Source organism: Pleurodeles waltl, chromosome 9 (assembly GCF_031143425.1).
Source record: "Pleurodeles waltl isolate 20211129_DDA chromosome 9, aPleWal1.hap1.20221129, whole genome shotgun sequence".
Lineage (NCBI taxonomy): Eukaryota > Metazoa > Chordata > Amphibia > Caudata > Salamandridae > Pleurodeles > Pleurodeles waltl.
Window position 1 is genome coordinate 677,645,689 of NC_090448.1, and position 72,089 is coordinate 677,717,777.

The 72,089-nt window shown below is 47.7% G+C and overlaps 1 long non-coding RNA gene across 1 annotated transcript; it reads left to right on the plus strand.

Moving 5' to 3' along the window:
* The first annotated feature begins 267 nt into the window (after nucleotides 1-267).
* LOC138259850 (uncharacterized) lies at nucleotides 268-24,891 on the plus strand. The gene is made up of 4 exons (XR_011198767.1): nucleotides 268-446; nucleotides 15,265-15,331; nucleotides 20,402-20,468; nucleotides 24,782-24,891. It is a non-coding gene; the product is annotated as an uncharacterized lncRNA (long non-coding RNA).
* The last annotated feature ends 47,198 nt before the right edge of the window (nucleotides 24,892-72,089 follow it).

Below are 72,089 nucleotides of genomic sequence, written 5' to 3' on the forward strand. Positions count from 1 at the left end.
CTGCAACAGATTGGAAGGGTTGTGGTGGAGGTAAGTTTAGAGAACCATTGGAATCCATGCTCTGATTTATTTCACAGAATATTATAACTATGCCAACTCCTCTTTTTTGTTTTTAAATATGTCTTTGCAGCAATTGGTACTAGTGTATAAGTTCCTTTACTCTGTCATTCAGAAAGTTAAAATGGATTAAAATTAGCCAGATGTCTTTAAAGAAGGCTTCTTCTTTTTTTAAAATATGTTTATACCTTGAATCTTCAATTCAGAAACTTAAATTAGTTGCAGAGTGTGAAAGCGGATCGTGAAATCAATATCGACAAAAAGAAAACTTGAATCTGCATTTCTGAACGTGATAATGGTTGCACGCTGACGTTCCCGACGTGCAAAACGGATGACAAAAGTAATTTGAAGGAATACTTAGTAAGCCCGGTGAGAGGAGAAACAGTACGGTAAGTAGAAATGTTATTATATTTCCTTAATTTTGATCAGAACTATATAAACTCACAAAATAGACGAAATATTCGTTATGATGCCTTCGCCAGTACAACGTGGTCATGTAGAAGATCTTCCGTCGGAATACGAAGCATTGATATAGCTGGATTCCAGTGTCAGGGCTGCTGCTTGTACAACTCGTCGCCAAGTTTGTTGTGAATAAAGTTCCAATTCTCCTTTTAAGTTGAATTATTATTTATTATACAACAAAACTGCCCCAACAGTATTCAGCTCAGTCTCTTCCGTCTCCTCCCAGCCAACGGCCCTCAACCCCAGCATTCTCAATCTAATGCATGCATGCACTCCAATTCCCCGCGTGCACCATACTACATAAACATAACAGGGTCCTTCCATTGTGGGAGCTGGTGACTCGAGCAGAGCAGCAGATGACAGCCAACAGCACTCGAGTTGAGAAAAGAGCTGAGTGGGCCACCGGCCCAGGATGAGAATGTAGTACGCACAAGTGACAGCCAGAGGGAAGAGTGACATGAAAAAAAGATACAAGGAAAAGTGAAAGTGCGCAATCCATGAGTGACCGCCAGTAGGTGCTGGAACCCAAAGCAATGGTCACTAGTTTTCCGCAAGGAGTAGTGACAGAGTGTGAGTGCACAAGTGGCTGCCAGGGAAGTGGCATAAAGAAAAGATGAGAGAATAACTAACAAAAAGAGAGACAAGAAGGAGCATACTCTTCTAATGAAATGGAGATGTAAGGAAGAGAGAGGAGTAACCAGGCCGAGCGCTATAATGAGAGACAAGCAGAGGTGTGCATGCAGTGCCAGGCCTTAACTTCCTGGGAAACACGGGAGGTGTGAAAGGATGCTGACTATCACAATATGGCTTCCGTCCCTAACATAGAGCCATTTGTTTTTACCTACCCCCACCGACCCCCCACTTTCTACCTTACCCGCTCTCCCCCTCAGTTCAGTCCTCGGAATGGAAGCTATGGGTGGCAACGCTAGATATATATTTTGCAGCAACTGCCATAGATGAGGGACGGAAATTACCTTGAGGGCTGGATCTGGGGGGGAAGGAAGTTATAGTCACACAAGAAGCGGTGCCCCCACACACTTATTAGATCATAGTTTAAGAGCTGAACAAACATTTTGAACACCTAGGTAATCCAAGGCATGCAAGGTTTCTCCTGAGACAGGTGTATCAGGCCCTAGAAGAGTCTTTGGATGCCTTATGTGCAAGGTTGAGAGACTTGGCTAGCACTTGCACCCTGGGGGACGAAATGGAGCAGATTCAGGTGCAAGAACCAGGAAAGCCAATTGCAGGACATCTTGACCCTAGGGAGGAGGCCCTTCATAAACTCATCAGGGCAAAAACCTGCCAACACCATTGCAGCATCATTCAAACATACATGTGCAACAATACTACATTTTGGACTTTGAAACTGGCAAACAGGTTCAAGTCCTGGCCTCTGCTCAACATCCTGTGATTCTGGGCAAATCACTTTTTTCACTTATTCACAACCGTGATGTCCTGTCCAGATAGCCCGACCGCCGTATTACAATTCCATTATATCCTATGGACATTAAAATACGGCAGACAGGATATCCGTCACTATTGAGACAGAGTAACCCGTCTGTCAAGCTCTAAATCAGGCCCTTAATCTCCATAATTAATCTGACCTTGTGTAATCCATTGCTCATGTAAAGCATGTTAATACTCTTGGACCAAGTGTGCACTATATAAAACTGCAAGAAAATATAGTACAGTTTGACATTAAAAACAAGGTATGTGGTGCATTCTGTTGTTATGTAACTTATTTGTTTCCAAAGCAGAAGTAAAGTTAGGGCCAGTACTGCCCTTCTTCTTCCGGAGATTACCTTTTTAATACATTTAAATGCATATTATTGTGCTGTACTGAAAACTACCCTTGTGATCTAAATTGTTGCTATAGAGATCTAATGTAACCTGCAGATCACAGGAAATCCATACTTCAAGCATGGCTTCTTTTTGGATCTTTGAAAATTACATCTAGAGGAACTGGAAATACAAGAGCCCTGATGGCGAAAAGCCCTATTTGTATCTACATACAGAATGCCAGTTACCATATACTAGTCATTCTAATTAGGCAGGAATTTGCATGGAGTATTTGTTGACTTTAAAAAAAGGTGCGAGCTCCTTTTTGGTGCTTGAGGAGCCACAGGGTTTTTTTAATTTTATTTTATTGAACGTTTTAGTCATTCAACTTGATATTTACAGGATCATTTAAGAATCACAGTTGCAGGTACAGTGGCACAATCCATTACCAACTTTGCTACATAAGCATGTTCACATAGGTACGCATTTCCGAATTAATTATTTTGTCATTAACATTAGCACTTTCCTGACATATGTTCCATTCAACAATACAGACAATTAGTGTGTTAAACACCCCCCTCAATTTAGCAAAACTTGGACATCATTCTGAATCCTCAAAATTACAGTGTAACGTGAGAACTGCAACATACTCATAAAATATAAGTTCTCATCTTATCACAGGGGCCCGACATCAGCATGGACTCTATAAGGGGTCTAAAAGGGAGTAGGCGAGCGTCAAATAACAGCTTGTCATTTACTGTGTTCATTTCTTATTATTATAGACCTTTAACATTCTATCCGGGCAACTTTGTCATTCAGGTAAAGGAGATGTACTCTGACAGGGTGAGCCTTGTAAGTTTCTGACAGGTCATGTTATCCATTAGTCTCAGTGTCCCTAGGGTGGTCTACAGACATCCGTCTCAGAGTCTTTGTACACCCAAATCAATTCAGTCTATTTATCCGAGACACTTCTGAACTTATGTCAGAAATTCCATATAAGGACTGATACTTGACCACTTGTCAGGAGAAGTCCTTCACCCAGATTAACACACAAGAAACTGCAGCAGATGATCTTGACTCGAGCTAGCATACCCAGAAGATGCTGCATTGCACTTGATACAGGTAACAAGTGAGCTGAGTCCAGGAGAAAGGACAATGCAGCAGCGCATATTTTCCTTTCACGTGGAACACTACCTTTATGCCTCATTGATAACTACAGCATTTTGCTGTCAACAAGGTATGTAATGCGTTGCTTATTCTAAGGAAGTCTAGAATGCAAGTTCTACTTTCTATGCTCTCCTAGCATAGCGCATAGGCATAGGTTTTAGGGTGTTAGGTTTTAAATAACATTTTAACTATGTTAGAAATGGTCATTTTATTCTTGTTGTTCACAGTGTGCCTATTTGCTTTTTTTATGATTTTCTGTGTCGTTGTTTTAAATGTGCTGAGAAACAGTTTACCCAGCTGCAATAAGTGCTTATAAATGTCTATTCTTCTTCGTACCATTTGTGTGTGTGATATTGTAAAGAGTGAAATAGGTTTGTTTCTGATGCCATGGTCCACCAGATCCCAGTTTAGGGATTGTTAGTAACCCAAAAGCAATGATTCCACTTCAACAATTTATTAGGTGGGGTCCAGTGGGGCTACAAAGACCTGTCATTCACATTCAGCATTGGTGCATTGAACCAAGATAATTTGTATCACCCTTTGGTGGAAAAGCAAATCTTGTAGAACTACGCCAGAGTAAAGCTTACACAACAGTTGCTGCCCAATGTGGGGCTTGTATCTTACTATTACGCCTTCAGTAGTTTTTTCTATATTCACGCACATGTGAACCATTATTCAGTCATTATGGAAACGTCCGTAGTAATTATGGTTACCTCCTACGGGGGATAAAGTGGTGCCTATGTCTGTAGGTTTGTCATGCTTGACTCATAAAGGATATTACCCATTCTGTGGGTTATCTAATTCTTTGATTACATTTTTAGTTGAATCCCTTCTCCATTGCAGCACTTTGCGATAGGAGCCAATTGAAGGTAAGTGGTTACTCATTTCAAGTCACAAGGTGTCCCTGATGTGTGTTGGAGGAGCAGTTACGTTTGTTATAGCTGCACATTCGGCATATGCCTTTGAGACATTTTATTCATGGATGGAGTTCAAGCCTCCTGATGCTGCCTCAGGCAATTTCAAGCCAACAAAACAGCACAACTATCTGCAAATTATATGGCCTACAAAGGTTTTGAAATCCATTTGACTTAACAGGAACAACAGAACCGGTTTGCTGGTCAGTTGCCACCTATACACAGAAATGTCTGGTTGGTGCCCCTGAGTAATGAGGGGACTACACTACCAGTTTTGGCTAGTTACACACGTGTTCCTCACCTTGACAACCTAGCAGCCACTGAGGTGATATGAATTTTAAATTGAACAGCCTCCTATAGAGGAGAATTGTACAGTTTGTACAATGCACACTGAGCTCCAGACCTGCTTTCGTAGTGGGACCATCTGCTCTGACACAAGTACGAACAGTTAATCAACCAGCTACGTAATGTTATCATCGGAGGAGCTCCCATGAAGAGTGATGAAATAGCTTTCTGAGTTGTTCATAAGACCAACCAGTTAGATGCAATATATCTATACACTACATCCCAAGAAAAACATAGAATACTAAATGTACTCTTGGGATTGTGCCACCTGCAGAGGAGTGTAATACCTGGGAAAGCACATTTGTATGCATTGAGACCAGCATGCATGGCATACCTTCATTGGCAGTTCTCTCTGACGTATTTAAACAGGTACAGAACGACCAGGGAGTTACACCAGTTCTGGACTTAGGAATGAAGTTTATAGGGAACTTTCCTACACTTTCCTCTATCATCCTAAGCAACGTTAAGAAAGAAGCTTCAGTTCTGGCTATATGTCAAAGACGAAAGTGGTTTTAGTTCAAGATCATGAACGGGAACTACCTAAATAATCATGGAAGTTTATACCTCTGTGGGTCATGATACCTGGGGTACTCAACCATTAAGCCACATTTAAAAATCTAAAAATGACAATGAACGTTCCATTAAAAAGATATCTGTAGGGGCGTAGCCAAGATGGCATTGGACAGGAGTGAAACCCCCGAGCTCTGCAGTTGGATGAAGGCTTTCAGCAGAGATCCAGCCTGCTCTGTTTTCCTGCTTGGTAGAAGGGGACTTGGAACATCACTGACAAAAGAGGGAGCGCAGGGGGCCATAGAAGAGGTACACCAGACCCCCATTACAAAGCTCCTGAGGAGGTGCTCCGCATCGCGCCTGACTTTAAAATGGCAGTAAGCGTGATCGGAGACTTGCTGCATCCAGCACTCTCCCCTTACACTGAACGCGGTCCATGAGCACTTTCCGCGGGCCTGCTTCTGAAAGCTACAGACCCTTTGCAAGAGGCAGGTCTGCCCCCTCAGGATCAGGCTTGCCTGAAGCAGGCCCCGGGTAGCAGTGGGTGCCACGCAGTGACACCAGGGCCTGTGCTGAAGAACGCATAGGGGGCACAGTTCGATCGAACGGAACCCCCAAAGAGGGGTGAGGCCGGTGGCAGCCACCCTAAAGAAATACCGGGAGCAGTTCTGAATATAGAACAAGGCAGTACTTACAAAGATTGAAGCACCAGCCAGACCCAATGGGGGACACACACATCCCCAGCCAGAGGAGCGGTCCCTGCAGCTCACCTACGTAGAGGAGGGCTGGGTCCAGGGAGTGCAGCAGATAGCGCCGGTCGGAGGGACTTGCGCACCTGTGCATTCAAAACCAACGTAACAGTGCCCAATGGTCTGGGTGCGCCAGTCCACTTGGGGCAACCGACCAGAGAGCCACATACATGCTTAGGAGGTAGCGAGGGCAGCGGGAAGGCACAGGGATACTGGTGGTGGATTGTCGCTCAGTAATTCAACGAAGTGGCCCCACTGCAGGAGGGAACATGGCGGGTCCACGCTCACATAAGAAAGATGCTGCGATTGAAGACTTAGGCCCTCATTACGACGCTGGCGGTGGGTGATAAAGTGGCGGTAATACCGCCAATAGGCTGGCGGTAAGTACCGCCAAATTATGACCATGACGGTGATATCTCCGATAGACAGACAATGTACCACACCAGCTGCCAGGGTGAAAACAACAGTTACCACTGCGGTACCCGCCTACAGCCAGGCAGAAGACAAAGTACCGCCCACCATATTTTGACCCTGCAATCCGCCACCTTTTACAGGGCGGTACCAACGCCATCAAAAGCCTGGCGGAAACAGAGCACAAAAGTCAAAGGACTCACCATTGGAGAAACGGAAGAACCACGCCAACATGGAACCCGAACTGCAAGTCTTCTTCCACCTGGAACACCAACGCCGGCGAAGACGATGACGGTGAGTACAACCGCCTAGCACACAAGGGAGGGTGGGAGGAAAACGAAAGTGACACACACATGCACAACACACACCTGACATACACACGCCATACACACAACCAGAAGCATTACTAAAACAATTTGACCCCAAAAATCAGCAGAATAATGCAAGGACAACAGGAATTGATGAAAGTGATTGTAATCAGTCTAGCAATAAAATCAACAATCCGATTTGACCATGAAAAAGATATGTACACTTGTATAAAAAAGGGACACTGCCCAGTCCATAGTTGAAGGGGCCCACATGGCCACAGGGCACAGTCCAAGGCCCCACTCGAATCCTGCACCTATCTGGATAGAACACTGCAGGGGCATCAGTTGTCAAATAGGCAGGCACCTCAGGGGGAGAGGGTGCACCTCAGCCGGATGCGGGAACAAGTCCACTGGTTCTGGAGGGGGGAATCAGGAATCATTGAGGAATCATAGAAAATGGCGGTCACGTCCACGGCGGTGCATACCGTCACCGCCGGCGTAGATCCCCATTGGCCACTGCACCCCATAGGGCCCAATATTAACCAATGAGGAATTGCACAGCAGTTCACAACCTCCTACCGCCACAGCGCACAACATCGGCGGCATTACCTCACTTCCACCTGTCCCTCCACACAGGACAGGTAGTCGCCATTTCGGGGGGGTGATTAGGCCTATCGATAATTGCTGTGTCACAGGATTAATAGGCACATACTTCACATACTTCACAAATTACACTGTCCCATAACATGTTTGCACATTGTGGACTGCTGTTGTGGCTCCACTGTTCAATTTGTGACAGCCTACTCACTTTTGTGTCCCTTAGATACCTACTGCTGCGGATGAATAGGAGATGGAGACATACCCCTGTGTACAGACCTCTGGTGGGCTTGGCTACACTGGAGGACAGGCACATAATACTCACTTATAGAGTGGACAGGGCCACAATCACAGAGCTGTGTGCCCAATTGGAACCTGACCTGATATCAGTTATCCGTAATCCCACTGGGATCCCCCCTCTTGTGCAAGTGCTATCATTGCTCCATTTCCTGGTAACTGGTTCTTTCCAAGTGACAGTGGGCTTGGCAGCAGGAATGCCACAACAAATGTTCTTAATCGTGCTAACGAGAGTCTTGTCTGCCCTGATAAAACACATGTGCAGCTACATTGCTTTCCCCCAGGTTGAGGATTTAGCCGCTGTGAAGGCCGGGTTTAATGCATTGGGACATATCCCCAATATAATTGGGGCGATTAACGGAACACATATTGTATTTGTAACCCCACACCAGAATGAATAGGTGTTTAGGAATCGTAAGAGTTTCCACTCCATGAATGTGCAGATGGTGTGCTTGGCAGACCAGTACATCTCCCATGTCAGTGTTGAGTATCCGGGGTCAGTGCATGATGGCTTTGTCCTGAGGAATACCAGCATCCCAAATGTGATGTCCCAACTGCAGAGGCACAGGTTGTGGCTAATAGATGAGCCCTGGTTCCCACCCAGTATATGTTGGTGTATACCTATGGTGTTGGCCATATAGGATAGTGTGTGGCTAAATGTTGTCCCTCAATATTTGCAGGTGACTCTAATTACCCAAATCTAACATGGCTGCTGACCCCTGTGAGGAATGCCAGGACAAGGGCAGAAGAACATTATAATGATGCACATGGGCAAACCAGAAGGATCATTGAAAGGACCTTTGGCCTCCTGAAGGCCACGTTCAGGTGCCTCTATCTGACAGGTGGATCCCTGTGCAACTCACCTAAGAAAGTCTGCCTGATAGTAGTGACATGCTGCATGTTGCACAACCTGGCCCTCAGATGCCATGTACCTTTTATTCAAGAGGAGGAGACTGGAGATGCCCCTGTGGCAGCAGTGGACCCTGAGGACAGTGAGGATGAGGAGGCAGAGGATGAGGATGTGGACAACAGAACATCAGTGATACGTCAGTACTTCCAATGACACACAGGTGAGACAGTGCAACTTCACATTTATATGAGTATTGGTGTATTCTGTGTGTCAATGGCATGCCTGCATTACCCACTTCTTTGCCCTACTTACTGTTTCCAATGGATATTCATTTTGCAGATGTTAGTGATATGAACACATTCTCCTGGTGTGATCACAACAGCTATCTACAGGTCATTAATTCTATGCTCATTCTTTGTACAGTTCATTTGCAATGGTTGTAGCTGTTTCAATCAATACAAATTTGCAATACATGAAGTACTAATAGTCGAGTTTTATCCAAGGGTCTTTATTGATGTGCTAAAATATAGAGGGGAAAGCGCAATGGAATGGGGTGATGGTGCAGGAAAGTCCAGGGTATTGTTCCAGTCTGTTTGTAACACAGTTGCATTGTGCATGGGGACATAGGAAGGGTAGCAATGGCAGTTTAAGGTGGACAAGGTGACTGAGTGGGACACAAGGGGGACAATCAGGAGAGTCTCATTTCCTGGCAGTGGTCTTGGCAAGTGTCTCTGGCTTCTGTCTGGTTCACAGGGAACGTTTGCAGGGTGGTTCACCTTCTGCAGGGGGAGGGGTGCTGGTGGCCTGTTGGTCCTGTGGTAGGGCCTCTTGGCCTCTAGTGGCAGCGGAAGTGGAGAGCTGTTCAGATGACTGGCTAGTGGCTAGTCGTAGGGGCCTGCTGGTGTGCTGTTGCCTCCCTCATGATGTTGGCCATGTCTGCCAGCGCCCCTGCTATGGAGATTAGGGTATTGTTAATGGACTGCAATTCGTCCCTGATCCCCTGATACTGTCCCTCCTGCAGCCGTCTGTTCTCCTGCACGTTGTCTAGGATCTGGCCCATCATGTCCTGGGAATGTTGGTATGGTCCCAGGATCTCGGAGAGTGCCTCCTGGAGAGTCAGTTCCCTTCTCCTGTCTTCCCCCTGGGGCACAGCAGTCCTCCCAGTGTCCCTGTTGGCCTGTGCCTCTGTCCCCTGAACGGTGTGCCCACTGCCCCAGGTCCCTGATTGTTTTGTGTGCGAGGTGTGAGCTGGGGTCCCTGTACAAGTGGGCACACTGCTGATTGATGTGTCCTGGGGGCAGAGGTGTGGGTACGCTGGGTGGGTGCTGTGGTGTTGGATCCTGATGGGGGATGCTCTGTGGTGGTCTGTGAGTGGGCTTGGGTGACCGGCTGTCCAGTGGTCCCTGATGGACCAAGTAGATTGTCCAGATCCTGAAGTCCAGAGCTACTGTCATCACTGTGGGCCTCTTCCGTTGGGGGACTGGACAGTGGTGACACCTACTCTCCAGTGACATTGGGTAGGGTACCTGTGGGGAATAAATGATATATTATGCTTCAGGTGTCTGACATTTGTACTTCTGTAGCTTCCCCTCTATGGTTGTTGTTCCCCTGCCAGCCTTTGCTTGTGTATGTTGGTGTATTGTGGTTATGTTAGTTTCCCTATGCTGTGTATGCTTTGGTGATGAGTGTCCATGCAGGGTTGGGAGGGGTGTCCATGCATTGGTACAGCATGCAGGGCTTGGCATTGGGATTAGTGAGATGTGATGGTGGAGTGTGTGGGATGTGGTGGGGTGATGGGAGTGAGGGTGAGGGTGTGTGTTGGCATGCAGGTATGGGGGGGGTGATAATTGTTAAAAGTAGGCTTACCAGTGTCCAGTCCTCCTCCATCTCCGGCGAGTCCCTCAGGATGCAGTGATACCAATACTTGCTCCTCCCATGCTGCAAGTTGTGCCTTTGTGGTGCCATGTGGTTGTGTGATGTGTGTTGGTGAGGGTGTGTTTGGTTATTTGGTGGGGTGTGTGATGTGGAATGCGTATGAGTGGTGTGTGTGTCTAGTTGTGTCTAGTTGTCTCTGTGCTCTTCTTCTCAGTTTTGTGGTGGCAATATTTGTGGGTAATGTGGGTGTGTGTTTTATAGTTGTGTGGGTGTGTGGGTGTGGTGTGCGTATGGGTGTCAGGTGTGTGTTGTTTGAATTGTCCAATGGCAATGGTTTACCGTTGAATGTCCACCGTGGGGATTCGTGGGTCATAATGTGATGGGCGCTGTTCTGTTGGCGTAACGGTGTGGATTTTGGGACTGACGCTTTTGCACTGACCTTTGGTCTGGCAGATTTGTGTATGTGGCTGTATTCTGTGAGATTGGGGTGTGTGTGTCATAATATGGTGAACGGATATTCACCAGCGCGGTGGTAATTTGGTGGCCGTCAGCAGGGCAGTAAGCACCATTTACTGCCAATGTCATAATGAGGGCCTTAATCACGAAGACAGTGGGAAAAAAGCTGACCGACCGGAGGAAGTCACTCAGCCGGAGCAATCCAACGGAACGAGTGACACCGCCAGAACACACAACGAGGCTGAACCAGTTACACACACTTTCCTGGAGAGCGCTACGTGCAGATATCGTTACACTTAAACAAGACTTTACAAAAGACATCAAGGGCCTCACAAAGTACTTGAATGAACTGGGTGACTGAGTGGATAACCTTGAACAAACCGGTAAAACACAGGGAGAAGAATTGGATAGCCACAGACTTGAAATACTGTAGCTACATGACAAAAATGCAGAACTCCGATATCAGGTGGAAGACCTTGAAAACCGGTCTAAGAGACCTAACATTATAATAAAGGAGTCCCGTTCCAAGCAGTCGGAGGGAATCTGGAAGATTATACTTTCAGATTGTTTCACCATATTGCACCGGAACTCGCACAACAAGAGATCATTATAGACAGAGTTCATAGGGCTGGGTGACCGGCTACATCTCCTGGGCAGCCGCAAGACATTTTAACATGCCTGCACTACTACAGGCAAAAGGAAATCATCATGGACCCGGCACATGACCGCAACCACATTGACTTTCAGGGTAACATGATCTGGCTCTATCAGGACCTCTCACCCATAACACTACAGTGACGTCACCTGTTAAGACCAGCCATGAAGTTCCCTACAAAAGCAAGAAGTGCGCTACCTCTGGGGCCACCCTTTTTGCCTCATGTTTGTATGGGAAGCTGAGACACACAGCTTGCGCACACTGCAAGAGGCAAAAGCAGTGTTGCCCCTAACCAAGAATTAAAATGAGGAGGAACTAGACTCACAGCAATTAAGCTCATCAGGCTCATCGGCGTCCTTTAGATGCCCAACAAGGAGGAAGAAGGGGAAGACGGTTGGGCCAACTGCAATGGAGAGTCATAGTGAAAGGGCAGCCCTACTTAGACAGCTGAATCCTCAGGAGCAAGCATCCAATATGGATAATGATTAAGGGATAACTGATTGGCACAGAACTAGTGATAGGCCCCTATGTGGACACACACTCTTGCCCTTCAGACACTATCCGAAGATGGACTGGGGAGGTCCGTCTCCAGTTTACAAGGCAACATGAGCCGACAGCGGGCCTTTGACCCCATGAAGGGGAACTCCACTTTAACTGAGATGCCTTGCCATGGACCCCATCTCACTGCTTCGAAGCAGTACAGGGGAAGACCGCATTGATTCTTATTCCTGTTTATATGTTTGACTCTCTATTTTATCTCTCTCTGCTTTTCTGCAATACGATTGCTCATGGGTATGACATTGCTACATATGGGAAAATAGTTGGCTATTCTCCAGCAACCAGGGACACACCTCACAGCTATGCTTCTGCATGCTGAGCCCATAATGATATGTATTATTAGTTACAATATCCAGGGGCATAACGCGTTCGCAAAGCGCCTAGCATTTCTATCTTCAATCTGAGACTCTGGGTGTGATATACGTCTGGTACAGGAAACACACCTGGTTCAAGCTGACTGGAAACGTCTAAGATCCAAGTGGTTTGACAGACAATACTTCTTGTCTAGTACAGGGGAAAAAAACGGTGTGGCTATTCTGATGGCCACCCACTTTCCGGGTAAGGTGACCCAGATTCAAGCTGACATTCCTGGCAGATTACTGTCACTCAGCATTACATTACATTCACACACTTACTCTGGCTACACTGTATGCATCTAATGACCATGAGGAGGCTTTTATATTAGAGGCCTTAGACAAGGTGATGGTCACTGCAGGTAAGGCTTTGCTAATTGGAGGGGATTTTAACTTTGTGCCAGACACCAGTCTAGATCGGTCAGTATAGTGGGTGGGACAGACAGGGGAATTCTCAATGCAGAATCTGGAGACGTTAGCAGATTACGGGCTAACGGATGTCTGGCGGCATCACCACCCCACAGAGAGGGATTACACTTTTTACTCCCCAGCCCGGCAGACATATTCACAAATTGATCTCTATCTAGCCACACTGCATTTTCTGCAGTCTGTCACAGGGGTAGACACAGGTGGTCTCGGACCACACCCCACTTCATATAATTATAAATATATCCTGTCGTAGTCCAGCCTCCCAACAGCGCTCTTGGCATCTCAACCTCCAACTTTTTACTAGTGAAGCACACATATCCGAATTGGCTGGCGCATCACCAAATATTTGGAACACAATGACAGCAGTGCTCTGGGCCGCGTTACAATCAGTTCTTCGTGGCCAATTATTTGCACTGGCGACCTGTCTTAACAGAGACCGGAGAGATAAAAGGGCAGCACTCAAACGACAGGTAAAAGGACTAGAAGTGGAGCACAAATGATTGGGATCCCACAAAATACGCAGACAATTGAACTCAGCACGTAAACAACTATGGGCACTGGACATGGATAGAGCAACTAATGCTCTGATCCACAATAAACAAAAGTGCTATTTAAAGAGCAATAAAGCAGGCCGCCTTCTGGCACATCGCCTACAGGCCCAGACAACACAACAGAGGGTGGAGGCACTGACCGGACAGCGAGGAGAGTGCATTGACCACGATGACCAAATAGTTCAAGCCTTTGAACGATTCTTTGCCCAGCTCCACACTGCTGACCCCTTGTTAGAAGAGGATTATACATCCTACCTAGAACACGTACCATTAGAGAGACTGTCTACTATAACTGCTTGGCAGTTGGATCAGGTCATAAGGTTAGATGAGGTACTCTTAGCGATCTTACGCCTCCAGCCTGGCAAGGACCCTGGGAGGGATGAATGCCCCTCAGAATTTTATAAATTATTTGATAACCAGTTGGCCCCAATCCTCACATGTTTATATAATTCCTTTAGTGACATGGGTTCCCGCACAGACTCCCTGAAACACGCAACGATCAGGGTCCTACCCAAACTGGGTAAGGATCCACTGTACTGCTCATCACATAGACTAAGGGGGTCATTCCGACCCCGCCGGGCGGAAACCGCCCAAAGACCGCACCGTGGTCAAATGACCGCGGGGGTCATTTCAACTTTCCCGCTGGGCCGGCGGGCGATCTCCAAAAGATCGCCCGCCGGCCCAGCGGGAAAGCCCCTGCAAAGAGGAAGCCGGCTCCAAATGGAGCCGGCGGATTTGCAGGGGTGCGACGGGTGCAGTGGCACCCGTTGCGATTTTCACTGTCTGCTAAGCAGACAGTGAAAATCTTTGTGGGGCCCTGTTAGGGGGCCCCTGCACTGCCCATGCCAGTGGCATGGGCAGTGCAGGGACCCCCAGGGGCCCCCCGACACCCGTTCCCGCCAGCCTCTTACAGGCTGGCTGGAAGGGGGTCGGAATCCCCATGGCGGCGCTGCAAGCAGCGCCGCCATGGAGGATTCCCTGGGCCAGAGGAAAACCGGCGGGAAACCGCCGGTTCCCCTTTTCTGACCGCGGCTTTACCGCCGCTGTCAGAATGGCCCGGGAAGCACCGCCAGCCTGTTGGCGATGCTTCCTCTGCCCTCCACCCTGGCGGTTTGAAACCGCCAGGGTCGGAATGAGGGCCTAATTTTGTTAAGCGACGTAGACGCCAAGATTTTCACCTCTTTCCTGGCAGATCGACTAGCCCCTTAGATGCAAGGCATCGTAGACCCAGACCAAGCCGGATTCATTCCTGAATGCGATTGCAGCGACAACACAAGAAGTATATGCCACTTGCTAGATAAAACCCAGCGTTCCCGAATACTGGCACAAATGTTATCTATAAATGCTGAAAAGGCGTTTGACCAGGTACACTGGCCCTACCTGTTTGCAATGTTGCAGAAGGTGGTCCTGGGTGGGCGATTCATTGATTGGATACAGTGCAGTTACAATGGGCCTAAGGCAATGGCTGGGGTTATTGGGCTAATGTCATCCCCCTTTCCAGTGACTAGAGGCATTCGGCAGGGCTGCCCACTGTCCCCATTACTCTTTGCACTATACATGGAGCCCATGGCAGAGCGAATTAGACAAAAACCCCTGATAACGGATATCCCAATGGGGGGACAAGAACATAAACTAGCGTTATATGCAGATGATGTCCTGGTGACTGACGCATCCTCTCCGGTCCTTGCCTTCACTGATGGAAGAACTAGAGATCTTTGGGAGGGCTTCTAGGTTTAAGGTAAACCTACAAAAACCTTAGATCCTAAGTGTGGTAGGCTGCTGGTGGTGCAGAGGGGTCTGAGACTTAGATAGGGTGAATGTTAATTTTATTTATAGTTTTAATTTAGTGCAATTTAAGTGCTGTACAGGTATTGTGCTGTTCGTCAGTCTTGTTGGTTCTTCTGTTATCTTTCAACCGTCTTGTCTTTACTCTTCCTTTAGGCTCGTCGGACGTCTGCTCCTCTTGTCTCCCGCGGACACCGGAAAACAAACATAGGAGATACCAACTGTTAGTTTGTTGTGGGGTGTTGTGTGGGTTTCTTTTGGGGCTGGCATGCAGGAAGGGAGGTTTTCTTAGGAATTTGGCGGTGGAGGGTGCTCAGCTGTGAGGATGTGGGGCTTAGGTACTTTTGGCACACTCTGGTTCTTTTATCGTTCAGAGCTATGTGCCAAAGTGCTCTCCAGTGCTTCACCGGTGCTCCCTTTCCCCTGGCCCACCTCCCCGGTTCCCTTCCCCTGTGCCCCTATAACTTTTCTGTGGGCTTTATGTCCTAGGAAGGACCGTACCTTGTATAGCCACGACCCTCCAGGGTCGTGGCGGGGATTGTAGACCGTTGTCTCGCTAGTTCCCGTGGAAGCGGCCTCGCGGGTTTCTGGCGTCTGAGCAGGACCGGGAAACTCCCTCTCGGCGTCTGGAGGTCTTTTCTCCTCCGTCTTCCTCGGCTCCGTACAACGCTCCCCTTCTGTGAAGTCCGTCGTTGGTTTTCTTTCCTGAATCCGGAAATCAGTCTCTGAAGCGTCCGACGGCGTTCCCATGGCAACATGGGGACGCGGAAGTGGGTTGAGCGAGGCGCGCGAGCGGCGCCAGCTCCGGAAGTCATAAGACGCAGTCGAGGAGACCCGTCTACACTCCCCATCCCATGATCGGGACTGGTAGAGGACCGAAGAGGTGGGGAACCGGGACAGATAATCGGCAGGGCCTTGCTGAGAACCCTGTACGTGGCGGACCTGGAAAGTAAAAGGCTGGAGCTCAAGAAACCATCGCAACAATCTAGAATTGGAGTCCTTATGGAAGGCCAACCAAGTGAGGGGGGCATGGTCGGAATAAAGAACGAAAGGTCTGCCCAAGAGGTAATATTGCAAGTTTTCCACAGCCCATTTAATGGCCAGACACTCCTTTTCAATAGCGGGGTAATGGCATTCTCTGGGAAGGAGTTTTCTACTGATAAAGACAATGGGATGTTCAAGACCCTCCCTGTCAGGTTGGGTGAGAACCGCACCTAGACCGATGTTAGAAGCGTCAGTATACAAGTGAAATGGCCTGGAAAAATCTGGACACTTAAGGACGGGGTCGGTTGTAAGGGATCGTTTTAATTGTTCAAAACTAGCAATTTGAGAATCAGATAACGGGCCTAAAATGGAGGGGCGCTGTTTTGCTAGGAGGTCAGTGAGTGGGGCGGCAATCGTGGAGTACTGGGGTATGAACCTGCGGTAATAGCCCACTAAACCCAAAAAGGAACGTAGGTCTTTCTTGGTCTTTGGCATTGGCACTTGTATTATGGCCTCAATTTTATTTTTCTGGGGTTGGAGAGTCCCGTTACCTATCAGATAACCTAGATAGGATATTTCAGTGTTCCCCAGGGTACATTTTTTTGGATTGGCTGTCAGCCCGGCTTCCGCCAAGGCAGTGAACACTTCATTGAGATGGTGCAAATGATCGAGCCAGCTGTCGCTAAAAATTACAATGTCGTCCAAGTATGCTGCTGCAAAATCATGGAATGGTTTTAAGAGCTGGTCCATCAAACGTTAAAAGGTAGCTGGGGCCCTGTGGAGACCAAAGGGCAAGACCGTAAAGTGATAAAGGCCTGATTGGGTCACAAAAGCTGTTTTCTCTTTGTCCTCTGGTGCGAGGGGAATTTGCCAGTACCCCTTTGTTAGATCGAGCGTGGACAGGTATTTGGCTCTTCCTAACTTCTCTAAGACATCATCGACCCGAGGAATAGGATACGTGTCAAAGAGTGATATTTCATTTAGTTTACGGAAGTCGATGCAAAATCGAACAGACCCATCGGGTTTTGGAACGAGAACCACTGGATAAGACCATGGGCTCACAGAGGGTTCAATCACCCTCAGGGCTAGCATTTTATCTATTTCTTCTTCAATTATATGTTTCCGGGCTTCGGGTATGCGGTAGGGGCGGAGACGAATAGTCTGACCCTCAGGTGTTTTGATTTTGTGGTGGATTAATGAGGTTCTCCCTGGTGTCTCAGAAAAGAAATGTGAGTAGTGTTGTAAGAGGGCGGACAGTTGTGACTTTTCGGTTTCATTAAGAGAATTGTTTATGCATGGAGTTTCCTCCGTTTTCTTGCTCCTAATGGGGTAGAGCTCTAACCCTAGACCTGTGGATGGTGTGATAAAAAACCCGTCAGCTGCTCTGCCAGTGACATCCTCTGGTTGTTCCCATTTTTTTAGTAAGTTTATATGGTATATTTGGGTTCTTTTTGGATGTGAACTCAGTTCGATGAGGTAGGTGACGGGTGACACTGCTCTTATTACTCTATAGGGGCCTTGCCATTTAGCTAATAGTTTATGTTCAGACGTTGGTCGCATTATGAGAACCTGGTCATTAGGGTGAAAAGATCGTAATTTAGTTCCCTGGTCGTAATATGTCTTTTGATTTGTTTGTGCTTTCTCGAGATGTCCTTGCACATCCTCCCATATAGTTTGTAAATGTGCTTTCAGGTTATGGACATATTCCAGTAAGGGCTTCCCTTCCTCTCCTTCCTCTTCCCAGGTTTCCGCGGCCATATCTAGGAGACTACGTGGTTGTCTTCCAAAGACTAATTCAAAAGGACTATGTCCTGTGGAGGATTGTTCATGAGTCCGGATGGCATAAAGGACTAGGGGTAACTTCTGATCCCAGTCCTTTCCGGAGTCATCTACTATTTTCCTCAATAGGGTTTTTATGGTACGGTTGTAGCGTTCCACTAAACCGTCCGTTTGGGGGTGGTATACAGATGTTTTTATCTGAGTGATCCCTAATAGTTTGCAAATTTGTTTCATAAGTTTTGACATAAAAGGAGTGCCTTGATCAGTGAGGATCTCTTGGGGAAATCCTATCCTTGAGAAAAAGGTTATCATGGCTTGAGCCACTGTTTTCATAGTCATGCTGGATAAGGGAATCGCCTCTGGATATCTCGTAGCATAATCTACCAATACCAGAATGTAGGTATGACCCCTGGATGATGGAAGGAGGGGTCCGACTAAATCCATACCTACTCGACTAAAAGGAACCTCAATAATGGGTAGGGGTTGTAACGGGGCTTACTTGGGAATTCTTGGTTCTGTCAATTGGCACCTAGGGCATTGTAAACAGTATCTCCTGATGTGAGCATAGACCCCTGGCCAATAGACCCTCCGTAAGAGATACTCCTCAGTTTTTTCTCTACCGTAGTGGCCACCCCCTGGCTGGTTATGAGCAAAGAACAGGACCTGATTTCGATAAGATTCAGGTACGACCAATTGTTTTTTTTTTTCTCCCTTTGCAGATGTGGTAATTCTATACAGAAGATTCTTCTGTATTACAAAATAAGGACCCACCTCGTTTGTGGATTCTGTTTTAGCCATGTTCCAGGCGTGACAGAGAGTAGGGTCTTGCCTCTGACTAGTTCTAAAGGAGACTGTTGCGTCACTGATTCCGGCTACCAGTTTGTCGGGATTTGACTCCCCTCTGGACTCCTGATATTTTAGTTTCCCTTGTCTTTTCTCCCTCCGGGTTAGTTTTATACGACTCGGAGGACTCTCAATAAAGCTGTTAGAAAAGGGTGCTTCTGTCCACCAGTCCGGGTATTGTTGGGGCACTCAGGTTTGATCTAGGAGGTCATAGAACCGGATATAGTCTGTCCCGATAATACAGTCTTCAATCAGCCTGTCCATAATCCCCACTGGGAGGAAATCGTGATACTCGCCCCATTCTATCCTGACCAACCCCAGTGGATATTGTTTCTTGTCCCCATTAATACAGCAGATAGTGACCCACTGGTTTGGCGTTGGATCTGTAGGTTCCAATAAGTCTCTTCGTATTACGGATTGACTACAGCCCGAGTCAATTAAGGCGTCTATACGGTTTCCATTTATTTTGATGACCTGTTTGAACTAAGAATTTCCCTTGCCCGTACATAATACCCTACGTCGGGTGACCCCGATTTCCATGGGTTCGACCCCCTCGTTTTTCCTGAGACATACCCTCGCAATATGTCCCCACTCCCCACAACTAAAACACTGGGGTTGTTGCATAGGGCTACTCTCTCCATGTTTATGTGGTCCAGTTTCTTCCAATGGATGTCGTGGGGGATATTTAGGGGGGGTCAGAGTTAGTCTTAGGGTGGTTCTGGGGTTTATAGGTTTAACATCCGCAGATCGGTGATAGGCACAGGCCAGGTCTATGGCGAGCTCCGTATCGACCTTAGGATGTTGTCTTATCCAATTCCGGGTGCTATTTGGAAGAGAGTCTAGATACTGTTCCAGAATAATGGTTTTTATTACATCTTCTCTGGTTGTTCCTAGAGGTCCCAACCATTTTAACCCCAAATCCTTAACCCTAAAGTAAAAAGTGCGAGGGTCTTCACTCTGTCCCCATTTCACTTTTCTGAACTTCATCCTGTAGTATTCTGTGTCATGGCCAACTCTTTCTAGGATACTCCTCTTGATATCCTTGTATGGTGTGGTGCCTCCTGGATTAGCACCCTGGTAGGCTGTCTGTAGAATTCCCGTGAGGAGTGGTGCGATATACTGTCCCCACCGTGCTTCAGGCCATTGGGCTGAAGAGGCGACACGTTCGAAGTTTGTGAAGAAGGAGTCTGGATCTTCTCCTTCCTGGAACTTTTGTAAGACAGAGCTCGGAACATTAGGGTGTACCTTGCTGGCTGCTATGGTGTCAGTTAATTTCTGCAGCGCAGTCTCGTTTACGAGCTGGTTGTTAGCCATGATCGTAGCTTGGCTTTTTAGGGCTGTTTGTAAGGCTTCTCTGTCTTCTTTTGCCTCACGCTGGTGTGCCTCCCAGAACAGTTGTAGGTGGCGTTGACCCTCTGCCAGTTGTTTAATCATGTCTTCTAGTGTAGGTTTTTCACCCATTGTGGGTACCACCCAGTAGCCTCTCAGGTTATAATCCCACTTCTGACACCACTGTGGTAGGCTGGTGGTGGTACAGAGGGGTCTGAGACTTAGATAGGGTGAATGTTAATTTTATTTATAGTTTTAATTTAGTGCAATTTAAGTGCTGTACAGGTATTGTGCTGTTCGTCAGTCTTGTTGGTTCTTCTGTTATCTTTCAACCGTCTTGTCTTTACTCTTCCTTTAGGCTCGTCGGACGTCTGCTCCTCTTGTCTCCCGCGGATACCAGAAAACAAACATAGGAGATACCAACGGTAACTTTGTTGTGGTGTGTTGAGTGGGTTTCTTTTGGGGCTGGCATGCAGGAAGGGAGGTTTTCTTAGGGTTTTGGCGGTGGAGGGTGCTCAGCTGTGAGGATGTGGGGCTTAGGTACTTTTGTCACACTCTGGTTCTTTTATTGTTCAGAGCTATGCACCAAAGTGCTCTCCAGTGCTTCACCGGTGCTCCCTTTCCCCTGGCCCACCTCCCCGGTTCCCTTCCCCTGTGCCCCTATAACTTTTCTGTGGGTTTTATGTCCTAGGAAGGACCGTACCTTGTATAGCCACGACCCTCCAGGGTCGTGGCGGGGATTGTAGACCGTTGTCTCTCTAGTTCCCGTGGAAGCGGCCTCGCGGGTTTCTGGCGTCTGAGCAGGACCGAGAAACTCCCTCTCGGCGTCTGGCGGTCTTTTCTCCTCTGTCTTCCTCGGCTCCGTACAACGCTCTCCTTCTGTGAAGTCCGTCGTTGGTTTTCTTTCCTGAATCCGGAAATCAGTCTCTGAAGCGTCCGACGGCGTTCCCATGGCAACATGGGGACGTGGAAGTGGGTTGAGCGAGGCGCGCGAGCGGCGCCAGCTCCGGGAGTAAGACGCGGTCGAGGAGACCCGTCTACACTAAGCTTAACGGTTACAGCGGCAACGTAGACTATCTTGCAACAACACTTTCCATTCACCTGGGCCACAGGTGGAGTGGTATATTTGGGACTCTGCATTCACTCCACTACAGTTCAGACTGCAGTCTCCAATTATGGTGCCTTATTAGCAAAAACACTTACTTATCTACACAGTTGGAAGGCTTACGCACTTTCATGGTTGGGCCGCATTACTGCAGTAAAAATGACCAAATTGCCCAAAATTCTCTGTTATGCAAACGTTACTCCTGACCCCCTCCCTACAACGGCACATAGAAGAGTTCATGTGGAAGGGAAGAAGGCACATATAGCCAAGAAGCAGACCTACCTACCATTGGGGTTGGGAGGTTTGGAGAGTCCTCATCTTGCCCACTATTATCAGGCAGCCCAACTGCAATACCTAGTGGAATGGAACAGATCCCACACGGAAAAACATTTGTGCTTCATAGATCAGGCTGTCGTAGGCATACATATATGGAAGATACCATGGCTCCCTAAACCCCATAGACCACCAGGAGTTTATAGCTCCACTATTCTGAGAGCCACAATGGGGGTGTGGGACAGAATACAGACAAGTAAGAGGCTTTGTACTCACATCTTCCCCCCTCACCCAAATCATGAGTAATCCAGACTTTCCCCCTGCATGTTAGGGTTCCAGCTACTTGGCGTTGCAACAGGCAAATTGTAAAAGGGTTGGTGATTTATTCAGGCTTACTCACCTTTGCCCAACTTCAACAACACTATGGTATGCCTGAAAATGCCCAGTGGCAGTATCTCGCCATTGGCATTGGGTTACACAGCCCTCTATCAAGCCCCATGCGAGCCGTCCCCTGCTACCATTTGAGAAATGGCTCCTGACTAGAAGCTCTGACACGTGCATCCTTTCCGATATCTACACTATCCTCAACAATATACAGGCTCCTCAAAATCATCAATACAACGCTGATGGGAGAAGAAATGTGAGTGCTCCTTTATAGCTCGGGAGTGGTCGAATATTCTGAAATGGGCACCTCCTCAGCCCGAAGTGTTTCAGGGCAGGAAACCCTACTAAAAGTTGTGCATTACTGGTATTACACACCGGCAAGAGTGTCCAGATGGAGGAGGGATGGGGAAGTGTGTTGTTTGTCATACCTTTCACAAGAATATGCAGAACTTACATACCCGACTTTCTTTTGGGTACTCCGCCTCACACCCACAAATCAAGTATTGGCTTAGCTTTATATATAACAGATGAGGACCCTGGATATCCACATGCTATGAAACACAATAACCACACACCTGTAGACATCTGCTCAACAGCATAGACACTCTTTCTTCCTCTTTTTTCATTTCTCACTAATGTTAATTGTCTCTTATTGTTCCTCACCGGCCTGAGGTTGTAGGTGAGTGTTTTGTATTGTACTGCAAATTTTGATAACATCAATAAAAAGATTTAAACCTAAAAAGAATTCTGCAATAGAAGGGAAGAAGAAAAAGACAGAAATAGAAAAAAATGGACTGGATCACCCGCTTCTCGAGAATCTAGTGGAGAGATTACAATTTAAGGGACAGCAATAACATTTTAAAAACCTGAGTATCAGTTTTCTCCTTTAGTACCTGAAGACATCAGGGAAATCTATACTAGTGAATGGGCTTTAAGACAGGTCTTGGCCTTATACAGAAACTAAGCAAGGTGGGATAAATAGATTCCACATGTCATTCCCTTGTGCAGTGCACTTCAAGCACAGGCTCAATACACTTTAAAGCCAGAAGCAAAACGTGGTATAAAAACAATAGTAGATCAATTGCTATACCAGGTCATGATAGCGCCTTGTCTGTCCCCAATGAACGTGCCCTTTTTTCTCATCTCTAAACCAGACAGATCTTATGGGATAGTGTTAGACTACAGGAATCTAAATTCACATACATGGACTTATGTGGTGCAAAATGCTCATTGCACAGTTTTAATGACCAACCTGGTGCAGAAAAAATATTAAAACGACCCTTGACATTCCTAGTGGGTTCTTCAGTCAAAACATAGTGCATGGAAGCGAGCAGTAACTGCCTTTAGTTTAGACGGCCTGCAGATCTCTTTTCAATGTTTGCCTTTGGGCTATAACAACAGTCCTGGCTTGTTTTAAGCCAGAAATATGAAGCTCTTACAACCAAGACCCTGTGATATTGTCATGCATTGAAGATATCTATATTACGTATAATGGCTTGGATTTGCACCTAACTAGGGTGGACCGAGCTGTGACCATATTAACATCACACGGTTACAGGATTAACTTAAAACTTTGAAGATTGCCTACTTGACGATGACCTTCTTATGGTGAACTTCTTAGGATACGAGTTATCCAGCAAGGGTTTAACTCCTGATTTCCTTCGGAAGTGAACTACCTTTCAGCCTCCTGACACAATGAAAAAGTTGCATTCCCTTCTGGGATTTCTCCGCTTTGGACAACTTACTTACCACACTACGCTGAGCGACTTGATTTTGCCTACGTTTTTAAACAAAACAGTGGATGAATAAATACACTGATATCTCGCATGGTCTACAAGCAGAATTGCTAGAGACTAAGGGGGTCATTATGACCCCGGCGGTTGGTGTAAATGTGGCGGTAGTACTGCCAACAGGCTGGCGGTACATACCGCCACATTATGACATTGGCGGGTTGGCTGAAGCCAACCTGCCAATATACTACACCGACCGCCATGGCGGTAGCAGCCGCCAGGCTGGAGATAACAATCTCCAACCTGGCGGCCGCTACTGTACCGCCGGCGGCATTTTGACTCTGCCTACCGCCATGGTTTTCGTGGCACCATGGCAGTAGGGCCTATCTGTGACAGGGAATTCCTTCCCTGTCACTGGTAGGAGGGCCACCCACCCCCTTACACTCCCCAGATGCCCACCACCCCTCCTCCATCCATGCTCCCCCTTCCAATCCACCCCCCACACACGCACACTCACAGGCACACACCACACATTCACACACTAACTCACACAGGCATACACGCATTCATACACGCATGCATCCATTCATTCACACACGCATCCGTACACACATTCATACTGACACGCAGACATGCATTCACATTTCCATTCATAAACACATGCACACACACACGCAAACAACACTACACACATTCTCACACATGCACACACACACACACACAAAACACCTCTCCACCCCCTCCCCTGTCAGAAACACGACTTACCTGCATCCAGGGGGTCTTCCGGCAGGGGACGGGACGAGGTGCTGCTACTGCCAGCAGCGCCCACCAGCAGAACACCACCAGGCCGTATTATTTTTCATAATACGGCTGGCGGTGTTCTGCTGGCGTTGGGCTGCTGGTGGTAGCAGCACCACTTTAACACCGTCCACCAGCATGGCCACAGCCGGATTTCCACACTTCTTGTGGCAGAAATCCAGCTGTGGTCATATTATGGCAGACGGATGTTAGCCGTGGCAACGGTCTTTTGGCGGCCGTCGCTGCGGCGGTAGGCGGCACTTACCGGCAATGTTCTAATGAGGACCTAAATATTCACAAACCAGCGACAATAAGGCCAGCCTGGTTCTCAGAGTCACTCCAAGCCACTCCTGTTATACCTATGTGATGTACAATGAAGGTCAGGCTGTTCCTATTGCATATAAGTTTCACTTGTATTCTCCAGCTGAAGCACATTTTAATTCCACAGGAAAGATTCTTGCAGCTGTTCGGACGGCCATTTTGAAGGAATGCCCTTTGGTGCAGGGAAACTTAATGTTTGTGGTTTCTCCCATACCAGCAATAGAGGCAGCCACAAAGGTAAGCATTCCTGCTGCTCATGCTTTATATCTGAGGTGGGTACAGAGGGCCTCTTCTTTAAGTGCAATGGATGTAAAGTTTCAGCATGGTCCCACTCTTCATACACAACCTTTTCTCTATTATGACAGCATCTTGCTCTGACTACCCTGCCCATTTGAGTCTTAACCAGAGCATAATCCATACCAACAGCTCTGCACAACCACCAATCGGAGCCAAATGTAAGTACTCCGCAGCCTGTGCTGCGGTACAAGGTGTAGTGAAAGATGGTGAGTTCCATCCACAGGGCACTCACACTAAAATCCTTGGTGAAAGAACTGTAAAAAATGCAGAAGTTCATGCCCTGTTACTTGCATTACAAAAGGCTGACTCATAAGTGCCCCCACTCATTGTGTCTGACTCATCCTTCTGTATGCCAGGTGTTGCATCAGCATGATAGCATTCATGCCAGAGAGAACTGTGCAGCTGATGTAGCTGCAAAGGCTGCAATTAAGAGTGTTAAAGTAGCAGTCCTAATAAGATCTCAAACAAAGATTGACACAGATATTTTAACATCCATACATTCAACCTAGCAAGGTAGAAAACTTCCAGCAGGCTTTCCTCCCAACTACTCTTACACCCTTAATTCAGACTATATTCCTGTAGTTAAACTTCCAGTAGTGGGAAACAGAATAATACTCAAAAAGCTGTTCAGATTAGATTTAATCAAAGACATTTGTGAGGGATTGGCATCTGCCCCCGCATGGGTCAACGTAACCAGCAGTGCTACAGCAACACCACTTGTGGCGTGGTTTATATAAACAGACTAGAGATTATGTTAGACAGCGTAACATTTGTCAACAAATTAAGCCATCCACTGTCAAGAGACCCTTGCCAACTCCCCTTACTGCCTCCAACATCCTTTTCAGGGTGACTTATTTTGACCACATCAGTCCAATAAAATGTTAATCGGTTTAAGTATATATTGGTGGCAATCGATTCATGTTCTCGATTTCTATGGGGTTGTTCACAGAGAAATGCAAGTGATTCAGCGGTCGTAAATGATTTACATTGTCTAATAGTGATAGTATATTATTTTCACTCAGATAAAGGTCCTGCGTTCGCCTTTAAGGTTTACAGGGATTCAGTGTCTGCTCTGGGAGTTTGTCTGCAGTTCAGCAGCCCATTTTGAGCACAGTCTAACGGTTTAGTTGAACGTGCTAGTGGTATAATTAAATAAGCATTAAAGTCTAGGGTACTAAGATCAGGTCTTAGTTCGTGCCATAATCTGTATGGAGCCCAGAGAGCAATAAATAACTTGCCTAAATGAGTATTGGGAGGCTGCTGCACTGGATACAAGGTTCTCTTTGGAGTTTCTATGTATGTGCCTGGTTTATATAACCCTTAAAGGGTGGAGGATGAAGCTAAATTTGATTTGGAGAAACATTTGAATGTATTGCAGAGTATGTAAGAGGTCAGAGACAAACTGTCTAATGTCAGCCACTCTTGACACCGCCACCTGTCAAGAGAATCTTATAACTGCTGCTGACAGTTGGGTTCTGGAGACCTAGTTTGTGAAAAAATCCACTACAAGCAAGCATTTTAACCATCTTACGGACCACCCTTTCCAGTTCTTGGAGCAAATGGCAACAGAACTTTCACCTGCCTCCATTGTAAGGTTCAAGGAGAAACAGACAGGTGTCCATCAACCATGTAAAAAAAAATATTTAGCCGATCCTCTACAACACAACATCGCAGACAAGAATGGTTCAAATTAGAACCTGTCAGCCTCTCCCTACTCTGTATGAACTACCCCTTAAACAAAACAGTAACATTACTAGCTTGAGTTCCCATCTGGGATATTAGAGCACACTACATCTCCAATTTTATGCAGACCATTATGTTCCACAGGTGAATCAGATGCTGCCACTACTACAGTTGCTCGTGTTCAGCATAACTCCATGGTTTATTACAAGTTACCCCGACTCATCATCATTCAAGATTATATCATTTAGAGAGCCAACTAATTATGAAAAACACCCTCCACAGTCATTTCCCGTGAGAGATTGCTTTGCGCCTATCTTTAGTTTCATGACAAGTACTTGATTTCCCCTTGGCCCTGTGTTTGGATCGCTTCGGGAACTTTTCTTTTCATCATGTACTATCAACAATGATAGTTGCTCTACTGCAACTGAATGGACGTTTCATCCCTGCAAAGAACACTTTTCATCCCACAGAGCTGAAATAGATCTCTACAGTGCAAACATCACAGCTTATCCTTTAGGCATAGCTTGGGAAAAGGTTCCATATTAGATAATGGGACCTACTCAGACACTGCAATTACCTTATGTGATAAAGGCTTCAATTAATGACATTATGATTTCAGGTTCTATTTCAGAGACTGGGCCATAGAGACTGTTAAATGAATGATGTCTTATTTACAGGCATATGCTACTTTGAATACTGAAGATCCTTATTTGAATTCAGCACATTATAAAGACATTTATTGTTATCATCACTTTGCACACAATAGGGACATTGTGTGGTTCCGCCTCCTAATATTCACCCTGATTTCTTATAGATATTCCCTTAGTTTCAGAATTATGACAGAATAAATCCTTCAGCTTTCTATTTCTCACAGAAGTCTCAACTGCTTCAGAAAAACCTAATAACTACCAACAAGCTGACTTATTCCACTGAGTTTAGTCAAGATCTGACTAACCAGGGATATGATTATTGGAAAGCCAACATTGATGACAAAAGTATTTTGGGAACCAAATTTTGGCAAATTCAAGGCAAAGAACCCTTATTTCAAGCATGTATAATACCTAAAGAAATTATTTCTCTGAACAAAACTATCCAGCAAACTACATGTCCAGGGTTTACTACATTGAAGGCTCCAAAAAACCCTTCTATGCCAAAAGTCATTTTGACTTTGTTTAATAATTTTCAAATGAATATGTCAGAATCATACAGACATGATATGATGCAAAGTGGAACATATAACTCTACTTAGTGCCCTACTGAAGGTTTATCCCTGTGGCCATATGACTCGGATACCTGCATGCATAGATTTTTTTCCAAAACTCCTGGACCTAAGGCTAATCCTCCCGAACCACATTATAACACACAAACACCTATAATAGTTGCTACATATAGTGTAGGTAAGCTATGCCAGCAGTGGTTAAAACATTCAAGCCCTTCAGCTGTGAAATAACATTTTCCCTAAGACCATATCCTAATAGAAAAAACAATTCCTTGCAACAGGAATAAATGCCATTTATAATGAATTAAACAAATGCTAATAAAAATAAGCTGCAGAACGAATTAGGTAAATATATCGAGAAAAAATAGTCTTTAAAGTTATTGACAATGGAATGCACACACTTTCGAAAAGAGTGCACTCATTAAACCACATTCTGTCCTCAGCCTTAGATCTGATAAGGGTTGTTGCAACATGGATGCAATATGGATGAGCTCAGTTGAGAGCTATCATACAATTAAATTAGATATTACAAACACTGAGGTTATGTTTTTTGCCTTTGCAACTTTTAAACAAAACAGTTATTTTTAACCTTATGATCTGACATTGACACAAATACAATGTCAGAAAAAGAATCCACATATATACTATTGAGTATTGGAAGAAGCACCTCCCAGCACCAAGACTAGGGGTCAGGGTATTCCTACCCTGCCCCCTTTTCTTTCCTAAGGCAGTGCATGGCCCAGGGTTGGCTAATTAATGGGGGTATGGCTAGAGGGCCTGGCCAAAGGCCCTGCATGGGGCAGTGTGCTTTGTTGTGGACGGGGGGAGCGGACTTGAAGGCCCCTGTGGGCCCAGTCAATTTCCTACCTCCTGCACGAGCCAGCATTGCTCCTGCATGCAGGAAGCTGCTAGAAATGCTGCTCCCTGTGTGTGGGAGCAATCGTTTCATATGTTTCCCTGCCCGCATGGCAGCAGGCAGGGAAACAGATGAAAACTCCATCGCTTCCAGCGACCAGTTCCAGTTTGTTAGCTCCTGCTTGCTGGAAGCAGAGTTAGTGTTTGCTCTTGCTTGGTGGGTACTGTGACAGCTCCCACCAAGTGAAAGAAAACAGCTATCTCCCAAGGATGGGCTCCTCGAGAGATACAAAGAGCAGGCCCTGGAGGCTGGTGGTCCCCAGGGCCATTATTGGCTCCAAAAGCGGGGCCGCGGGCCCCCTCTGTTCTTTTGCACAGACTGGCCCTGGGGAGGTGGTGGTGGACTGTATACGTCCCGGAATGGAAGGGGGACTGCGCGGCCCCCCTCCCAGTTTCAAATACGTGGTTGGCCCCGGGGGGATGGCGGTCCCGGGGCTTGGTTATGCAGCCCCCCTCCATTATTAACTGAAACTCACTTAGAGGTGATGGTCCCCGGGACTCAAAAGAGCCCTGGGGGAGGGGGCGCGTGCCCCCTTCTTTTTTTTAACCTACTCTCATGCCCCAGGACCTGTTCCACCATAGGGCTAAATTAAAAAAAACAAGCACAGAACATTCCACTTTATTCTTAAGAAATGTTTTGCCACAGATTCATGAATCTGCTGCGATTTCACTGCAATTTGTTTAAAAAAATGCTTTTTTGCCCTGGTGGAGTCCCAGGGGAACACCAGTACAAAAGCTAGGGAGTCATGGTATTCCTACTCTGTCCCCTTTTCTTTTTGTTTTTTATCTTTTTGTTTGGGACTCAGCTGAGCCAAAGTCCCAAAATGGCTTCCACCATTTCCTAGTTGAAGTGTTGACTGCCAGTCAGATCTCTGCACGAGATTAAGAGGATTTGCGCTTTTCGCACCTCTAGATATACACATTTGTGTTTTTTTGGTTTTGTTTTATATCTCAATATCTACTGAATGGATTTACACCAAATAACAAAAAGGGCTCTTTGGATTGGGGTGGGTAGATTGGACTGAAGTGATAGGACTAGGTTGGGGTGGATTGGATTGGAGTGGTTTTGAGTGGAGTGAATTGGAGTGGGGTGGATTAGACTGGAGTGGGGTGGATTGGAGTGGACTGGAATGGGGTGGATTGGAGTGGTGTGAAAGGGGATGGGCTGGGTGGATTGGAGTGGGGTGGATTGAACTGAGGTGTGGATTGAATTGGGGTAGAGTGGGGTGGGTGTATTGGAGTAGAGTGGAGTGGGGTGAATAGGAATGGGGTTGACTGGATTTAATTGGGGTGGGGTGGACTGGAGTGGGCTGGATCGGGTTGAAGTGGGGTGGATTGGACTGGGTTTGTGGATTGCACTGAGGTAGGGTGTATTTGAGTGTGGTGAATTGGTTGCAGTGGGTGAATTGGACTGGAGTGGGTGGAATGGACTGGAGTAGGTTAGATTGGAGTAGAGGGAGTAGATTGAAATAGAGTGGGTGGATAGAAGTAGAGTGGACAGGTTTTGATTTGAGGGTTTGGATTGGAGTAGAGTGGTGTAGATTGGAGTACAGTGGGGTGAGGTGGGTTGGAGTGGGTGCAGTGGAGTGGGGTGGAGTGGATGAGGTGGTATGGATTTGAGTCTGGTGGATTGAAATGGGTTGGGGTGGACTGGATTGGGGTGGGTTGGACTGTGGTAGAGTGGAGTGGATTGGGGTGTGGTATGATGATTGGAGTGGGGTGAAATGCATTGAGGTGGGGTGGATTGGACTAGAGTGGGGTGAGCTGGATTGAGTGAGGTGAATTGAAGTGGGGTGGACAGGAATGGAATTAAGTGGAGTGGGATGAGTGGGGTGGGGTGGGGTGGATTGGAATTGGATTGGAGGGGATGGATTAGACCTGATTGGGGTGAATGGGATTGGAGTGGGGTGGATTAGATTGGTGTGGAGTGTGGTGGAATGGATTGGATTGGTGTGGGGTGGATTGGAGTAGGTGGACTAAGGTGGTTTGGGGTGGATTGGTTTGGAGTGGGGCGGATTAAGGTGAACTGATTGTAGTGGGATGGACTTGAGTGAGGCAGGTGGATTGGAATAGGGTGGATTGGGTTAGATTGGATTGGAGTGGGTTGTATTGGAGTGGGGTGGGTTGGATTGGAATGGGTTGGATTGGAGTGGGACATGTTTTATTGGAATGTGGCATATTGGAGTGAGAAGGGTTGGATTGGAGTGGAGTGGGGTGGGTTGGATTGTGGTGGATTGGAGTGGGATAGATTGGGTTGGGGAGGGGTAGATTGAATAGGGCTGGATAGGATTGCATTGGTCTCGACTGGGGTGGATTAGTGTGGGTTGGATTGTGGTGGACTGGAGTGGGTTGAATTGGTATGGAGGAGGTTGAAATGGGCTGTAGTTGGGTGGATTATATTGAGGTAGGTAGACTGGACTGGAGTGGCCTGGAGTGGGACAGGTTGTTTTTATTGGAGTGGGGCAGATTGTTTTGTATTGATGTGGGGCAGATTGGAGTGGGCAGATTGTTTGTGCTTGGAGTGGGGTAGATTGTTTGTGCTTGGAGTGGGGCAGATTGTTTTGAACTGGAGTGGGACAGATCATTTTTGATTAAGGTGTGGCAGATTGTTTTATATTGGAGTGGTACAGATTTGAGTGAGGCAGATTGTTTAGGATTTAGTGAGGCGGATTCAAGTCAGGCAGATTGTTTTGGATTTGAGTGGGGCAGATTGTTTTGGTTTGCAGTTGGGCAGACTGGAGAGGGACACATTGGTGGTCATTACAATCCTGGCGGACGGTGTTAAAGCGGCGGTAAGACCACCAACAGGCCGGCGGAAAAAAATGGAATTACGACCGTGGCGGCAACCGCCAACAAAGACAGCCACTTTAACACTCCGACCACCACGGCGGTACAAACAAACAGCATGGCGGTCACCGCCAACAGACAGGCGGAGGACAATGTACAGCCCACAGTATCACAACCTACCAATCCGCCACCTTTTCCGGGGCGGATTCATCACAAACAAAAACTCAGCGAAAACAGGACTTTGAAGGGAAAACGCTCACCTCTACACACCCCACGAGGAACCAAGATGCCATGGAACCAGAGCTTCACATTTTCCCTGCCCTTATCTTCTTGCTCCTCTACCAGGAGCATGAACACCGACGGCGAAGATCAAGGTGAGTACTGCACCTACGACACAGGGGAGGGGGGAGGGAAAAAACAGGGACACACACACACAACAAGCAACACCCCCACCCTCACCCACTACAACACACACACTAATACAGCATGTTACATTACAGTTACACCCCCCAAACCCCCCGGAAGAATGCAAAGACAAAAGGAAATGAGTGTAACCATTGTAATATATTAAAATCCAGTACGCAAAAATATATATACACTATTAACAAATATATACACCAAGAATAGTAGTCCAGGTATTGCTCCATTGAAGTCCGTGGAACACTGGGCCCACACGGCATAGGCGAGGCCCACACTCAATACCCGAACATGGTGAAGAGAACACTGCAGGGGCATCAGATAGCAATAAAACAGGCACCTCAGGGGGAAGGGAAAGGGGGGGCACCTCAGCCGGTTGAGTGCATGATGCCAAATCCACGAGGGGGCCCCATGCCCACTGTTCAATCCTGGGGAGTGCAAAGCCACAGTCTCTCAAGTCTCTACAGTGGGTAGGTTGCCCACTGTTCAATCCTGGGGAGTGCAAAGCCACAGTCTCTCAAGTCTCTACAGTGGGTGGTTTGGCCACTGGTCAATCCTGGGGAGTGCAAAGCCACAGTCTCTCAAGTCTCTACAGTGGGTGGGTTACCCACTGTTCAATCCTGGGGAGTGCAAAGCCACTGTCTCTCAAGTCTTTACAGTGGATGGTTTGCCCACTATTCAATCCTGGGGAGTGCAAAGCCACAGTCTCTCAAGTCTCTACAGTGGGTGGTTTGCCCACTGTTCAATCCTGGGGAGTGCAAAGCCACAGTCTCTCAAGTGGATAACAGTCTCCACTGGTTCTGGAGGGGGCTTTGTGCCCAGAGTGCTTCATCCTGCCAAGGACAGAGGTAGTGGATGCCTTTCTCCACTGGTTCTGGAGGGGGCTTTGTGCCCAGAGTGCTTCATCCTGCCAAGGACAGAGGTAGTGGATGTAAATCTCCACTGGTTCTGGACGGGGCTTTGTGCCCAGAGTGCTTCATCCTGCTCGTGGCGGACACAGTAGTGTCAGTGCCCTTGGCGCTCATGGGCTAGCGGTGCTTGTGGCGGCGGTGTCCTTGGCAGCGGTGCTTGCGGCGGCGGTGTCCTGTTCAGCGGTGCTTGTGGCAGCGGTGTCCTGTTCATCGGTGCTTGTGGCGGTGGTGTCCTGTTCAGCGGTGCTTGTGGCGGAGCTCTCCTGTTCAGCGGTGCTTGTGGCGGCGGTGTCGTGTTCAGCGGTGATTGTTGCGGCGAGGTCCTTATCAGCAACTCAGCTGCTAGCGGTCCTTTCTGGCCCAGCGGGGCTGGTGCTGGCGGTCCTGTCTGGCCCAGCGGGGCTGGTGCTGGCGGTCCTGTCTGGCCCAGCAGGGCTGGTGCTGGCGGTCCTTTCTGGCCCAGCGGGGCTGGTGCTGGTGGTCCTGTCTGGCCCAGCGGGGCTGGTGCCGGCGGTCCTTTCTGGCCCAGCGGGGCTGGTGCTGGCGGTCCTGTCTGGCCCAACGGGGCTGATGGCGGTGGCCCCCTGGGCAGCGGGGTTGATGGTGGTGGCCTCCTGGGCAGCGGGGCTGATGGCGGCGGCCTCTTGGGCAGCGAGGCTGATGGCCTCCTGGGCAGCGGGGATGATGGCGGTTGCCTCCTGGGCAGCAGGGCTGATGGCGGTCTTCTCCGCCGTGCTGCTCTTCCCAGACTTGCTGAGTTTCTTGTGCCCCTTCCCCACCATGGAAGGTGTCGCAGCTGACTCCACACTCCCACCTGAACCCCTGGGGGCGGCTTTGGTGGCTGGAGTCTTCCTCCTCTCCTGCTGGGCACTGGCCAACTTTTGATGCTTGACAGGTGGGGGACTGTCCGTGCTGCGGCTCCTTGCCACACTGGCTGCCCTGCTGCCTGGTGCACTCCAGAATCCGGTGACTACTGGCACCACTGGTCCCGGAGATGCTGTGGCTGAGGTGCTAGGTTGGGAACTGGAGAGTCAGGCCCTAGGAGACTGACAGGGTGGGGGAGGTGAGGGAAAGAGGTCAAGGGTGGACAGGAAAAGTTTCTTGGGAACACTGGGACGGGTAGCTGGAGGGGGTTTGGGAGTGGAGGAAGAGATTGTGGTTGGTGAAGGTGCATGCGCTGGAGGCTGTCGTGAGGTGGATGGCTGTTGGGTGGGTGTGTGCCTGCGTTTGTGTATCTTGGGAGGTGGTGTCACTGACACACTGGGAGAGGACACGGGACGTGTGAATGGTAGTGGGGGTGGTGACTGCACGTGAGCGCGGTGTGGTGGTGTGTGTGCTTGTGATGGAAGTAGTGGCTGTAGATGTAGTGCATGCAGGTGTGAGTGGAGACGAGACTGGGAGGGAGGAGGGAGACGAGGAGGAGGGGGACACAGTGGAGGCAGTGGATGTTGGTGTATGCATGTGTGTGATGCTTGCGTGAGTGCCTGTGGGATGTGTGGTGCTTATTTTTGCCAGAGCTTCCCTTGTATGTTCACGTGTGTGCATGCTGGTCTGATGGTGTGCTTGGGGTAGGCTGAGGTACAGGGGTGTGGGTCTGGGTGAAAGAAGTTGGAGGGGGGAGGCTAGAGACAGGGACAATAGCTGCCATCAGTGCTGAGGCCAGAGTCTGAAAAGCTCGCTGAAGGGCTGCCTGACCAGAATGAATGCCCTCCAGGAATGCATTTGTTTGTTGCAACTGCCTCTCTACACCCTGGATGGCATTCAAAATGGTAGACTGCCCAACAGTGAGGGACCTGAGGAGGTCAATGGCCTCCTCACTGAGGGCAGCAGGGGTGACTGGGGCAGAGCCTGAGGTGCCTGGGGCGAAGCTGATGCCCACCCTCCTGGGTGAGAGGGCACGGGGCAAAGGCTGAGGGGCTGCTGGGAGGGCAGTGCTGGTAGGGGGGGGAGCTCCCAACAGAGGACGAGTCCGTATCACTGGTCTCAGCTCATGTCCCCGCCGTGGAGCTCCCCTCGCCCTCAGTCCCACTGGTGAATTCCGAGTCCGTAGTCTCGCCCTCCAGGGCCATGTGGGATGCAGCTTCCTCCTGCTCCGGTGCCACTGCTCCTCCGCCTGATGATGCTAATGCACACAAGAACAGGGAGATGACAAAAAGGGGGGGACGACAGAAGAAAGACATGTTGAGTGCATGCATTACCGCTACCGTTGGCGGACACGACAGACACAGAAGCCCCCTGCACTACACCGCGCACTTGGGGTCCACTGTTCAATCCCTGGGACATGGCCTACAAGGCTATAACCGTCATCTGCACACATGGATGTCACAGGAGCCTGACTAGGTGTAGTTGGCACTGTACACAGGTGGGGTGAGGTGCCACAGGGTCTGCCAGAAGAAGGGGACATAACTAGCACACTCGTCCTGGCCTAGGGAAACCCACAGCCCACCTCCCCCACCCAGACACCTCCACTGCGCGCTGAATCAGCTGAATGAGAGTGTACTCACCCCCTTGTGGCTGCTGTGATGCCCTCAAGCGCCCATCCAACTCCGGATACGCACCAGCCAGGATCCTGAACATCAGGGGGTTCATGGTGCAACGGGCACCCCCCCACGTTGGGAGGCCATCCCCAGCTGGGCCTCCGCCGTCTTCTTGCTCCAGCGGCAAATGTCCTCCCATCTCTTACGGCAGTGGGTGCTCCATCTGTGATAGACCCCCAGGGTCCAGATGTCCTTGGCGATGGCACGCCAAACATCCTTCTTCTGGTGGGTGCTGACCTACAGGAATTGTACAGGGGAAAAAGAAAAGTTATTACCAACTGCACCGTCACAGTCATTGGCCACCATCCCTACCCTTGCCATGTGGCATATGCACTCACTGTCGTTTCATGCACACCTCAATCTCCCCCCGCATCTTTCATCCACCCCACTCCACACAGGCATAGTCCATACAGCATGCTCCCAGTGTACTTACCTGTTTGTCTGGTGGACCGTAGAGTAGAGTATACTGGGGGAGGACCCCATCCACGAGTTTCTCCAACTCCTCCGATGTGAAGGCAGGGGCCCTTTCCCCAGACGCCTGAGCCATTGTCTCTTCCAGACTAAGGTCACAGCAGCACTTGCAGTGTAGGTCCTCTCCTGTCGAAGATCAGGTATCAAGTGATTGAACAGATAGAAAATGGCGGTCACGTCCACGGCGGTGCGTACTGTCAACGCCGGCGTACATCGTCATTGGATCCTGGGACCCATAGGGTCCAATGTTAACCAATGCAGAATTGCGCCGCGGTCTTCAACCGCCTACCGCGAAAGTGTACAACGCCAGCGCAGTTGCCTCACATCCCATTGTCCCACTTTACAGGTCAGGCAGCCGCCATTTCAGGGGCCCACATGGCTTAATTTTTAACTGCGTCACACATACCTAGGCCTTGCCTCAACACTCATACATGCAAATTTCGGATTATGAATCGTATTCTGTGTAAGCTGTGGGTACGTACCTCTGAGTTGGTTGACTCTGTGCTCGCTGTTGTCCTTCATAGACACCGTCCACTGGGACATGTGAGGAGATGGCGGCATCCTCCGGTGTACAGACCGCTGGTGGACCTGTCGACAATGGAGGAAAGACATGTGATCATCACCTACAGGCTTGGTCGTGCCACAATCATGGAACTGTGTGCCCAGTTGGAGCCAGACCTGATGTCAGCTATCTGCCATCTCACAGGAATCCCCCCTCTAGTGCAGGTGCTGTCAGTACTCCATTTCCTAGCAAGTGGGTCATTTCAAACAGTGGCCATAGCATCAGGGATGTCCCAGCCTATGTTTTCCGACGTGTTGTCCAGAGTGTTGTCTGCCCTTCTGAAACACATGCAGAGCTACATCGTTTTCCCTCAGGTGGAGGATTTGCCTACAGTGAAAGGTGACTTCTATGCCCTTGGACATATCCCCAACATAATAGGTGCCATTGATGGGACACATGTGGCTTTGGTACCCCCCGCAGGAGTGAACAGGTGTACAGAAACCGGAAGAGTTATCATTCGATGAATGTGCAGATGGTGTGTTTGGCAGACCAGTACATCTCCCATGTGAATGCCAAATTCCCTGGCTCAGTGCATGACGCTTACATCCTGCGGAATAGCAGCATCCCTTATGTGATGGGTCAACTCCAGAGGCACTGTGTGTGGCTATTAGGTGAGCATCTGGAGGCAAGTCAGTGGGAATGGTTGTCTGGGTCTGGGGATATCCCTACAGGTCAGTGTGTGTCTAACAGTTTTCCCTCGCCATTTGCAGGTGACTCTGGTTACCCGAACCTGTCATGGCTACTGACCCCAGTGAGGAATCCCAGGACAAGGGCAGAGGAACGCTACAATGAGGCCCATGGGCGAACTAGGAGGGTTATAGAACGGACCTTCGGCCTTCTGAAGGCCAGGTTCAGGTGCCTCCATATGACAGTTGGATTCCTATTCTACTCACCAAAGAAGGTGTGCCAGATCATCGTGGCCTGCTGTATGCTTCACAACTTAGCTTTGCGACGACAGGTGCCGTTTCTGCAGGAGGATGGTCCAGATGGAGGTGTTGTGTCAGCTGTGGAGCCTGTGGACAGTGAAGACGAGGAAGCAGAAGAAGAGGACATCGACAACAGGAACTCGGTGATCCATCAATACTTCCTGTGAGACACTTGCCTACTACATGTACTTTAACACTACTACCTCTCTACTGTCTGTCGTTTTCACCCAGTGTATGGTCACTGAGTTGTCACTTTCCCTTATGATTTCACAGATGTGGGTCCCACTGTGTGACATCTGCTTTGTTTCCTCATGGACTAGAGCTGTGTGACGTAGGTATGTTGACATTACAATTGAAAGATCATTTTGACACTGTAATTGCTAATACACTCATTCGAAATCACAGACAGACTCCAGATTGTTTTGTGCTTTAAGGGTGTTCATTTAAGTGCTCAATATTGGAGGGTGCTGTAAAATGGTGAGGGGTGATGGTGGAGGAATGTCCATGGCAGAGTCCAGTCTATTAGTCTCACAGTTGCATTGCCCAAATGGGCATAGGAAGTGGAGCTGGGGCAGTTGGAGGATGGGCAAGGTGACAAGATGGGACAGAAGGATGACAATCAGGGTGGTCTCATTTCTTGGCAGGGGTCTTGGCATCGTTCTCTGTCTTTGTCCTGGATCTCAGGGACCGTTTGCGGGGTAGTTCTCCCTCTGCAGGGGGTGGGGTGCTGGTGTGGTGGCCCTGTGGCAGTGCCTCCAGTCCACTAGTGCCGGCGGAGGTGGTGGGCAGTTCATCGTCCAGGCTAGTGTCAGGGGCCCCTTGTTGTGCCACAGAGTCCCTCCTGGTGTTGAGGACTTCTTTCAGCACCCCTACGATGGTGCCCAGGGTGGAATTGATAGATCTGAGTTCCTCCCTGAAGCCCAAATACTGTTCCTCCTGCAGTCGCTGGGTCTCCTGAAACTTGGCCAGTACCGTTGCCATCGTCTCCTGGGAATGGTGGCAGGCTCCCATGATGTTGGAGAGGGCCTCATGGAGAGTGGGTTCCCTGGGCCTGACCTCCCCCTGTCGCACAGCAGCCCTCCCAGTTCCCCTGTGTTCCTGGGCCTCCGTCCCCTGGACCGTGTGCACACTGCCACTGCCCCCAGGTCCCTGTTGTTGTTGGGGTGGTGGGTTAGCCTGGATTCCCTGTAGTGGTGGACACACTGCTACTTGACGTGTCCTGGGGACAGAGGTATGGGCCCGCTGGGTGGGGTCTGTGCTGGTGTTTCCAGAGGGGGGAAGCTCTGTGGTGGCCTGTGACTGTGTCAGGGGAACCGACTGTCCCGAGGTCCCAGATGGGCCGGGCTGGTCATCTAGATCCAGTTGGACAGAGCTGCTGTCATCACTGTTGGCTTCTTCTGTTGGTGGTGTGGACATGTGTGGACCCTCCTGTCCGGTGACGTTGGGTAGGGGTCCTGCAGGGGCATAAAAGGATGTTTATTGCATCAGTGTGTGCCATAGTGTGCAATGGGTGGGTGACCGTGTACCCCAGTGCTTGCATTCCTGTGTGGGACCTTGTGTGATGGTGGTTTAGGGGGGTGTATGGGTAGGTGCAGTGCCCATGCTTTGGTGATGGGTTAGATATGTGTTAAGTTTGAAAGTTTTATGTAAATTATATCCTAGTAAATTAAAAGCATGGATTTCCGTAGACGTTAGCTAAATCGCTACATGTTAAATATGCCCCTATGACGTCACATTCAGACATACAAGCAGGGGAAGACATAAAGCACCTAAGGTTTGACTCTCTTTTAATTAGGGCCCGATGCTACCGTAGGTAATGAGAGTTGCCATTTTTCTCAATTTGAGGTAATGGGAGTTGCTGTTTTCCTTAATTTATGCAGAATCATTGTCTTGTCTGCCATTGATGCATATGTCATCTGAATTTATCATTTCAAGAACTGTGAAAGTGTCACGTCATTCAGACAATAACTTAGATATCAAACCTGATGCAACATCAATTCTGGAACAAGTGATCATATCAAGGTCAAATAAGACAAACACAGACATACAACCAAAATAGTGTAGTCTGAATTGACGTCCATTTACCTTATATGTTTATAAGGATATGTCTGGGATACATACCTTAATGCACATAATCTATGTCAGACATCCCTAAACTTATGTCAAAAGTTCCAATCTGATAATATTTTGTAGGTAAGAACTACCACTTGACTACTTGTCAGGAGAGGCCCTTTGCCCAGATTATCACACAGAATAATCCTGGAGACGGTCTGGACTGCAGCCAGTGTACCAAGAAGATGCTACATTGCACTTGATACGTATAACAAGCGAGCTGAGTCCAGGAGAAAGGACGCTACTGTGGCATGTGTTTTCCTTTTACAGGCAGCACTGCCTTCACACCTCATTGATAACTGCAGCATTTTTCTCTCAACAAAGTATGCAGTGCGCTTTTTTTCTCCCTATGTCTAGATTGCAAGTTCTATTGTCCATGCACTCCTAGCATAGCACATAGAAGTAGGTTTTAGGGTATTCGTTTTTAAATGACATTTTAACTATGTTAGAAATGATCATTGGGTTCTCATTGTTCACAACCTGCCTATTTGCTGTTTTTATGATATTTTGTGTAGTTATTTTAAATGTGCTGATAAACAGGTTTGCCCTGTTGCAATAAATGATTTTAATTAAAAGTGTATATTCTTCTTAGTACCATTTGTGTGTGTGAAATTGTAAAGAGAAGAGGTGGTTTAGTTTTGAGACCAGGATGTCCCCGATCTCAATTTAGGGATGGTAAGTAGCCCAGAAGCAATGATTCCACTTCAGCAATGTATTGGGAGGGGTTCTGCTGGGATACAGTAACCTGTCTTTCACATTCAGTCTTTGTGCATTGATCCAAGTTTACCTATATCACCTGTGAGTGGGAAAGCAAATCTCGTAGAACTATGCTAGAGTTGTAGTTTCTGCAACAATACAAAGCACAACCTCTATTCCCTCTGCAGGGCACACGTGCAGGCCAAGAGCACTCCTGTCTTCGACAGTCATTGCCTGGGTGAGGAAGGGCAGGGCCATTACCTTGGATCCATCACTGGGTATCACTGGAATGGTAAATACTCCAAATATCATTCCCTCTGATTCTGACATAAAAGAGGCCAATTGACAGATAGTTAGTCCACTGTCAAATTGGGATGACGTGATCAAAAACTTTTGAAGTAGCTATTTTACTTGATGCCAGCATAAAGGCAAGTGATTGCATTGAGGACTGCTCACTTAACTTGTTTCAAGAAATTATTACATCATGCACAAGCATTGTCTATTTGAGGGATATCAATAGTAAGTGCAGTTAACTTGTTAAAAGGGTAGGCTCTAAGTTATATATATTGTCTTGGAATGTGGCAGATCTGAGTGTAAAACATCTTTTGCAAACAGGTGCTAGGGTGATTGTTGGAGTGGTGTGAGGAAATCCACATTCTTTCAGGCCTGCAAGCGGGTTTTAGGTTTAAGACCAGTGCGCTAGACCGGGTCTTCCACTTTCTCCTAGTAAAGTGGAAGAAGGTAGATTTGTTCAAGGGCGACCTTTATGTGGCATTCATCTACCGCCATGTCACGTTTTATCTTGTGCCCAGATCTCCTGCAATTGATCCAGCTGCTGCATGAGGGAAACTATGCACAAGTAAGATGTGGAGCGAAGGGAGAATTAACCAAGGTCTTCCCTGTAAATCAAGGCGCGCGTCCGCGGTGTGTCCTTGCTCCAGCTGTATTTCTCTTATATATCAACAACTGCATCACCTATTTATTAAACTGTGCCAATGACTCTCCAATTTTATCGTCGGAAAAACCTGCGTTCTTTTTCATGGACGACACCATGTTACCGTCCAAAACTTGAAAGGGCCTCCAGAATTTGATTGATAGCTTCAATCATTTCTGTGATGATTTTTGTCTCAAAACTAATACATCCAAGTCTAAATATATGATTTTTACCAAGGGGGCAGAGCAAGAGAAGTTATTAAGGTGGTTTCTGAAGTATTAGAGAGGGTCAGACAGTTTGACTACCTGGGTATCAGGTTGATTGATTCTGGCTCTTCGTACTCACAGATCACCAAGAGTACCTTGATTGTGAAACATCGAGCTGCAGCCATACATAAATTTGCCAAAAGAGCAGCCTGAACACCCGTCTAACCGGCACTTAAAATCTACAAAGCACAAGTAAGAACAAGTAAGGGGGCCTGCGCTCTATGGGGCTATGATACTGAGCACAGCAGAGAACAATTTACTTAGATTCCTTTTGGGCTTAGGGAAAGGCACACTGTTCCTCCTCAGCTTGATCTGGGGATCAATGAGAGTTCAGTGCAGATAGCATTGAGACCTCTATTGATTTGGGTTCACACCTGGAGTACACATGAACTGAGCCATCTCAGGGATGGCTGCAGGAAGTTATTGGGTCCAACGAGTGAGGAAGGTTAGATTGCCAGGGTAGCGCAAAAGTGCCTGGATCGAACGTGGACTACAGAAATGTTGGTGCGAGCCCCAGTCATTGAAGAGACTCTTGTAAAGTTAAACAGCTGACTCGGGAAAAAGTTCTTAGAAGTAGGGACCGTTCATCCACTCTAGGCCCCTTAACAAGTGCCTTCCTCCTCCACAAATCTGTACTTAAGGTGGAGGTTTTCCTCGATTTTATCTGCCCGGTGCGTGCTTGGTCTGTTTTTCTTCAATTGAGGTATGGGATTTTCCAAGTAGCAGCTTCTACTGCCAACTGGGAGAAGCAGAGACAGGAATCCGACTGTTGCTTTTATTGTAAAACTATCCAAGAAAGGGACGAAAACTTGCTGTTTCTCTGCCCATTCTATATTAAACCCAGAACTCTCAATAAATGATGATGATGATGATGAGTACAAAGCTAATAGATCCATCATAAGGGGACTTTAGCATTCATTTTCACAACTGTGTGCTTCAAGGAGCCTGGGCTAAAGGAAACTTTGGCATGTACATAAAGAACTCTAGAGTCCATTCACGATACAATTCCATCGCAGAGATTCCAATTTGTGATATACACTAAAGGCTATTGAATTTCCTAAGGGCTTTTTTAATAAGGAATTCAAATCATCTCCTTTTAAAAGTAAACTATCTACTTGGTATAACAAGGAATGTAAGCAAGCAGTCCCGTAACTGGTCTGCAATCATACAGGCAAGACTAGAGGATAAATCTGTGTTGGTACTTTAATATAAATTCTTATTTGATACTATATTAAAACCATTCAAATGCCTCAGCACTACTTCATCCATTCATTAGACTGTCAATATAAACACATATGTATGTTAAAATGTGACCGAACCTCCAGAAAACAGGCCTCGCACTCAGTGGGCTTCTACTACATTAAGAAGCCCCTGAGTCTAAGTTAACCTGTGTCAGTAAATTTTAAAAACAATTTAAAAATGCAATTTTGGCATCTAGATCATCAAGAAAAAGCGCTGAGGGCGCTACTCAGATCGTATCGTTTATGCTCTCAGGAACAACTGCCTGCTTTCATCCTGTTTGTCAGACTTCTTGCTGTTTTCCTACTTTCTTAGCGACCTTTTCCATAAACCTGGAACATCTTACCATAACTTTGCAATCTACTCCATGGAAATAGTGTCTAATTGCCTTCTGACGGGATCGAATGCTCAGCTTGAAAAATAATGGTTTGAGCAGCAGTACTCTCTTGTACCCAAAAGTAGGACAAACACATAAGACGTGGGCCAGAGATTCTTTATGATGAAACCAGAAGCAACAAGAGTTGTCAAGACAGGCACCCTTGCGTGTTTTCATGTGTATCAAATAAGCCCATACGTAGCCTCAGAAAATGTAATTTAAAAGTCTTGGAAAAAGTCACTGATAAGTAGTGTTGTGCTAACAGTCCAGACACTATAAAATTGATTGTGAGTTTTTGCCTGTAGGGCTTTCCGGTCGGCCAGGGTGATGTAGGTATTGCAGAAAGGCAAAGGGATGTAGTGTGATTTATTATGGACAATATAGATAGGCACGTTTTGACATCTACTATTGCAAGCAAGCTGGCGGGGATCAGTTTTTACAGAAAGTTTTTCTGGGGTTATGAGCCATCGGCAGGTGAGATGGGCAAAAGAATTGTAGCAGGTTGAGCCAAAGAATGTAAGATAAAAAAGGTTTATTCGAGAACCAATAACAGTGAATAGGCTGGTGTTGTTGATCAAGGGCTTGTTGGACTTCTGTTATTCCAGTTATGAAATTTGCTTGTTCCAACTGTGCATGTTGTGGGCTTTTTTCGGAGCATTTCGGATTTCAGAGTTACTGGGTGGTTTGAGTAACATGGGCTTGAAGGTGGAGCATGTAAAGAACACTGCCCAGATGGTAACCATTTTACTTGAAAGGTAAAAAATGGATCAGGTAGGTAAAGGTGCAAGGATTAGGTTCCATAGGATGTGTCCGGTCCCTGCTTGGCAAACATTATACTTGGGGGAGGAGCTCAAGGGATTTATGTTTTCAGTCAACAGTATGGGACAAGGCTAACGGCAGGTAAGTATTAACTGTCATGTGGAAAGTGCTGGCGGCAAAGGGACAGGATCCTAGGTGATTTGGGACACACTCATTCAGGATTGGGGCAGCTTCTGAGGCAGCAAGGTTGGGGTTTTCTTTGAATCAAGTGTATCTACTTGGGAGGTGGGCATCAGACTGCTACATCAGATATATCAGGGATCTGGAAGATCATAAGCAAGGTATTTTCGTTCCAGGTTCTGTGGCAGGACCAATGGTGATGGTGTTCTCTATATGGATCGTTGGGCGCTCCTTTGTAAAATGTGCTGTGAAGCATGCAGAGCAGAGGCCATACAGGAGGAACTTGGGTTTTCTTATTCAGGACATTAATATCTCTTGGTGGGGGAAAGCTGGAATGAAATGGAGGTAATTGCTGACTTGGTTGTCTGATCTTATCTCGGTGAGGCCGTGTCCAGACGTCCTAATATTACTTCCAGTCTCCCATGATATAAACTCATAGGGTGCATCAATAAAGGAATTCATGGGGAAATACGTTACCAAAAAAGTTAAGATGGGGATAAGCATCTGCATCTAAAGGCATTCAGTGGAAAAGGGGGCAGGGAATTTGCAATTAGCACTAGTAATCTGGAGGAAAGTTCTGTCTCTCTCCAGGTTACGGATTCACAATATGTAGTAGAACCACGATTATCTCCATCACCATTAATCTGACAGGCAAATATGTCTGACCCCCAAATGGCCGATGGACATATGAGTATTCTCTCAGGGGACAAAGCAATGAAGTGTCAAGAAGAACTGCCTCTGTCAAAGGGCTGGAAGAGACAAAAGCAGGAAAGTTGTTAACTGCTCCAAAAAGCCTTTCCCATCGGACTGATCAAATCCGTTTTTTACATCAAATGTATATATTTTTCAGCACAGGGTAAGGGGTCACTCACTGATGTATTATTACTAATGCAGAAAACTCTGCATGGGATTCTGGTACAAATGCTGGCTCAAAGTTGACTCAAAAAAGAAATAGGATATCTTGACTGCATTACAATTGAATTGAAAGCTATTAGTGAATATATGCCCTCCATAGTGTGGGCAGTGGGGGTCCATAAATGATTCAAAAACACCAATAAGGCATTTGGTGAATGGAGGAGGAGCAAGCGGTGAACTATATATTTTTGTGTTTAGAGTCCCAATGCAATTTAAGAAAAAGGGGATACTATGTTTGTTGTAGAAAAAGGGTTATAGAGCAAAGGAGGACACAGAAGTTTGGCAAAAGGGTGAGAAACCCAAAAGAAAAAAGTGCAAAGGATGACAAATGAATAGCTCAAGGGGAACCAAGCCCAAAGTTTGTAATTTGCACACAAAGGGAAAAGATTCAGATGTCACCAAAAAGACCAATGGCTTTGGGAAGGGTTCTGGTCAAGAACAAACCCAAAAAAGGGGAATCAGAAAAACTATCTCAAGAGATGAAGCAAGTGGGAAATGTAAGGCCCAGAGCTATGGGGTTCCCAGGGGCTGTTGATCAAAAATCAAGCAATTGAGGGGCAGACCCAGGAAGATGGCAGGCTAGACCTGTCTACTCAGAGTTCCATCCAAGCTCCAACGATCCTGACCTAATCTGGCACCCCTTGTCCCCATCAACCCCAAGAATGGTAACCCCCCCCAAAGATCCCCAAGGCCTACTGAAGGACCCGATCCTGTCAACAACAGCCCCATGAGAAGGAAACTGCAAGACTACGATACGGGCTGCAAGCCACAAAATGGCAGCTGTCTTCAATAGTGGCAGTGGAGGGTGAAGGACCACACATTTTTTAAAGGTATTAGAAATGGGGTCTCTAGTTGGCAGTGGTTTGCACTCTGTCCAAGTAGGGACACTCACTCTAGTCAGGGTAAGGGAGCCACACAGCTAAGATAACCCCTGCTCACCCCTTGATAGCTTGGCACAAGCTCTTAGGCTTATCTCAGAGGCAATGTGTAAGGTATTTGTACACACACACACTCACAGTAACACAGTGAAAACACTGCAAAAGTACTCCACACCAGTTTAGACAAATAGTCAATATTTAGCTGAGTAAAACAACATCAAAATGACAAAAAACAACCTCCACAAGTAAAGATATAACTTTTTAAAGGTTTAATTAAGTCTTAGTTCATAGAAATCAATGATTGTATCTCTTTAGCACAGAGTACCTGGGATGCATCAAAACAAAGACGATGCCGGCCACATAAGAGATGAGGTGGCGAAAAAGCAAATTGATGCATCAGTTCCTTACTGTGCAGAGGATGTGATGCACTGATTCTTTCCTTGCAGGTGAGGCGATGCGTCGGTTCCATAGTGGCAGGGGAGGTGATGCATTGATTCTTTCCCCTCAGGGAAGGCGATGTGTTGATTTCTGGACACGCAGCCTCAGTTCCTTACTGCAGTGTGGGGTCAATTAGAAATTGATGCCCACGGACAATGCATGGAAAACCCAGACGCACTGTGATGATGGGTCCAATGTGAAGCAGGCGCTGCATCGATTATTCAGCCACGACGTGTCAGTGCATGGATATTCTACTTCAGGTTACCAGGTTAAGAGCCCAGGCACTGGCAGATGAAATCTTTGATGTCCCTGAGACTTCTTTACAGGAGGCAAACTCAGTTCAAGCCCTTGGGGAACCTTTGGAAGCAGGATGCAGAAAGCAAAGTCGATCCTTTCACTCTCACACCAGAAGAAGCAAGCATCAAGCAAGCATAGCAAAGGAATAGGCAAAAGGGCAGTCCATCCTACAGCATCCATATATTCTTCCTTACAGAATGTCCTCAGTCCAGAAGGATTCTAACTATGTGATGTCATAGGTCCAGTACTTATACCCATTTCTGTCTTTGAAATAGGCAAACTTCGAAGAGAAGGCTTTGTAGTGCACAAGACTCTGCCTTTCCCTGCACTGGCCGCAGACACACTCCAGAGGGTTGGAGACTGTTTTTTGTAAGGACATACACAGCAATATTCAGGTGCAAATGTTGGCTCCTCCTTCCACTTTAGCTCAGGAAGGCCCATCAGGAAATGCAGGGCACACCTCAGCTCTCTTTGTATAACTGTCTAGAGTGAATTCACAAATGTGCCAACTGTCATCCTGACCTAGGCGTGTATTCCACAGACAGGCAGTGGAACTGAATAGCTAAGCAAGAAAATGCCCACTTTCTAAAAATTGCATTTTCAAAGTGACAATTCAAAAACCAACTTCACCAAAAGTTGTATTTTTGAATTGTGAGTTTGGAGACCCCAAGCTCCAGATCTATATCTTCTTCCAATGGGAAATGACACTTAAAAGATATGTCAAGGCAATCCCCATGTTACCCAATGAGAGTTAGTCCTTGCAATAGTGAAAACTGAATTCAGCAGTATTTCATTATCAGGACATGTAAACCACACCAGTACACGTCCTACCTTTTAAATACATGGCACCCTGCCCATGGAGCTGCCTTGGGTCTACCCTAGGGGTGATTTACATGTGGTAAAGGGGAAGGTTTGGGCAGTGGCAGGTCTGAGACATGTTTACAGGGCTAACCATGTGGGTGGCACAATCAGTACTGCAGGCCCACTAGTAGCATTTGATTTACAGGCCCTGGGCACAGCTGGTGCACTAGACTAGGGACTTACTAGTAAATCAGATATGCCAGTCGTAGAGAAACCAATCATCCATACAATTAAGACAGAGAGCATATGCACTTTAGCACTGGTTAGCAGTGGTAAAGTACCCAGAGTCCTAAAGCCAACAAAAACAGGTCAGACAAAATAGGAGGAAGAAGGCAAACAGTTTGGGGATAACCCTGCAAAAAAGGACAGGTCCAACACAACCCCCTTCCAGCCTAAACCTCGGGTAGACCAACCAAGACCTTGATGGACTTCCCTGCTTAGGGCGATAGAACATGGACCCTGGCCCGCAATAGCAGGGGTGCATTCCAGTTTTGCGCCTTTCTCATCCAAGTTAGATTCCTCTGTCCATAATCTCAGGGCCCACTAAGCTAACCCATGGGAAATCTTTCTCCTCACCTGCGGACCCCATCTGTGCAGCACCTAACCTTACTTTGCTCACAGATGTTTCTCAGTAGGCAGACAGTACCACCATGGCCAATGTAGTGGTGTGGCCAATTTCACCCTCGATGTGTGACCCCTGCCCCCAACCCAGGGGCAATTCTGTCCAAAAGGACAGCAACCCACAGTGGCCACTGACAGATGTCAGTGATGAGAGCCAGGCTCCAGCCCTTCCACAGCTCTCTAACCTCTGTGGCTTCTCAGAGTGGGTGGCGGAAGTCCCAGGTGACTGGCACCCTTCGTCCACTCTCCTGCCACCCAGTTCAGTAGTGGTATCCGGAGACTGGTCCTTCAGCCCAGGGTCTGTACAGTTAGGCTGGACAGGAGTCAGAGGCAAGTCCTTCCTACCTCTGCCTTCCTTCCCGGGGATCTGTACCCTCCTTTTAGGAGTGGTACCCCCAGACTCCAGAACTGTCAGGGCACCTGTGGCGGCCATCCTGCACAATACTCCCACCAGTTCAGGGGTTCTAAGCTGCAATTGGTCACCCACCCCAGGGTCTGTACCCTTAGGCTGACATGCCAGGGCCTCCTGGGGAATAAATCTACCCTCCCAAGGGAAACACCTTCCTCATGTGTTGTGTGAGAGTCTGTCTGGCACGGGTCTCCCAACCCATGCCCATTTAACAGAGCATCAAGCCCTCATAAGTAAAATGTGGCATCAGCAGGGTCATTCCTGGGGTGTGACCTCAGAGCTGGCTACCCCTGACCCACTGGTTCTTCCTCTAGTGACTGTCTCCCCATCTCATCCCTCAATCTGGTCTTCTGCACCCTCCTCTCTGGAGTGGTGCTTCCAGATACCAGAACTGGTGGGATGCTTGTGACAGCCACTCCCATCTGTGGATGGTCTACTGGTACAGACCAGGTCCCCCTGCCTGTGGCCCCTCTGAGAGCAATCCAGGCACTGTGGATGATGATAGGGCACCCTGGGCCTCTGCCCACTCCCATTCCTCCTCCTACTCCTGGAAAGGACCAGGCACCTTTATCTCCTCAACTACACTGGGAGCTGTCTGGAGCACTTAAACCCTCCCCGTCACTCTGATGGGGAAAGCTGAGCTGTCCTCCTTGGGATCAGTCCCAATGCCATCCCAGACACTCTGGCACTCACCCAGAGTTCTGCCTCCAGTGCAAGCTCCCTGAGGTCAAAGAAAGTACACTCCACCAGGTGTTGGCATAGCTCTGGAAAACCGTGACTGAACATATGCTCTCCAGCAATCAAATTGTGTAGCCCCTCGTGTGTTCACCATGCTATCCTTCGCCCACCCATACAGTGCCTTGAAAAAGTGCCCCACGTAATCTCCAGTCTGGTTAGACAGTGCCTGACTGTCCCTGAAACTCAATCTCCCGTCCTCTGGGGTGACTCCATACTCCCTAACCAGAGCTTCCTCCATGGGGTTACACCTCTTCCTGTGATTCCTATCTAGATTCAGTAGAGTGACCTTTCCCCCACCAGGAATATGACTCCTCGCACCAGTTCCCCAGTCCACCTCATGGACCCTGCGGACCTCTGGAGCTACTCATATGTCTGAGCCCACTGGTGTATGTCACCCACCTCCTTAGAAACCAAATATCTGAGTATGTGGACCTTTTCTTCATTACTGGACATGGTACTTTCACTGCCACCATCTGAGCTGGACTCAGCCTTCCTGGCTTCCAGCTCCCTTAGACTGAGCTCCTGAGCTAAAAAACCTTTCTTCTCCTCAAAGGGCACTCTCATTTCCTTCAAAGCTTTTACTCTCTGCTTTAAACCGAGCTTTAACAGCTCCAACTCGAGCTTCCTGGCTTTCAGCCTCTTCTCTAGCTCCTCTGGAGACAGACCTGGAGAAGGAACACTGCTGCCATCTCTGGAGGGAGCTCTTCCCCCATTCCGTCTGGCTCCCTGACCCACAGACGGTGCTGGTTCCTCCAGTCATCCCAGTTGCAGACTTTGTTCCACTTCCTTCACAACATCATTCTCATCCTTTATATGCTCACCAGCCTTGTGTGCTAACCAGCCTCCCTGGTTGCCAACCAGGCCCTCCCAGGCTGCTCAAACTCCAAATCTGTAGCTACAGCTGATGGCTCACCGAACGGAGACATGATTGTGGCAAAAACTGAAGAGATGCAAAAACAGAAGGAGAAAAACAGTATGCTGATAGTAATGGTCTGTGAAATGGAAGTAGTGTACACCAATTACTGTATGTAAAGTACAAGTCTTATCCTCACCTCTGATCACCAATGTTAGAAATGGGGTCTCTAGTTGGCAGTAGTTTGCACTCTGTCCAATTAGGGACCCTCCCTCTAGTCAGGGAAACTGAGCCACACAGCTAAGATAAGGCCTGCTCACCTCCTTGGTAGCTAGGCACGAGCAGTCAGGCATATCGCAGAGGCAATATATAAAGTATTTGTATACACACACAGTAACACAGTGAAAACACCACAAATGTACTCCACACCAGTTTAGAAAAATAACATAAAACAAGACCAACATACACAAGTAAAGGTATCACTTTTTAAAGATTTAAATGAGTCGTAGTCCAGAAGAATCAATGACTGTATCTTTTTAGCACAAAGTGCCTAGGATGTGTCAAAAATTTAGACGATACACACCGCATGGGAAGTGAGGCGTCAAAAAAGCTAAGTGATGCGTCAGTTCCCTACTGCACTGGGAAGGTGATGTGTCCATTATCTCCTTGGAGGTGAGGCAATGTGACTGGCAGGGGAGGTGATGCGTCAATTCTTTCCTCGCAGGAAAGGAGATATGTTGATTTCCAGACACACAGCCTCGGTTCCTAACTGTAGTGTGGGGTTTACGCCCAGGAATGATGTGTGGAAAATCCAGACGGGCTGCGATGATGGGACCATGATGAAACAGGTGCTGCATCAAATCTTCAGCCGCGGCACATCAGTGAATGGATTTTCTCCTTCAGGTTAAAAGCTTACACTTCCAACGGCCCAGGAACTGCAGCTGGCACCACTTGGAAAGTCAGGACTCTCAGCAGAAGAGCCCAGGCACTGCAGTTGAGGTTGTTGATGCCCCTAAGACTTCCTAACAGAAGGCAAGCTCAGTTCAAGCCCTTGGAGAACCTTTGGAAGCAGGATGTAGAAAGGAGAGTCCAGTCCTTTCACTCCCAGGACAGAAGCAACAAGCAACAAAGTGGCAGTCCCTTCTACAGCATCTAGCTCATCTTCCTGGCAGAATGTCCTCAGCATCCAGCTCTTCTTCCTGGCACAATGTCCTCAGTCCAGAAGGATTCTAACTATGTGGTTTCAGAGTCCAAGGTGATCCCCATGTTACCCTATGGGAGAGATAGTTCTTGCAATAGTGAAAACTGAATTTAGCTGTATTTTACTATCAGGGCATGTAAACCACACCAGCACATGCCCTACTTTTAAGTACACTGCACCCTGCCCATGGGGCTGCCTTGGGCCTACCTTAGGGATGTCTTACATGCAGTATAAGGCAAGGTTTGGGCTTAGCAAGTGGGTGCATTTCCTAGATCAAAATGGCAGTTTAAAACTGCCCACACAGACAGTGTGGCAGCTCTGAGAAATGTTTACAGGACTACTCATGTTGGTGGCACAATCAGTGCTGCAGGCCCTGTAGCAGCATTTGATTTACAGGCCCTGTGCACACCTGGTGCACTATACTGGGAACTTACTAGTAAATCAAATATGACTGCAAGGTGGAAAGGCTGCTCCAGTCAAGATACATTAGAGCATTCCTGCATCAAAATCACCCCTTAGGAGAAGATAGAGCAGACTTTTGGAAGGAAATTGCCCAGCTTACCAACAGGTCCTCCACCGGGGTGCAAAACCTATAGCAAATCAAACTGAAGACCCACATTAAGATGCAGATGTCCTTAGAGGTGGGTAACTCTGAACTGAGAGTCTGTTAAACAATCCTCCAGACTTGTGGTGTATATTGACAACAAAGACAGCAAGCGCTTTTCTGTCCACAGTCCTGAAACTAAAGCAGGACCATTTATCGGCTCCAGAGACAATCAACAAAGTCCTGGTGTGCCAGCAGGACTGATGTAAGTTCCTTCCAATTGGGTGAGTTGAATGTATCCCTCTCTGACCAGAGGCCATTAGCACAGACAATACCAACTTCCAAAGTCTGTTCGGGAAATCCCAATCCCAAATGGGCAGGAATAACCACCACTTCAGCACATACAAAATTACTTGAGACATCAGAATCCAACTATCGTACTACTGGGGTGCCATCACTGGAAAATGTGAATTAAGTGGAGTGTATCCCAGTACACCATAAACACTGTTGACGCTTGCCCAAAACAACCTATATGAAGACACTTCTTGTTGATGAAGGAAACCAGCAAGCCCCTAAGGAGACACACCTCATCAGATCTGCACCAATGCAAACTCCTTGACCAGGAGGGATGCCAGGTGGGACTAGGTGAGATCTGTGTTGTCCAGAGGTAAGAACACTTTCCACATGTCCGTCTGAATCCAGTCACCAATGAATTGCTGGTCTTGAGATGACTCTAATCTATACCCTACGCTATGCTACATCATCATCATGTCCAACTGTGTCTTTTTACAGGATGGGGAGTGGGTAAGACAATCATCCAAGTATGTCTGAAGGCTTACCAAAGAACAGCCAAAGAAATGATGATCTGAAGGACAGCTTCGTCGATGTGGATCATCTGCATAAACGGATTTACTGCCTTCAAATTTCTAACCAAAGAAAACCTTCAGAATCAGCATGATGTAGCACTAAACCATGAGGCTCTTCGCTACCACCATGAGCGAAATGTCGGTCTTAGCTGCAGTGCTGAATATCAGACCAGAGAGAGACCTGTCTGCCTGGATCCAATGGGTATGAAGTTAACACAATGCTAGAACATCACCCAGCAAATCAAGAACCACTAATCCTTTAACCCACATAATGGAACCCACATGAATGGCAAGGCATATTTAGGAGTGCAGGGGGATTGGGGTACTTACAGAAGACCTACAAGCCTGACCAAAGTTGATTTTAAGGGTCTTACCCTAGGCCTGACTAATCAAAAGTTCATGGTGGCACATGTAATGAATTTGGCAGTACAAAGATTCAGAAACTTCCTGGCATTTAAAGGTCCCTACAAAGGGCAAAATGTGTTTTATTTTTTAAAGATTTGTTCAGGAGCTCTTCTAGCAGGGTGCCAAACTAACTGTTAACCAGGAAGGGGGTAGAGGGCAACATTACCTTGAAAATCATTGACCTTCTTGGAACAAGTCAAGATCTAGTGATAACCAAGTATCAATGTCCATGAAGTGATGGTTATTGCATGCAGCATATCAAAGGAGCAATCAGTAAAGGATAGGTCTTATACCTCCATCCTTGCATGCTATTCAATGCAATACTCTCCCTCAGGCATAGAAAAAGAATGATGGTTTAAATTCCTTCATCAGTGACTGGGAGGCATATTTGGATATTTGGAAGGTCTTGTGGCCAATTTCTAGCCCATTCAAGAGCTGTGGTGGGTCCCAACAAAATTTCTTTTATCTTTTTCATGGGTAGTCGCCTCGTCCAAAACCACTGATGACTAACTTGCTAGGATGAACAATAAGGGTTCCACCAGCAGACAATGTAAAGTCTGAATTGTGCACGGGATACGAGTTGGGCTGAAGCGAGGGACAATCACTGGGAAAGACTTGGAGGTGAGGCAATGATACCGAGTAATTAGTCAGAATCCGTGCAGCGAGTCACCGCAGGGCTAGGGGAAGGGGGGCTCAGGCCACGGCTGGGGCCTGGTGAAGCCCCGACTCACCCGGAGCCATTGATGCGTAGTGCTCAGAGTCCTAAAGCCAACAAAAACAGGTCAGAAAAAATAAAAGAAGGCAAAAATTTGGGGATAACCCTGCAAAAAGGGAAAGGTCCAACAGAACCAACTATGCATCAGTCGCTCTGGGGATGAGTTGAGGCTTTACCAGACTCCGGCCATGGCCTAAACCCACACCCTCCCCCTCCCCAGACCTGCGGTGACTCACAAAACAATAAATAACAACCAACTGGACTCGCTGATTAAATTGAGTGCCAAGTGGCAGAGTGAATTGGGAGAACTGGATGACAGAGACTGGGGGGCAGCCTTGATGCATCCGAGGGAGGCAGTGGTTAAGTCAAACTTGAGATTAAACCAATTAAATATTCTGTACCAAGTATATATTATGACCAAGCAAGACTACATAAGTTTGGGAGGGCGGAGTCCCCAGGGTGTCTAAGATGTAGGGAAGACAGGGGGTCCTTTCTGCATTCAATTTGGATCTGTCATCTCATATAACATTACTGAAGGGTAATACTGACAGAATTGGGGAGGGTAATAGGACAGTCTTCCCTGTGGAACCTAAATTTGCTTTACTTGGTATTCCCACATATGTAGATGTACCACGCGCTAACCTCCTCTTCTGCAATTTGGGATTGGTAGTAACAAAAAGAGACACAGCCAAACAATGGGGGCCTCCAGAGTCCCATCCATGTGAGAATGGAAGACTAGAATGAATAAGTATATGATGGCTGAGAAGGTAACATACAATGCCAGAGGGTGTCCAAGGAAATTCTATCAAATCTAGGGTTCCTGGATAAAATTTTATGATTTAGAATTGATGATGGATAGAGAGGGGACCCAAGACTCTCCCTCACAATTCCCAGCCACCAACCCTGTGTAACAGGATTTAAATGCCTTGATATATTAATGTACCTGAATGTGGAATTGAATACTGTGATAATATTGCTGCATTTCCTCCACTTTATTGTTTATTTTATCTTGGGTGCAAGTTTCCACTGTTTGTCATTTATCTTTAAAATAATAAAACTATTTTAAAAAACATTTGAGCAATGGTAGATTCACCAACAAAGGCACTAATAAACAAAATTGTGTAACACCATCAGCCCATGGATGTGAGAGTAGGGAACCAACCCAGGAAGGTCAGAGGAAGTTAGATGGGATTACCATTGCCAACACTGTTAAAACGAATAACCCTAGGTTTGTTGCTCGAACTATTTAACAACCATAGATATGACGAGGGACTGCAGCCACCTACCATTAGTACTGCAAATTCACATTGCCAAGCAAGGGAAGAGAACTAGGAAGATGAGACCACTAAATAGGTCGCAGCTACTTAAGGTCTTCCATACATATGTAACCCTAAAGGATGTAACCTCTTATAACATCAAATAAGTGAGATTTCTATATACCGGATCCACTTAAGGATATACCCGTGGTGACATTCTTTTCTAGATTAATAAAGAAAATCATACAGGATGCAAAGAAAAAGTAAGCCTTACAAGGTATAAAACTTGTACAACCCCAAAAGAAGTCATGAGACAAGTAGAGACATTCCTAAATTACCATGAAGGTCTTGATGTCAGACAAGTAAACACAGTTTAAAAGACTGTAAGATCAATAGTTCAAATAGAACAGTGGGATATAAGAGAGATATTCTCCGCATGACTATTGCAGTGAATAGTTATAATAGATTTGACCCAATCAATACAGATGATGTAACTTGGCAGGAATCTTCTAGATTGAGTAATATTGATTAAAATAAGACTTCTCCCAATGAATCCTGGAATTTGACCAAATGAAAACAATTCTGGTGGAACATAAGATTCTGTGTTTCCAAGAGACCTGGCTCTTGGGGGAAAAATGCTCTTCCCGGGTTACACTCAGATCTACTCTGCAGTTTCACCAAGTGACTGAGGGTGCACCTCTGCAGGATTACTTACCCTGATCCCCATGCAGATTTGATAAAGGGGTAATCAGGTGGCAACAAAAAATGAGTGGCTGCATGCTGCTAGGATAGATCCGCTTAGTTCAGATGAAATAGTAGATAGTATGGTTATAGTAAATGTTTGCATCAATCAGAAGGAACACAAGTATAAATAAATCCAATATAGATCATTGGAGGAAGATGTAAGTCAAATCGTAGTGTTATATCCATTGAGTCTAATACCAGTTTTTGGAGATTTTAACTTGAGGCTGCAACCAGATCAGGAAGAGGCTTGCACTGGGGATTCATTGGAAGCCTTTAAGATACCATTGGTTTTCTTTTCACAGTGCCAAAAGTCCAAGTCATCGACCAAATTACAGGGTTTTCTACAAACCCTTAGCTTTGTCTGCTTTAAAGGCTGCTGTGCTTCTGATACATTGGCACAACGTACATTTAGGTATGGCAACATAGCAAGAGCCAATAGATTCTATTTTCATTCAAACATGGTATTTCTCCCTGGTTGAAGGCTTTCAGGTTTTGCCATGTCAAATTAGTGATTACTTCCCATTGACAGCACAACTGCATTTTAAAAAATGGCAAAGAGGGAAGCGATTATGCCACCATATACTAATTTCTCTAAACACCTTCTAACAAAGGTAAGTGCTCAACATATTCAGGCAGTAGCGGAATTTCAAAATAATATTGACCTACACTGTAAGTTATCTCATGAGGGTGGTCCAATAAAATGATATGTAAATACAGTAAAATTCTTGGTTATGTGTCTAGTCATAGATTGGTGGAAGATATTTCTTCCACCTATATAGGGAAGAATAGGAATAGATGGTTTGATATTGAATGCCAGCTGGTGAAGCGGAAGTTAAGGAAGTTACAGTGAACCCTGAAGCCGATTAGAAATAGCTTGGCATACTAAAACAGTACAAAAATAGGCTAAATTATAATAAGGTAATACTTTATGAGGAAAACTGGGAGGAGATGTTGTCAGCTATTGTAGGGAAAGATGTCCAACATTTTTGGAAGTTAGTGAATTATGGTACCCAAGGGAATGGGAATGGTGAAATTACCATGATGCCAGAGGATTCATGGATAAAATTAATAACTACCCTTTATGAGGGAAAGGGTGATCTTGCCCCTCAGGTCCTTAGCCCCATAGACAATGAGACCTTGGCTCTTTTTTCTCAAACTTTTTTTTACTGAATTATTCTGGGCATAGAATTTATTTGATCATAACAGCATGACCAACATCATAATCCCACATAGTAATGCCAACAGTAGGTACAGATTCCAACAGGAAAGTCTGCCAGACATGTTCATAAGTAGTATAGAATAATTCATCATATTTATTGTCATGAATTCATATCACAACTTGAGAACAAATCCATGCCCACTGAAAACCCAGCGCCCCCAAACAACCCTAATCTACTGGAGCAACAAAATTGCATGTCTGTTCAGAGGTGCTATCCTGATCCATGACATGTGGTGAGTAGGAGTCAAAAGGCCGGGAGGCCAGTAGGTATCCGAGCCCAGTGGAGGGGCAGAATGGGCTGTTGATCCGGAAGTCAAATCTGAAAGAGGTGAAGTGCTCTTGTGCATGTGGTGAAGGAAAAAAGTGGGAGTCCTATAAAAAGGAACCACACTAACGGTCCCCAAACATGGTCAAAGCCTTTTTGGGTGTATGTAAGAATATCTGTCATCCGTTGCATAGTGAGTCTCTGCTAGAGGCAGGCATGCCACTGTGAGACGGGCAGGGCTTCGGGTTTCTTCCAGGCTGCTGCTAGGGCCATTTTATCTGCCCTCAAGCACAACCAGAGAATGGAGCAGTCTCCCTGTGTTTGATATTTAAGGGTTTTGTCTCATAGTCTCAAAACCATGGCTTTTTTTTCCCTGAGTCATCAGTAAAAGATATAGGGGGTCATTACAACCCTGGCGGACGGTGTTAAAGCGGCGGTAAGACCGCAAACAGGCCGGCGGTAAAACAATTGGAATTATGACTGTGGCGAAAACCGCCAACAAAGACAGCAACTTTAACACTCCGATCGCCACGGCGGTACAAACAAACAGTGCGCCGGAGTCACCGCCAACAGACAGGTGGGAGACAATGTACCGCCCACAGTATCACAACCTACCAATCCGCCACCTTTTCCGGGGCGGATTCAACACGAATAAAAACACAGCAGAAACAGCCATTTCAAAGGGAAAACGCTCACCTCTACACACTCCACGAGGAAGGAGGACACCATGGAGCCGGAACTCCAAATACTTCTAGCACTAGTCTTCCTGCTCCTGTACGATGATCATCAACGCCGGCGGCGAAGACAACGGTGAGTACTGCACCTACGACATAGGGGAGGGGGAGGCAAAAGACAGGGGGACACACATGCAACACCCCCACCCTCACCCACTACAACACACACACCAATGCATATCCAAACATTACAGTAAGAACCCTCAACCCCCCCGGAAGAATGCAAAGACCAAAGGAAATGAGTGGAACCATTGTAATATATCAAAATACAGTAACCAAGATATATATATATATATATATATATATATATATATATATATATATATACACATTAAAAAATATATACACCACGATTGGTAGTGCAGGTAATGCACAAGTCATTGTCCGTGGACCACTGGGCCCAAAATGCATGGGCGAGGCCCACACAAGATACCTGCCCAGAAACGGAGGGAACACTGCTGGGGCATCAGATAGAAATACAACAGGCACCTCAGGGGGAAGGGAAGGGGGGCACCTCAGCCGGATGAGTGCACCACGCCAGGTCCACGAGGGGGCTCCATGCCCATTGATGTATCCTGGGGAGTGCAAAGCCACAGTCTCTCAAGTCTCTACAGTCGGTGGTTTGCCTACTGTTACATCCTGGGGAGTGCAAAGCCACAGTCTCTCAAGTCTCTACAGTGGGTTGTTTGCCCACTGTAACATCCTGGGGAGTGCAAAGCCACAGTCTCTCAAGTCTCTACAGTGGGTGGTTTGCCCACTGCTTCATCCTGGGGAGTGCAAAGCCACAGTCTCTCAAGTGGATAACAGCGGGTGGTTTGCCCACTGTTACATCCTGGGGAGTGCTAAGCCACAGTCTCTCAAGTCTCCACAGTGGGTGGTTTGCCCACTGTTCAATCCTGGGGACTGCAAAGCCACAGTCTCTCAAGTCTCTACAGTGGGTGAGTTGCCCACTATTACATCCTGGGGAGTGCAAAGCCACAGTCTCTCAAGTCTCTACAGTGGGTGGTTTGCCCACTGTTACATCCTGGGGAGTGCAAAGCCACAGTCTCTCAAATGGAAAACAGTCTCCACTGGTTCTGGAGGGGGACTGGTGCCCAGAGTGCTTCATCCTGTGCAGGACAGACTGAGTGGATGCCTTTCTCCACTGGTTCTGGAGGAAACTGGTGCCCAGAGTGCTTCATCCTGTGCAGGACAGACTGAGTGGATGCCGTTCTCCACTGGTTCTGGAGGGGGACTGGTGCCCAGAGTGCTTCATCCTGTGCAGGACAGACTGAGTGGATGCCGTTCTCCACTGGTTCTGGAGGGGGACTGGTGCCCAGAGTGCTTCATCCTGTGCAGGACAGACTGAGTCACTCTCCATGACGGTCCCAGTTGCGTCACTGCCCCTGCCGCTCATGGGCTAGCGGTGCTTGACTTGGCGGTCCTTGCCCTGTTCAGCGGTCCTTGCCCTGTTCAGCGGTGCTTGAGTTTGAAGTTTCTGACCTGTTCAGCGGTGCTTGCCATGGCGGTCTTTGCCCTGTTCAGCGGTGCTTGAGTTTGAAGTTTCGGACCTGTTCAGCGGTGCTTGCCATGGCGGTCCTTCATTGCCCAGCTGGGCTGGGGCTGGCGGTCCTTCATTGGGCAGCTGGGCTGTGGCTGCCGGGGCCCTCCTGGGCAGCTGGGCTGTGGCTGGCGGTGGCCTCCTGGCCACTGACGATCGGGCTGCCCTCCTGGGCACTCACTCTGGCGGTGGCCTCCTAGCCACTGATGATCGGGCTGCCCTCCTGGGTACTGACTCTGGCCTCACTGACTCTGGCGGTGGCCTCCTGGCCACTGACGATCGGGCGGCCCTCCTGGGCACTGACTCTGGCGGTGGCCTCCTGGCCAGTGACGATCGAGCTGGCCTCCTGGGTACTGACTCTGGCGGTGGCCTCCTGGCCAGTGACGATCGGGCTGCCCTCCTGGGCACTGACTCTGGCGGTGGCCTCCTGGCCAGTGACGATTGGGCTGGCGGTGGCCTCCTGGGCAGCGGGGATGATGGCGGTCTTCTCCACTGTGCTGCTCCTCCCAGACTTTGGCGATTTCTTCTGCCCCTTCCCCACCTTGGGAGGAGTCACAGCTGAGTGGACACTCCCCCCGTGGCCCTTGTGAGCGGCTTTGCTGGCTGGAGTCTTCTCCCACTCCCGCTGGGCACTGTCCAACTTCTGGTGCTTCACAGGGGGGGACTGGCTGTGCTGTGGCTCCGTGTCACACTGGCTGCCCTGGTGCCCGGTGCACTCCACATACCTCTAACAACAGGCACCACTGGTCCCGGAGATTTTTTGGCTGAGGTACTAGTACGGGACCTATGAATTGGAGGGGGGGTGGGAAAGAGGTCAAGCTTGGTCAGGAAAAGTTTCTTAGGAACACTGGGACGGTAGCTGGAGGGGGTCTGGGAGTGGAGGAAGAATAGGTGGTTGTAGGAGGTGTAATTTTTGTGGCTTTGGGTGCAGGTGCATGCGCTGGAGGCTGTCATGAGGTGGATGTATGTTGGGTGGGTGTGTGCCTGTGTTTGTGTACTTTGGGAGGGGGCATCACAGACACACTGGGAGAGGACACAGGGGAAGTGTAAATGGTAGTGGGGGTGGTGAGTGTACGTGAGCGGGGTGTGGTGGTGGGTGTGCTGGTGCGGGACCTAGTGGCTGTAGTGGTAGTGCATGCAGGTGAGAGTGTAGACGAGACTGGGAGGGAGGAGGGAGACGAGGAGGAGGGAGACACAGTGGAGGCAGTGGATGTTGGTGTGTTTGTATGTGTGTGATGCTTGCGTGAGTGCCTTTGGGATGTGTGGTGCTTATTTTTGCCTGAGCTTCCCTTGTGTGCTGAGGTGTGTGCATGCTGGTCTGATGGTGTGCTTGGGATAGGCAAGGGTACAGGGGATTGGGCCTGGGTGGAGGAAGTTGGAGGGGGGAGGCTTGACACAGGGACAATGGCTGCCATCAGTGCTGAGGCCAGAGTTTGCAGGGTTTGATGAAGGGCAGCCTGACCAGAATGAATGCCCTCCAGGAATGCATTAGTGTGTTGCAATTCCCTTTCTACACCCTGGATGGCATTCAAAATGGTAGACTGCCCAACAGTGAGTGACCTGAGGAGGTCAATGGCCTCCTCACTGAGGGCAGCAGAGGTAACAGGGGCAGTGGCTGAGGTGCCTGGGGTGAAGGTGATGCCCACCCTCCTGGGTGAGCGGGCAAGGGGCGAAGGCTGAGGGGCTGCTCAGAGGGCGGTGCTGGTAGGGGGGGTGGCAGCTGTACCTGTAGAAGTGGGGGGCACAGATTTTGCCGCCACCACAAGGGAGCTCCCATCGGAGGACGAGTCTGTGTCGCTGGTTGCTGATCCTGTCCCCGCCGTGAAGCTCCCCTCGCCCTCCGTCCCACTGGTGTATTCTGAGTCCGTGGTGTGACCCTCCATGGCCATGTGGGATGCAGCTCCCTCGTGCTCCGGTGCCACTGTACCTCTGCCTGATGATGCTGATGCACACAAGAACAGGGAGACCACAATAAGGGGGTGGGATGACAGAAGAAAGACAGGTTGAGTGCATGGCTTACCGCTACCGTTGGCTGACAATACAGACACATCAGCCCTCTGCACTACGCTGCGCTGTTGGGCTCTACAGATGCAGTTCCTGGGATATGGCCTACATAGCTATGGTCGACATCTGCACACATAGATGACACAGGGGCTTGTATACCTGTACTTGGCACTCTACAGAGGTAGGGTGGAGTGCCACATGGCCTGCATTACGGAGGGGCCTAGCCTACGGAACTCGCCCTGGCCTAGGGGAACCCACAGCCCTCCTCCCCCACCCAGACACCTTCACTGCGCGCTGAATCAGCTGAATGAGAGTGTACTCGCCCCCTTGTGGCTGCTGTGATGCCCTCAAGCGCCCATCCAACTCCGGATACGCCACCGCCAGGATCCTGAACATCAGGGGGGTCATGGAGCAACGGGCACCCCTCCCACATTGGGAGGCCATCCCCAGCTGAGCCTCCGCCTTCTTCTTGCTCCAGCGGCGAATGTCCTCCCATCTTTTACGACAGTGGGTGCTCCGTCTGTGGTGGACCCCCAGGGTCCGGACGTCCTTGGCGACTGCACGCCAAATATCCTGGTGGGCGCTGACCTAAATGAAATGTACAGGGGAAGAAGAGAAGTCATTAGCAACTGCACCGTCGAAGTGAGTGGCCCCCATCCCTACCCTTGCCATGTGGCACATGCATTCACAGTCCATCATGCACGCAGAACCATGGCCCCTTCCTTCTTACAACCAGCCCTCTCCACTCAGGCATAGCCCATAAAACGCTCCCTGTGTACTTACCTGTTGGTCTGGAGGACCGTAGAGTAGCGTGCACTTGGGGAGGACCCCGTCCACGAGCTTCTCCAACTCCTCTGCAGTGAAGGCAGGGGCCCTTTCCCCAGACGCACGAGCCATTGTCTCTTCCAGACCGAGGTTACAGCAGCACTTGCAGTGTAGGTCCTCTCCTGTCGAAGATCAGGTATCGAGTGATTGAACAGATAGAAAATGGCGGTCACGTCCGTGGCGGTGCGTACCATCACCGCCGGCACATTTCGTCATTGGCTCCTGGGACCCATAGGGTCCAATGTTAACCAATGCAGCATTGCGCCGTGCTCTTCGACCGCCTACCCCGACGGTGTACAATGCCAGCGCAGTTACCTCACATCCCATTGTCCCACTTTAGAGGTCAGGCAGCCACCATTTAAGGGGCCCACATGGCTTCATTTTCAACTGCGTCACACATGCCTAGACTCAACACACATACAAGCAACTTTTTGGATTATGTTTCGTGTTCTGTGTAGACTGTGGGTACATACCTCTGAGTTGTTTGACTCTGTGGTCGCTGTTGTCCTTCCTAGGTACCGTCCGCTGGGACATGTGAGGAGATGGCGGAATCCTCCGGTGTACTGATCGCTGGTGGACCTGTTGACAATGGAGGAGCGACATTTAATCATCACCTACAGGTTTGACCGTGCCACAATCCAGGAACTGTGTACCCAGTTGGAGCCTGACCTGATGTCAGCAATCCGCCATCCCACAGGAATCCCCCCTCAAGTGCAGGTGCTATCAGTGCTCCATTTCCTTGCAAGTGGGTCATTTCAAACAACAGTGGCCATAGCATCAGGGATGTCCCAGCCTATGTTTTCCAACGTGTTGTCCAGAGTGTTGTCTGCCCTTCTGAAACACATGCAGAGCTACATCGTTTTCCCTCAGGTGGAGGATTTGCCTACAGTGAAAGGTGACTTCTAGGCCCTTGGACATATCCCTAACATCATAGGTGCCATTGATGGGACCCATGTAGCTCTCTTCCCCGCCCACAGGAGTGAACAGGTATACAGGAACCGGAAGAGTTATCATTCCATGAATGTACAGATGGTATGTTTGGCAGACCAGTACATCTCCCAGGTAAATGCTATGTTCCCTGGCTCAGTGCATGACGCCTACATCCTGCGGAATAGCAGCATCCCTTATGTGATGGGTCAACTCCAGAGGCACCGGGTGTGGCTATTAGGGGACTCTGGTTACCCCAACCTGTCATGGCTGCTGATCCCAGGACCAGGGCAGAGGAATGCTACAATGAGGCCCATGGGCGGACTAGGAGGGTGATAGAACGCACCTTCGGCCTCCTGAGGCCAGGTTCAGGTGCCTCCATATGACAGGGGGTTCCCTATTCTACTCACCAAGGAAGGTGTGCCAGATCATCGTGGCCTGCTATATGCTTCACAATTTGGCTTTGCAACGCCAGGTGCCTTTTCTGCAGGAGGATGGTCCAGATGACGGTGTTGTGGCAGCTGTGGAGCCTGTGGACAGTGATGAGGAGGAAGCAGAGGAAGAAGACATTGACAACAGGGACTCAGTTATCCAGCAATATTTCCAGTGACACACAGGTGAGAAAACATTCCTGCCTACTACAAGTACTTTCACACTTCTACCTCTATCCTATCTGTTGATTTCAACCAGTATATGGTAACTGAGTTGTACATTTCCATTACGGTTTCACAGGTGTGGTTTCCAACGTGTGTCATCTGCTTAGATTCCTCATGGACTTGAGATGTGTGACATAGGTATGTTGACATTACAATTGAGAAAGCATTTTGTCACTGTCATTGCTAATATACATTTTCTAAATCACAGACTGACTCCAGTTTGTTTTGTGCTTCAAGGGTGTTTATTGCAGTGCTAAATATTGGAGGGGGGTTGTAAAATGGTGAGGGGTGATGGTGGAGGACTGTCCATGGCAGAGTCCAGTCTATGAGTCTCACAGGTGCATTGCCCATATGGGCATAGGAAGTGGAGCTGGGGCAGTTCCAATATGGACAGGGTTACAAAGTGGGACAGTAGGTTGACAATCAGGGTGGTCTTATTTTTTGGTGGGGTCTTGGCATCGTGCTCTGTCTTGTTCATGGTTCTCAGGGACCGCTTGCGGGGTGGTTCTCCGTCTGCAGGGGGTGGGGTGGTGGTGTGGTGGTCCTGTGGCGGTGCCTCCTGTCTACTAGCGCCGGCGGAGGTGGTGGGCAGTTCATCGTCCTGGCTAGTGTCAGGGGCCCCTTGGAGTGCCACAGTGTCCCTCCTGGTGTTCAGTATCTCCTTCAGCACCCCTACGATGGTGCCCAGGGCAGTGCTGATGGTTCTGAGCTCCTCCCTGAAGCCCATATACTGTTCCTCCTGCAGGCGCTGGGTCTCCTGAAACTTGGCCAGGACCGTCGTCATCGTCTCCTGGGAGTGGTGGTATGCTCCCATGATGGAGGAGAGGGCCTCGTGGAGAGTGGGTTCCCTGGGCCTGTCCGCCCCCTGTCGCATGGCAGCCCTCCCAGTTCCCCTGTGTTTCTGTGCCTCCGTCCCCTGGACCGTGCGCCCACTACCACTGCCCCCAGGTCCCTGTTGTTGTTGGGGTGGTGGATTATCCTGGGTTCCCTGTAGTGGTGGACACACAGCTGATTGACGTGTCCTGGGGACGGAGGTATGGGCCCTCTGGGTGGGTGCTGTGCTGGTGTTACCAGAGGGTGGAAGGTCTGTGGTGGGCTGTGCCTGTATGAGGGGAACAGACTGTCCCGAGGCCCACAATGGTCCGGGCTGGTCATCTAGGTCTAGTTGGACAGAGCTGCTGTCATCACTGTGGGCCTCTTCTGTGGGTGGGGTGGAGATGTCTGGACCCTCCTGTCTGGTGACGTTGGGTAGTGGTCCTGCAGGGGTGGAAAGGCATGATTATTGCATCTGTGTGTATCATGGTGTGCAATGGGTGGGTGACCGTGTACCCCAGTGTTGGCATTCCTGTGTGTGGGCTTGTGTGATGATGGTTGAGGGGGGTGTTATGGGTATGTGCAGTGGGCATGCTTTAGTGATGGGTGTCCATGCTTTGTTTTTGCATGCAGGGCTTGGTGTTGGGATGGGTGGTTTGTGATATTGGTACATTTGTGAGGAGTTAGAGTGATAGGGGTGGGGGCGAGGGTGGGGGTCTGTGATAGCATGCAGGTAGGGTGGGGGATATGATAGTTAAGATTTGACTTATCAGAGTCCATTCCTCCACCGACTCCTGCCAGGCCCTCAGGATGCATTATTGTCAAGACCTGCTCCTCCCATGTTGTTATTTGTGGGGGAGGAGGTGGGGGTCCGCCGCCAGTCTGCTGCACCGCGATGTTGTGTCTGGAGACCACGGAACGTACCTTCCCCCGTAGGTCGTTCCACCTCTTCCTGATGTCGTCCCGATTTCTTGGGTGCTGTCCCACTGCGTTGACCCTGTCGACTATTCTTCTCCATAGCTCCATCTTCCTAGCAATGGAGGTGTGCTGCACCTGTGAGCCAAATAGCTGTGGCTCTACCCGTACGATTTCCTCCACCATGACCCTGAGCTCCTCCTTCGAGAACCTGGGGTGTCTTTGCCGTGCCATGGGGTGGTGTAGGTGATGTGTGGGGTGGTGTATGTGGTGATAAGTGTGGTGATATGTAGTGGTGTGTGGTGTTTTGTGCGTGGATGTTATGTGGGTGATGGTGTTGTGTGCCTGTGGATGCTTGGTTGTAGATTGTAGTGTCTCTCTCTGGCCTTCTGTTGCAATTGTGGTCGTAGGGGTTTGTGGGTGATGTGGGTGGGTGTTTTATACAGTATTGTGTGTGTGGGAGTGGTGTGTGTATGTGTATCAGGTGTGTGTCTTTCGAATTATCCAATGTGGTGGTGTTTTGGAGATGTGTGTGTATTTTGAGCGCAGCAGTGTGTACCGCCAATGGAATACCGCGTTTGAAAGACCGCCGCGTGGATTCGTGGGTCGTGATAGCATGGGCGTATTTCTGTTGACGTGAGGGTGGAGGTTTTGTTTTCGCCAGTTTATCACTGACCTTTGGTGTGGCGGACTTGTGTGGGTGTCTGAATTTTGTCGGATTTCGGGATGTGGGTCATAATAGCTGTGGTGGATTTCCGCAGCCACGGCGGTGTGTTGGCGGTCTTCTGCACGGCGGTAAGCGGCTTTTACCGCCAATGTTGTAATGACCCCCATAATATTGAGAATTAGGCTCACTCTAGCGGCAGGGCCTGATGATCTGCTGGCCATACTAATAAAATCTAATCAGGATTGGTGGGCCAAATGCCTCTCTGAGGCATATCAAACTGAGGCATATCAAACTTTCATAGCCACAGGCACGTATCCCATGAATTGGAAATGGGCTATCATTAGACCTATACATAAAAAAATTATCCTACGGTCCCGAAAAGCTATAGGTTATTAGCCTTGTGGATGTGGGGGCAAAGAGTTATGGGACAAACCTTTTGAAGAGTCTAAAAGTATGGATTGAAAAAGGGAATTTGATTCCAATAGAACAGGAGGGCCTCAAAGTATGTAATTCCACCACTGATCATTGGTTTATTCTTTGGGTGATTGCCCATAAATCATTGGACGTGGGAAGAGCCCCTTATGATTTTAGATCAGTGTTTGACTTAGTAAATTGTGAAACTTTATAGATAAAATTAAAAACCATGGGAATTCCAGAAGATTAACTGAGAATTATAAGAGAACGTCATACTAATAAGTGGGCAAGCGTGATAGTGGATTAATTGGAAGCCTCTCAAGGAAAATAATTATGGGGAAAGGTTTGCACCAGGGATGTGTGTTGGATCCAACATTGTTCGCTCTGTACTTAGCAGATCTCCCCAAAACTTTATAGTCTACACAGTCATTTTCACCAAAGATGCGAGGTTACGAAATGCCCTGCCTCTGTTATGCGGATGATTCGATAATTTTGGAGACTACTTCAATTGGCCTCAAAAATAAACTGGGGAAACTTAGGTACAACTGTGAAAAAACATCTAGTATTGAACTTTGATAAGACTAAAATGATGGCATTTGGCAAAAAGAAAGAGGGGAAGGGATGGGTTAATGAGAGTACCCCGGTTGCGGAAGTATTATAATTCAAGGATCTGGGGGTGATTTTTACTAAATCTCTCTCCTGGATTTTGCACATTGATATGCTGAAATTGAAAGCTTTCACAACAATTAGTCGCTTGAACAAATTTAAAAGTGAACATAGTGGACCTTCACTTCACCCAGTCCTTCCTGCATTTAGGGCTATGGTTCTCCCACAGTTTTTAAATGGAGTGAAGGTACTGGGTACGAGGGCTTGTATCTAAAGAATTTGTGCTCCCTACAAAATTACGCCATGACCCTGGCAATTAGGATGGAAACTGGATTAGAATCACATGATGGCTGCTCTGATTCACTCCTGGAGATTTGGGGATAAATTTATACCATCTGAGCAGCCAATAGTAGCCTCCTCATGCAGCAATGAGATAATGGAAAGTGAATTAGGTTAGGCCAGAGAGGTTAAAAAGTTATTTGTTGATATGGCAGAGATATTACAAATAAACAATTATTGTGCTGCTTTTTCTACCACCCTATCAAGGAATGAATTAAAGCTAAAGGGCGAGGGAAGAAGATTTGGAATTCTTAAGAAAAAAGACATCTGTAGTTGACATATGTGAAGTCTGCAAATGTAATATCTATTTCCCTTATTTGCACAATCTGCCTAATCAGGCAGTGCAATCCTAAAGTTTAGAATTGGTCTGCATCCACTATAATCTACCCGGCTGGGATAGCATCTTTTAAAAATTCAGAAAGTTTATGGAGTTATGGGTTAAATATGCATTTAACAACCCATCATATTGTATTAGATTGTTTTTATTTTTTTAAATGCACGTCAGAAAATTTTAAAACCTGTGTTTTTAAAATACGTTATGCTGGTGAGATCGGCAGCAAGGGTTTTTCTGCTTTATGTGCAATATATGGATCTAGACTGTACATTGGCTAGATTTTTTATGGTTTTAAAATGTGTCATGCCTGTGATAAGTGATTTATAACTCTTTGTAGATTTCATAAAGCATTATTATGTTTATTCTGAAGAGTGCTGCAATGTATCACGATTCCCTCGCTGCAGCCTCGTGCCAATCACCAGGTGGCCAAATTGTAGGACTTTCCAATGCTCTAATAAGCCTCCAGCCTTTCCTCTGCATGCATATCCTGACTTCCAGCCATTTGGACACTACTTGTAAGTTACTGTCCATTCCCGATCCATGCCGGTTTTGTGGAAGCCAGTCTGCTCCATTACTTAGAATCACCTGTTCACTGCTTTGTCTCCATGCCTGCTAGCCAAGAATGGGTGGAGGAACTCAGCACACCTGTGGCTGGCTGCTGCTAGCCTGCTCACAACTGATGCATGTGATTACTTGAGTGACTAAAACGTAATTGGTGATGATTTTGTGTTCTGTTTACAGACTTGATTTTTTTGTCCAGCTTGATGTTTTGCCCGACACCTGAAGTAAGGGTTATTTATGTTGCATTACTTCTTGAAGACTTATAGGTAGTTCTTCTTCCAGCACAGGAGAGGACCTTACACATTACTAATGACTGTTTTCTTCTAGTTTCTCTCTTGTGAGTGCTGTAAGAAGGATTCCAGAGGTCCTTCTGCATGCAAGAAAAATGGGCTCCACATTACCTGCGTAGGAACCGAAATGCAGTCATAAACTGGGTAGTGGGAGGATGGGGTGGTAGAGGGCCACTCAGTCCCTGGGGCCCCAGTGCCAGTTAACCTGCTGCACTATTGATGATTACACTCCTGTTTCTCAAGGGTTCTGTGGACCACACATTACCACATGAAGTACTTCTCACATACTTTTTTAAATCTCTGTGCCCCTTTTCTGCTCTTCTTATCTTAAAAAAAAAAATTTGGGGGATGTTCTACCATAAAAAATAATGCATGTGATCTGGTTAGGAGTGACATAGAAGCATTACATACGCCCTCCAGAGCCACAAAAATAGCTATTTAAGGAATAAACACCCCATAGACCCATTCCTCATTACAGTATTAGTCCATAATACACACAACCAATAGGGCATCAAGTCAATGTGATAGAGCACTTTAAAGGGGACAGGGTGGACATTGCTACCATGCAAGCTCAGGGTCCCTCAGCCAGGGCCCATGCACATTTTTTCAGATTTCCCAGGAAACCCAAAGTACATGTAGGCTAATTTTTCGGTCATCTTACAATAGTCCAAATCTTTGACTGAGATATCTGTACTGGGAGTAGGTAATCACCCGAGAGTTGTGAATGGTCTGTCAGGCCACCAAGGGCTCTGAGGTCACAGAGAAATGCGTTATTTCTCTTACATATCATCTCTGTAGACATCCAGTAGAGCTTTACTTTCAGGCTTTCTCCTCAGAACCTCAATCAAGGCATTTCTAATCTTGCTCCGTAAAGTTTCATCACAAGTCACTGATATAAAGTATGTGAAATAAGCACCCACCTCCAACCAATTCCAGTCGAAACAGCCTGCCATGCTTATTTCATGAGTTTTGCGTGAGCCAACAATCATCGCCTTCTTGGCCTCATGCATTCGAATGAAATGTCAGCGATGGTCCCTGATAGGAGGAAAACACCCAGTTATTCAAGATCACCAACTGAGATGCCCAATAATACTTAGTAATAACAGGAAGTGCAGTGCCACTATCCTAAATTTCCCTGCTTAGCAATGCCAACATAATCCTGTTGGCAACTTAATCCAGTAGCAGGGTGCACACCACAGCATGTGGCTCAATGAAGGAATCCTCAGAGATCCAAAATGTGGGTAATTTGGAGGCTGCAGAAAAACTTTGGGACTGCAGTATTTTGTAGGATGTTGTTCTCCCAATCAGCGAGAGAGGAAGATTCCTTAAATGAGAGAAACCATTCAGGATAGCCCCCTTTTATGTTTAGCTTTACAGCACAGCTGTTGCCAGACCTTACGTGATAAACAGAAAAATAGCTGTGAGAAGAGAGGCTTTGGATGCTCCCCAGATGTTGATTATCTTGAGTGAAGGGCATATGCTGTACGAATCCACTGAAAAAGAGTTCTTGTATCACACGTTTTGCCCTGTGTGAAAACGCATGCTAAAAATAGCAGGACTGAGTTAGTTATGGTGACAAGCCACTGATCAAGGCTATAGGACTGATTTGTTCAAGAGGAAAAGTTATAATAAAGCTAGTAGGCCAGACTTATTTATTGTGAAAAGCCTTAAAACAAATAGCCCTTAAAGTTGAGGATTGTCGTTTCACTGTGTCAAAGCTTGTAGGTAGGTGTTTTGTTACACGTAATCTCACAGATTACCACAGCAAGCAAAGCTGTTGGTGTTGGTTACTCATTGTGACAATCCTTGGATAGAAGAGTTGCATTTTGAGAATCCTTGTTATGCTTTTTAGGGAGGTTTGTACATTGTTTTACTAACTGTAGTTTTGCACATATTTGATATTTTATGACTGCATGCAAACAATTGCCATGTGGGAATGTTTATGTGGAATACAGTAGGTCTGAGTTGGTTATAGTGACAAACTAATGAAAAAGGCTAAATTCCCGATGGGTTTGTAAGGAAACGTTATGTCAGAGGAAATAGGTCTAAAAAATGTATCATGAAAATCGATGACCAACACAGTAAACCCGAATTATTTACAGTGAAAATCGTATGTTAAAGTTAACAGGCCTTTAATGGGGGACTTTTATTACACTATGTTAAGGCCTCTAGATGGGTATTGCATTACATGGATCCCCACAGGTGACTTTAGTGGGTTGAGTCTTAGGCCCACAATAAGAATTTGACGGTCTTCGGGCAAGACCGCTATACAAAATCCCGCCACCATCCTGCCAGTGTTAGCAGTACAGTAGCCACTGTATTACAACACAAACACCAAGCTGACGAAACGCATCCAGAAATCCAACACCCAGTGGCGGCCCGTCCTTTAGGGCGGAGGGGCCACGTCCCCCCACCTTTTGCCCCTCATGAAGAGTGTCTGTCAGGCTGAACAAAAGTCAGCCAGACAGACACTCTCCATGTTCAGCTCAGGCAGCTAGGAGCAGACATGCGCGATTTGCGCACACTCCTGGCTGCCTGAGCTGAACTTTGCTGGGCTGAGGAGGTCACAGCTCCTATGGGCGTGACCTCCTCAGCTCAGCAAAGGTGCCTCGAGCCCCTCCCCTGGGTGACGAGGAAAGCGTCACCAATTGACACTCTCCCTGGGCGCTTCAGGTTTAAGCCCTGAAGTGCCCAGGGCGAGTGTCAATCAGTGACACTTCGTCACAGAGTGGGGTGGGGTCAGCAGTCTCACTGACCCCATCCCACTCTGTGACGAGGCTGGGACTGGTGCCTTCCCTCATTGGCTGACCTAAGGTCAGTCAATGATGGAAGGCAGCAGTCCCAACCCTCCTGGGACCTGGAGGCTGAAGGTAAGTGTGTGTGTGTGTGTGTGTGTGTGTGTGTGATGTTTTAAATTGAATGTTTGGTGCGCGCGTGCATGTTTTAGTGTTATGAGTGTTGTTAATGGATGTGCGTGCGTGTGTGTGTGAAAGAATGAGTGTGTGCAATATTTTTAAATGAATGTTTGATGTGTGCGTGCATGTTTGAATGGTATGAATGTTGTTAATGGTTGTGCGTGCGTGTGTGCGTGTCTGTGTATGAAAGAATGAGTGTGTGTGTATCCCGCCCGCCCCCATCCCTCCTAAAGCTGCTGGCCACCACTGCCAACACCGCCAGTGCCACTGAAGGTGAAAGACCGACTGTCGGTCCGCTGGGCCCGCCACGCCATATTATGAGTCACAATTCAGAGTTGAGCCATTGGAGAGGATCATCGACAGGGTGAACACAGTCAGCAGCT